Source organism: Anoplopoma fimbria, chromosome 13 (assembly GCF_027596085.1).
Source record: "Anoplopoma fimbria isolate UVic2021 breed Golden Eagle Sablefish chromosome 13, Afim_UVic_2022, whole genome shotgun sequence".
In the NCBI taxonomy this organism is placed as follows: domain Eukaryota; kingdom Metazoa; phylum Chordata; class Actinopteri; order Perciformes; family Anoplopomatidae; genus Anoplopoma; species Anoplopoma fimbria.
Genome location: NC_072461.1, coordinates 12,693,193 through 12,765,281, shown reverse-complemented (window position 1 = coordinate 12,765,281; position 72,089 = coordinate 12,693,193). Strand labels below are relative to the sequence as shown.

Genomic DNA, 72,089 nt, shown 5'->3' with positions numbered 1-72,089 from the left:
CACACAACCCTGGCCAACTGCCGGGCGTTCTCCCCTGGACAGTCCTGACTGGCTCCCTGCACGCCCAGCATCACACACACACACACACACACACACACACACACACACACACACACACACACACACACACACACACACACACATGAATGAATAAACACTTCAGGAAGCTAGATCAATACATTGTGATACATGAACATTAATTGCGCTCATTCCAACAGGATTTCTGTGTTGTTGTATTTATTATAGTGTATCTGTACCTGAAGGCAGGCTTGCTGGGGGGCAGGCTGGTGCCTCCTCCTACGGTGCCCAGCTCTATGGAGGGCATGGTGCAGGTGATGTAGAGGTCCTCCCCCGTTGGCCCCGACGCCTCCATCAGGGTAATGCAGTTACTGCTGCCCACTGACTGGGCCGGATCCTGTTAGGACACATAGGACACATTAACACAGGAACGCAAGAATACATTGAAATAAAACCGACGGACGATGGAACTACTTTACCTGTCCACAGGCTATATAGATGGCAGCCACCAGGTTGGCAGCGTGTGCGTTGAATCCTCCAATGCTGCCCGCCATGGCTGATCCCACCAGGTTCTTACTGATGTTCACCTCCACCAGAGCCGCTGTCGACGTTTTCAAAACCTGCAGAGCAGCGACAAGCAGTGACATGAGTTTGCAGGTATAGAGTGAACATGAGATAGTGGCAATCTAATGAACCGGGTAAAACGTATACTGAAGGCCAAAGAAACTCTGATACAACTAATTTACATTTTCAGATCAGATCTTCATGCTTTTGTGATATTTTAATTTATTTTAAATGAAGGACGACTGAAAAGGAGTATATTTTGTGTCCCTGGTTTGCTGGTCGTTACACACTGTCTTCAATGTAAAGATGCCCATGCTTTTAACATGAAGTAGATCCAGTATATCCAGTTGAACCTGATGCCAGGGAGGCCTCATGTGTAATGCCAGAGATAGAGACACCTGTCAGCTCTCAGTGCATTCACCGTCTCTCTGTCTGTCTCTGTCTGTCTCTCTCTGTCTCTCTCTCTCTCTCTCTCTCGACTAAACCACTCTTTACACCCACTAGGCTACGTTCTGCGATATTCTTTAAAGGAGCTGGACTACTCTCATAACATGACACTGGCCTGCTGGAACTTTCTGCAATTGAGGCCTTGCTAAGCCGCACTCACAGTGCAACTCAAGCAGTCAGAGCTACCACAGAGCCCACACTGTCACTAACTCCACTCCCATGGATAAATCTCCTTTTTTTAAAATACTTTCAAACGAACTGGACCACGATTGGTGCTATCTGGACTGAGATCACCTATTTGCGTCGGACTAAGGTCTAAGGGGCCGATCACACCGAGGCGCATCGCAATCAGGCGATCAAATGTAAATAACGGGGTAAAAAAGGATTCAATGCAGACATCGAGCTCTTGTGTTTCTCTGCTGTTGAATCAGGAGCTCATGGTAATTAACTATGGCTAATATCAATGTCCACTCTAACTCATCTACCAGAACGAAAACAGGAAGTCAGTGGTAAAGAAGGAAAGCCTGCCACTTGCTTGATTTGATTGGCTGCCTCAGTCAATTTCTATACAAAAATAAGTTTTCACCCTACCTAATGAGTCTTGGTACCTGAATCCTGCATCCTACTATTGTTTTCCTAGGGTATGATATGGTATTCTTATGGTAAAGAAAAACATGTGAACTTTATCTCAGATATTACTGCAGGAAGTTCCATTATATCATATTTTATCAGGAAGTTCCATTATATCATATTTTATTTCTAAAACATAATTTGGGGGATTAACTGGCCACAGACTAGGGCCTTAACGAATGTCTTTTTTTTTTTTTACATTTAAAGCTTTGATAAATGTTAGTTATGGTGCTGTTAGAATGCTGTCAGACCGCCTCGTTAATCTGTGCCTCCCTTTGTGTTTGGCAAGCCGGAAAGCAAACAGCTTTTTGATCATTACAAAAACATTTTTTAAAAGTCTAAATGCAAACAAATATGGATTAATGGAGAATATTTTGTGGGATAAAAACATGTTGTGAATTTTGGAAACGGATTAAATTGGTTTATGCCACTAAAGACCTTAGACAGCCTGTAAACAAACAACAGTAAGCTCCTGGCTCCTCCTACCTCTCTGACCACTTTAGCGGGGATGGTAGCCTCACAGACGGCGGACTTGCCCCTGCCTTCGATCCAGTTGATGGCGGCTGGTTTCTTGTCGGTGCAGAAGTTCCCACTGACAGCCACCACCTGCAGCTCTGGGAAGTGCTCCTGCAGTCTGCTCAGAGCCTGTTCTGTACCCTGCAGGCAGACCAATTATTCTTTAAAACAAGGCCGTTAAGGACATTAGGACTAGATTAAAAGCCCTGGGGGCATGAAACAATACACATTGCTGGTCTTAAAACAGTTACCTTGGAGATCATATTCATCCCCATGGCATCTCCAGTCTTGGAATGAAAGCGGATGTAGAGATTTCTCCCGGCCAGACCAACCAGCAGCTTCTGGAGCCGCGCAAACCTGCAAACAGCAACCACAGGCTCTTTCACACAAATCAACACACACAACGGACACTGAGCCCATACTTTGAATCTTAGTCCTGGAACATGTCAGCTTTCATGGTTTACCTGCTGGTGTTGTCAAAGGCGTCTTTGATGTCCTGAAAGCCGTCCGTGCTCTCCAGCCAGGCCTTGACCTCAGCAGCCTGGCAGGCAGAGGGCAGTTTCACTACGGGTCCACGAGTCATGCTGTCAGCCAGGATACGACAGCTAGCCCCGCCTCCCATCTAATGGCAAATCAGATATAGTACACATAAGCACGTTAAAACAAGAATACATTTGGGATAAATAGAACTTTGTTTTTAGATTAATGCATCCTATAGCAGCTGATCAACAGAGCCCTTCAAACTCATTTGTCATTGTCCTCCATCACACATGACTGTGTTCTGTTCTGATTTCCCTTTCAGACAGAAGAAAGACATACCGTGATTTGTCAGTGTCTCCCATGGCCCAACCTCCAGAGGCACTATTACAGTGTAATGCTGCTTTTGCATTGTGCTAATCAACAGTCATATCTCACAAGAAAGCGGCAAGCTCCGATTCTAAAAAGTGAAGCCAGTGCTGAAGTGCCCTAAACCTGTCGTCCATCTAATGTCCATCAGGGGGCGACTCCTCTGGTTGTATAGAAGTCTCTGAGAAAATGACTCTACTTCTCTCTTGATTTATTCCCTCAGTAATCATTGTAAATATGAGTTTATGGTCTCAATCTCTAGTTTCAAGTCTTCTTCCATACAGCAGGATGTTCATTTAGAGTTAAATAGACCATAAAGCAGAGTATGCTTAAGGGCGGGGCTACTTTATGATTGTCAGGTTGTTACCAAGGTGTTGTCTGGTCCGGAAGTTGTGTTTTTTACAACTTTAACCCTTTCACAGTGTATTTTCATTTCATCTAAGTTAATTGACCCAATTTGTCAACAGTTGTGTAATGTGTCAAAGTTATATCATTTAATATTTCAAGGAATCTGCACTGCTACTACTCCACATCAATAACTGTAAGAAAAATAACTGTCAAAAGTCAAATGTGAATAAAAGGGGCCTCAACTCTCCTCACTCTTTCATTTATTTTGTCCATCCTGGTACTATCTGGGGAAACAATACATTTCACACTCACAGCGATTGCTCGACATCCGCGGTTGGTGCTGGCAACCAAGCAGCCCTCCGTGGTTGCCATGGGTACCTGGAACTGCTTCCCGTCCAGATGCAACGGCCCAGCCACGCCTACTGGTACAGGCATGTAGCCAATCACATTCTCACAGCAGGTGCCTATCACCTGGAGAACAGAAACGGTGTCAAACAGGAAGCAGAGGGCTACACAGAGCACTGCAGGAGGTCCTGTGTGTTTGTGTGAGTCTTCACCTTGGAGTAGTCGTAGTCGGCGTATGGCAGGGTGGACAGAGCAGAAGGGGAGGGAAGTTTGGCAGAGATCATCTGTCTTCGTATGGCCACTCCTCTCTCTGGTCTCTCCATGATGGCCTCCAGTTTGTATGCAGGGATGTGTTTGGTGTTGACCAGCTGCATCACCTCGGCGTCACTCAGGAAACGAGCTCCCAGCTGCAGGAGGAAGACATGAAGTGAATTACTTTGACTTAGAATTGCTAGTGATTGTAAAAAATCTTCATGTTTTTGTATCAGAATACAACCATTTTCTTCCTCTAATACAAAATATAATTTGTGCTTACGTTACGTGAGCTAGTGCCAAACAATAATATCACGAAATCCATCCATTAGTGGTGTAACGGATCCCCTCTTAGGGTTCGGCCGAGGAACCGCGGATTAATTTTACAGTTTAATGTTAACCACTGCAGTGTGAAATAAAGTTTTACTTACAATCGTTATCCGCCAATAGTCAGTAAATATATCAGGACATCGGTATTCATGCTTTTTTAGTCGGCAATCTCTTATAATGTTACATTGTAAACAACCGATCCAGGTTTAAATTGACAGGAGGAGAACGAAGGTTCCGTTCAGTTACATTATGATGTGTTCAGGCTCTGTTCAGTGAAAATGAATATTGGGCAAAGGTAAATTAAAACGTTATCATTATGTGTTCACATGTAATCTCGTAAAATGTAATGTTGGTAAAAAACTTGAACATATCCTGTTGTTTGAAGGAGTTGAGTTATAAGATCTGTTACACCACTACCATCCATCAATCAATCTCCAGCCTCTACTGACAAGGGTGGTGTGTGTGGAGCCAAAGTCCTCCACAGCTCTGAATCGCGGTACATTCTAAACCTGCCCACTTTTTAGCGGTCCAATCAAATGTAAAGGAATTGATTTAAATCCCTCTCATTACTGCAAAGTGGAGCTGTCCCAGGCAATTATACGCAGCGGAGGAGATTGATAGACAGACAGGTCATTTTGATGAGCTATCGCTGTAATTAGTTTGATGTGATATCAGCCCATTTTGCGGCAGTTTTCATTTGATAAACCTCCACGTCTCGTCTTAAAAAAGCTGTGAGCTGAGTGGATGTGAGCCCACACTGGAGCCAGCTGATCCCTGCAAGTGTCTTTTCTATTGGTGTCACGCTCTAATTGGCTCATTCTGGAAGAGAGAGTGGAGTGACTAAGCTCATTACAACATAGTTAAATCACACACAACTGCCTCGGAAGTCTGTAGTCACATTGGTGGAATGTGGCTCCACGACTCAAACGAGACACCTTAGGGAGCTGGGAGGTGGGCCAGGGGCGATGTAACCATTCAGGTTAGCCGAGTTATCAGCTGTGTGATGTCTCACCTCAGGGTTGTTGAGGATGGCCACACATTCGTCCAGGTCTCTGGGCTTTGGGGGGAGGCTTGGCTGAACTGTCGCGGACTTAAGCTCCTCCTCCTCTTCCCCGCCACGAAGAAGCTCTTTGGCCGGGGATCAGCGGCCGGGGTGGACAAGGGTCGGATAACCTCATCTAGGGAAACAAGGCAGCGTTGAAAACCACAGCGCTACACGAGTCCATCTGCTACGGCATCATCACCGTCATCATCAGACGCACCTCTCTCTGGCTTGTTGGTGGGTGCCGGGGCTGCAACGCTCTGGGTGGGGGCGAGGGGGCGGGGAGGGCACGGCTCCTTCCTGCAGCAGGCCTCAGTGGGTCGTCGGGGGTCAGGGCGGGGGCGGACATGGTGATGGGGTTCTTCAGCGACAGAGTGGACTCCATCTCGGTCTGCTCAAAGAAGATGTACTTGATAGCCAGCAGCAGGGCCAAGGCCAGACAGATCACCTGCTCTATGTCCATGGTTAGCATCCTGCGGAGGGGGGGGGGCACAATAACCAATAAGTCGTTTTAGAAGTGATTTCAGAGGCAAACACTGGCCTTGGTCTCTCACCTTAAATATACTCTTTGATATACACATTATTGACACTATTGTCTTTTGTTAACACAACTTAAAGTTCTCTGTATTTTAGCAACATGTGCCATTTCCAGACATCATGGAAATAATTTCGATAATAAAGTGGCATCAAAGGATCATGAAATATAAGAGGTAGCTAAATTGCTGTCATTGTTATGTCGATTAAGTTTATACTTGGTACAACAAGTGTCGCTGGATTCTTTTACCTCTTCTTACTTCCCATCCTGATATACAGTCTCCACTTCTCATGAGCTTAATTGCATCTTGTAGATGCATAAAACAGACTGTGTATTAGATAATGTAGCCAGAGTGACGTCACCCATTGGTATGATGACTACAGTTCTGAATAAGGTTACAATTAGTCTTCATGAACTGAAAAATACACTGTGAAAGGGTTAAAGTTGTAAGACGAAAACATGGACATCTCCCAGACAGGACACTGCTGTGGTAGCGACCTGTCAATCACAAGGTAGCCCCGCCTTAAAGCATACTCTGCTTTATGATCTAAATGGACCATCATTAACTCAGGTTTACAATGTTTACTGAGGGAATAAATCAAGAGAGAAGTAGGGTCATTTTCTCATAGACTTCTAAGTAAAGACACCCACGACAAATGCTCCAAAGCGCTGCAGGAAAGGCAAGGTAAACAAATTGCTAGCCTCACCTGGTGAGGTAGAAGTGCCACAGCGGTCTTTCAGGCTCGATCCTCCTGGGTGAGAGGTGGTCCAGCTCCATGCCGACCTGCGGGACGCCCAGTGTGGTGTTGATGGACAAGGGCTCGGCGATCCAGCGGCTGTGGGCGTGAACCATCACCAGGCCCAGAGACTGAACACAGCGCAGAGATGAGAAATCACATTTGTTTAAATGAAAAACAAAGAAACAAATAAAGCAAGAGAGTCGTTACCATGATCATCTTGACTCTCTGGGTCACGGGGTTGGGTTTGTTGTCCTCCTCCTCCTCCATGACTCTGGAGAAGTGGCTCAGCTGCCAGATTGGATGGCCCTCCTGATTCTCGCGGGACAACTGCAGGAGCAAACGCAACACGGTCAATCACACCGATATAGACACACACAAACATATATACACACAAACATATATAACATATATATAAAGAAAAACTTCGCCCTTACCTCCAGCACCAGTGAGACACAGGCAGGGAAGAAAGTCATGAACACAAAGTAGTTGGCCAAGACAGACATGCAGCCAAAGCAGCACATGATTTCCAACTGTCGCACACCTGAAAGACACAAGAGAGATATTCAGGCATCATGACTCACATGGGAGGTGGCAGCCACATCACCAGAATCACCAGATCACAAAGCCACTGCTCAGAAACTGTATACGGTGAAAAGATGCTCTCAAAGTGCTGTACCAGTGTTGTAACTCATGTTTTAATGACAACAAAATGAGGCAATCCTAAGGAGCTTTACAGGTCCTCAAAACCCCCAAGAAGCATGTTATATTTAAAAGAAAGCGTCAAAATTATACTGGTTATTATAGACAGAAAAACATTATCATATCATCTATTTATTGTTACACAAAATATCAAAATAATTCAACTTGTGATTTTTTTTCTCTTTTTAAGATTAATGGCATTATAACTGTGTTATACTACACAAAATACATTTAGAGTTCTCTCTACTTCTAGCCATGATTGTGTTCTGTTTCTGTTTCCATAGAGGTGCAGGACTTATATATTGCAGTGAAAAACAAAATGAAAGTGAGTAAATGTGACAGGAGAAAAATATGCCCTGAAACTGCTTTGGGTTCAGAGGATTAAACATTAACTTAACAGTGTCATTGTTCTGTCTGCTTGAAACACCCGACAGTGATGTCATGGTGTAATGACGCAGGGAAAACACCCAATGAAGGCAAGTACCTGACATTGTTCCCACTCCGATCACTAAGCACTCCACCAGGGCGTCCAGAGTGAAGGTAGGTCCCAGTACCGCCATGCCACGGGCGATGTTGTCCCTCACTTCATCCTGAAAAAGGTTGCAGCACAAGAAACCAGTCAGGGCTACTATTGAATTTCATTTCAAATTTATGCAATATGATGAGTGAATATTTTGCTTCTTCATACCTGAGAACTGGAGCTCAAGGCGTACTTGGCGAGGGCGCATGCTTTGGAGAGGTCGATGAGAAGCAGGAAGAACGGCAATGCCTCGCTGGAGAACAGAACAGAGCAGAGCAATGAACTGGAGTTCTTTAACAGAGATTCTGGTGAGAAAAGGACAATATGCATGCAGAGTGCGCCCTTACTTGAGGCCAGTGAGCTCTTTGTCAAGGAAGTGAATGACCACCGTGCTGAATACGAAGCTGGAGAATATGGTGAAAAGGCCGGCGATGCCTGCAAGAGAGTAAATCAGGTGTATTTTAGATACATCTAGCTAGCTATAGCGAGAAGATCACCGGCATCACCTTTGACAGCTTATAAACCTCTTATGTGCCAGTCAATATCTTACCTAAAATATATTTGGACCCCAGTTGTCTCAAGTTCTGGAACTGGAAGTAAATATAGACAATGGCGATGCAACGTGTGATGGTAAGGATGATGATGTCACTGCTCAGGATTTGCTGTAAAAAAGAGAGGAAACTCTGATCAGTGGCAAGGTCACAGATATTTATTAGAAATGTATGGTCAGGGATAATGACCAATGGAAGACTAGTTGGACATATTTGGAAATATACTTATACACTTTCTTGCTCAGACTTAGAAGTTCCAATTGATACCACTCTCGTGTCGATGCGCTAAAGCTGGTTAGCTTAGCTTAGCACAAAGTCTGAAAGTAACAGTGTGTGGCAGCTAGCGGTGTGGTTGCAGATTCCAACCGATTGAACAACCCCCCCGGTCGCTACTCCCCTTCCAAGACTGCAGTAAAGACACTCGGGGATAAGGTGCCTGATGAGAAGTCAGGGGATTACCAAAAAACATGGAAACATCCTTCAATGTCTGCACCAAGTTTCATGTTAATCCATCCCATAGTTGTTGAGATATTTCGGTCTGACTTTCTTTACTTTTTTCTTGACTTTATGGCTCTACCGCTGCTCTAATAGAGATAAGGGTACTATATCAGAGCTGTGAGGCTATTAGAATAACTTGTTTTTCTTAGTTATTCTATATTGTTTTATTTTTTCCCTCATATGTTGCTTTATCGCTCAAGGTTGTATTGCTTTTTTACTATTTTAAATAGTTTTTATCATATTGTTTGTCTTCACTTTCTACCTTGTAAAGCACTTTGTAACCTTTGTATTGAAAATTGCTATACAAATAAAGTTTATTATTATTATGATATACTGTCAGTGTGACATATAATCTGTTGGAGGAAGAGTCCTGAGGCTTTTTTTAAACTAGGTCGGTGTCCTACTTTACATTGTGTGGTGGTTACACTACCACAGATAACAGACATCCTCTCGTCCACTCACCTCGTCCGTTTTGGGGCAGTCGAAGTTCCAGCCGCAGATCTGGTCGTTACCGGTGAACATGTTCATGGACATCATACAGATGGTGAGGGTGACTGTGCCCACGATCACCTCCCAGGGGTGGGAGGCCACCAGGAGGCCGTGCATGCGGAACAGACCGGTCAGCATGGTGCAACAGAGCTACATAAATAACCCAAGAAGAGTAATGACAACAAGTCAGTGATCATGGTAAACACAGCCACAATGGAAACGAAAAATAAATTCTACTCTACTATAGATTTTCTCCAGTGTTTCCATTTTATGCCATTTTACACTTTTAATTTCTTCCACATATATTATGTTGGAGAGTTGTTTTAATTTTGTGATTTTCCAGAAACTGAATGACAAACCAGATTGTCATTTCAAATTGGTGCTATTTTTTTTATAGTTTGTGGTGGTTGAAAACCTGTGAAACACAGCTGTGACAGACAAAAGACAACTATTTTGCAGACACATACCAGGATGAATATGTCACACAGCTAAAAAGCAGACTAGTTAGGCATCTTGCCAAAGCGGTAAAATTATTTCCAAAAGGTTTTGATTCAAGGAATGGCCAAAGAAGGAGCACAAATCTAAACCAATTTTAAAAATCATTGTATTAACTATTTAGAAAGAAAAATATATATATTTTAAATTCGTGAATTCAACTCAGAGGACTGGAATAATTCATGGTTGGTTGCCTACATTTCATTAATGTTAAAGGGGAATTTTCAATCTCCCCAAATCCAACAGATTAAAGCTCATTTGGGTATTAAAAAACAGATATTGATTGAACTTTCCAATGCCATGGAAATAACATTGGAATTAATGATTTAAGGTGGTGCTCCCCTTTAACTTTATTGCCAATAATATAAGGGTTAATATTTATTACCCATAAATTCGTCAATAATGAATGCTGCAAATCGTTCATACTGTTAAAAATAAAAGCATGTATTTTGTATCTCCTGTAAGCTAGCGGGTCAAAGCCACCCTGTCCAATCTATCAATGCTTACTGCGTTAGCGGAGCGGCTTTGTTGCGGCTATACACTTTCATTTTGACGTAAACTACCGGCTAACGTCAACGTTACAGGCCTATTCTCAACAGACATTCAAAGATAATATTGAAATGAAACGTTAAACTTGACTTTACCTTGAGCTGCTAGGGGAATGGAAACGGAGAGAGAGAGAGAGTTACGGTGGTGACGAGGTTTCCAGCCTCCCGGTGTTGAAGCACAGACCCACGGAGGAGCGCTCCCCTGCAGCTCACTAGGGCAGATGGAACGATGGCACGCTACGACATCATCCGACACGTCAGCCAATCACGTCGGTCACCTGCTTCGCGAGCGCATTGCCCACGCCCCGTTTCCTAGGCGACAGCAGCAACGGGGCGTGGCCAGAGCGAGGACGCCTGATCTCGCCACTACATACTCTCAGAAGGTTGCACAGTGAGCCTATAGCATTTGAGGGAGTGGGTTAGTTCCTGAAATATTGCTGCCTTATTGATCAGTAGTTTAACATAAATTGACAACAGCGCTGACGTTTATTTTGTTTTTGTGTCTTATTTATTCTATTGCACTTTTGTCACGTTAAATCGCAGCTGGCCTATTCAGTTAATTAGGCTGTAACCCTTTTCACGTTACATCAAACTTTGCAAAATTGTGTTTTGGCCAAAACTTTTTTTCATACAAATTGAGGAATATGGATATGGAATAGAGGTATGGATAATAAAGGAACATGAGGTGTGCTGGTGTTCAATGCAGAAACCTAGGCCTGTTTTCTTCTTGTGAATGCAAAGCTGTTTCTAAGACAGAAAATATATTCAATAATGGAACTAGTCCTACTGGTATTTTACTTTGGCTCCGTTTTGACATGTTGAAGTTGCATCATCATGATTTAGCTTAATTTTCCAGATTGGACTACATATTTTTGAATAGAGCCTACGTTATACATTGTCATAACACCTATATGCACATTTTGTTTACTGCACTTATCCTATTCGTAGTAGTTTGTAGCACTTACTATATTCGTATTAGTCTGTTGCAATTATTGTTTTCGTAGTAAATTGCCTCTGCACTATACTTTTGCTCTGGTTTATGCTTTAAGATGCTTGTTTAAGAAAGGAGATGCACTTATGACTTCTGGTGACTAGTAGTTCTCTTGAATACCTATGTTGAATACACTTCCTGTAAGTCGCTTTGGATAAAAGCGTCTGCTAAATGACTGTAATGTAATGTAATGTAATGTAATTTTAACTGCTCAAAGCTCCGAAGAAATTAGCTTTAAAAAATACATTTTGACATTTAAATGGGATTCTCCCCAACATTTATTGGAAGTCGCCTGTTCACGAGTTTCATGGTCATTCCGTTTTATTCTTTCAAGGCTTCAAGAGGCTGATAAAAATCTGAGTGACTCAGGTTCAAGGCTGAACCAATTGTTCAGTAACTACAGCTGATCCACCAACAAAGTGGCCCCTGCCCTTTTCAAAGTCTGTACACATGAAGGATTAGAACCGTAGCCCACCCCACTGGATGGACCAAAGAAACATAACGTACTTTTATTTATTAATTTGATTAAATATCCCTGTTAAAATATAAACAAATAGACACAGATTGTGACTGAATCAATCATATTTGCAGCCTATTGCTGCTCAATTTTTGGTAAGGTGATGTCCCTGCTGTTTGACTACAAATGAAAGTAATGATGTTTTTCTTATATTTGCTTGTTGCCTAAGGATGGTCTGTCTGACTGTCTGTCCATCACCATGGTCTATTCCACAGTAACATACACACGTGGACAAAATTGTTGGAACCCTTCCGTTAAAGAAAGAAAAACCCACAATGGTCACTGAAATAACTTGAAACTGACAAAAGTAATAATAAATAAAAATTTACTGAAAATTAACTAATGAAAATCAGACATTGCTTTTGAATTGTGGTTCAACAGAATCATTTAAAAAAACAAACTAATGAAAATGGCCTGGACAAAAATGATGGTACCCTTAACTTAATATTTTGTTGCACAAGCTTTTGAGGCAATCACTGCAATCAAGCGATTTCTGTAACTCTCAATGAGACTTCTGCACCTGTCAACAGGTATTTTGGCCCACTCCTCGTGAGCAAACTGCTCCAGCTGTCTCAGGTTTGAAGGGTGCCTTCTCCAGACTGCATGTTTCAGCTCCTTCCACAGATGTTCAATAGGATTTAGATCAGGGCTCATAGAAGGCCACTTCAGAATAGTCCAATGTTTTGCTCTGAGCCATTCTTGGGTGTTTTTAGCTGTGTGTTTTGGGTCATTATCCTGTTGGAGGACCCATGACCTGCGACTGAGACCAAGCTTTCTGACACTGGGCAGCACATTCCGTTCCAGAATGCCTTGATAGTCTTGAGATGTCATTGTACCCTGCACAGATTCAAGACACCCTGTGCCAGATGTAGCAAAGCAGCCCCAGAACATAACCGAGCCTCCTCCATGTTTCACAGTAGGTACAGTGTTATTTTCTTTGTATGCTTCATTTTTGCATCTGTGAACATAGAGCTGATGTAACTTGCCAAAAAGCTCAATTTTTGTCTCATCTGTCCAAAGGACATTCTCCCAGAAGCTTCGTGGCTTGTCAATATGCATTTTGTCAAATTCCAGTCTCGCTTTTTTATGATTTGCTTTCAACAGTGGTGTCCTCCTCGGTCGTCTTCCATGAAGTCCACTTTGGCTCAAACAGCGACGGATGGTGCGATCTGACACTGATGGACCTTGACCTTTGAGTTCACCTCTAATCTCTTTGGAAGTTGTTCTGGGCTCTTTGGTTACCATTCGTATTATCCGTCTCTTCATTTTGTCATCAATTTTCCTCTTGCGGCCACATCCAGGGAGGTTGGCTTTCTGTGGTCCATGTTCAGTGTGGTACAAACCATGATACCAAACAGCACAGTGACTACTTTTCACCCTTTAAACAGGCAGACTGACTGATTACAAGTTTGAAGACACCTGTGCTCATCCAGGCTCTGGTCATCTCCCGCCTGGACTACTGCAACTCACTACTTGCTGGAGCCCGGCGTCGGCCATCAGACCTCTGGAGCTTGTCCAGAAAGCTGCAGCACGTCTGGTGTTCAATCGCCCCAAGTTCTCTCACACAACTTCCCTTCTCCGTTCCCTACACTGGCTCCCTGTAAGAGCTCGCATCCAGTTTAAGACTCTGGTGCTAGCCTACAGGGCAGTGAAAGGAACAGCTCCTTCCTATCTCCAGGCCATGGTCAAGCCCTACACCCCTGCCCGACCACTTCGCTCTGCTGCCTCGGGGCGACTGGTTGCCCCGTCGCTCAGAGGTCCCTGCGGCCGATCCACCCGGTCACAGCTTTTTTCTGTCCTGGCCCCTCAGTGGTGGAATGAACTCCCCACTGACGTCAGGACAGCAGAGTCGCTGCCCATCTTTAGGCGCAGGCTGAAAGCCTTCCTCGTAGCACTTATGGCACTCGTATTAGTTGCTGCACTTACTGTATTCGTATCAGTTCGCTGCACTTATTGAATTTGTATTTGCTTACTGCACTTATCCTATTCGTAGTAGTTTGTAGCACTTACTATATTCGGATTAGTCTGTTGCAATTACTGTTTTCGTAGTAATCTGCCTCTGCACTATACTTTTGCTCTGGCTTATACTTTGAGATGCTTGTTTAAGAAAGGAGATGCACTTATGACTTCTGGTGACTAGTAGTTCTCTTGAATACCTATGTTGAATACACTTCCTGTAAGTCGCTTTGGATAAAAGCGTCTGCTAAATGACTGTAATGTAATGTAATGTAATGTAATGTGATGCTAATTAGAGGACACACCTTAGTTTAACATGTCCTTATGGTCTAATTATTTTCAATCTTTTCTAGGGGTACCATCATTTTTGTCCAGGCCATTTTCATTAGTTTGTTTTTTAAAATGATTCTGTTGAACCACAATTCAAAAGCAATGTCTGATTTTTGTTAGTTAATTTTCAATATTTTTTTTATTTATTATTACTTTAGTCAGTTTCAAGTTATTTCAGTGACCATTGTGGGTTTTTCTTTCTTTAAAGGAAGGGTACCAACAATTTTGTCCACGTGTGTATCATCTTAACTATTAGACTGACGTGATTAATGGGATGAGGATTGGATTTGCTGTGTATACTGACATTTCCAAGAGGACGGCTCCTAAGATTCTACTTCTACTCTGGTGCCACCATCAGGACAAAAGTTATTCCCTCTGATAAGCAGTTTGGTCCACAACAGCATGAGAGTGTCAATACTCAGTGTGTTCCATCTGTGATGACAAAGACTTGAGACAGGGAAAGTTTTTTCTCTTAAGGGATGAAAGGAAATACCACTAAAGCCTCCTCATCTTCAAAGTACATAATTACAATACATGCATTGAATTGAAGGTTTTAGAGTTTCCAGATAACTGCAGTGCATGTTGTCGCGTTCACTGATTTATCTGATTTCTCCCTGGTTTCTTGTATGCATGTGCAACTGAGTCAATAAGTACATGACTCAATAGGTTATTTAAACAAAATGTTGAAATACTTCACTGATTAAATGTCTTTACTTCTTCTCCACCACAACAGTAGGCTGGACTAAACTTCCACTATCTCTAGAACTCTTTGAAGCAGATTGTGCAGAAATGGCATGCATGTACTGTAGTTATATATATTATAAATATTCAACAATATTTTCCTTGCGCAAAGTTTTTATGTTGGTTCTTTTATAGGATGGATATTGTATTTGCACCTTCGGAGGATCACAATGGAGATAGGCCTATGTAGCTTTATTGTGTAATGTAAATAAACACAATCAGGTCAAGAAGTATTACATGCATTTTAATGATATTCAACTAAATCTATTCAGGCCTATACCTACCTATTTCAGAGCTTGGCATATATTTAACTTTTTACTCCGCCACGTTTGTTTCAGATGTTATAAAACCCTACAAAAAACAATATAATACAAGCTTATAGGTTATAGTAGTTTACTGTGTGATGCAGCCTAGTTGAAATTAGCTTGTTTATCAGTTAAAGTAGTAAAATGCATCAGAAATAATCCCAAAATGTTGTAGATAATATGATCACACTGACAGGGGCCATTTTACTTTTACTATTGATACTTTACAGTAAGTACAATAAACTGCCAATACTTCCGTCGGCATATTTAAGATTGTATACAAGACTGACATTTTTTTAACTAACACATGTGCGTTTCGTGTTGTCATTTTTATCCACATATTTAGACATTATGATCTCATGTTCCTCTGTTTACTGTAATGTATGATATTCAGAAAAGCCTACAGAGACAGCATCAGTGGGGGTGCGTTACTTTGTATTGTATTTTCGCGCCACAGAAATGGCATCATGGCTACACCCCCTTAAACTTTGAGTCTGTCACTTCTGAAGAAGAGGAAGAAAAGATATCGATATCTAACCTTATTTGGACAGGTAACAACTGACCTTGACACAATATCTGTTATGGAGGTAATTATGTGTAAAGCCCGAGTTTCTCTGTCGTTGTTCTCCATTATTAACGTGAAGCTAGCTCACTAGCATGAAACCAATAGCATTTGTTACATCCGGCTAAAGCTAGGCTAAGCATACAAAACGTTTATTTCATGGTTAGGAGGCTAAGAGAAAGTAGCAGACGGTTACATTAGTTACTGCCAAACACATTGTGACTCTAAGAGAAAAAATTGCTTCAAAGGTTTTATCACATTGGGACACAATTTGTCTTTGAAAACGTGTCTTTATTCCAGCCCACTGTAGCCTCCTGTATCTGCGACCAGATATGATTGACTGAGAAATGGGTGGAGGGCCTATGTGCCTATGTGAGTGATGGCTCCGTCATTGACATCAGAGAGGTTGGGAAGCGGTGTGTTTATGGGACAACCTGTTCTTGTTGTGTACGGAGAGCAAACAGGGAGGAGCAGTGGATTGTGTTATGATAGATTTATGCTTTTGTGCTTTTAACAATCATTTTTTCCCCACTGTTTATCCAGTACCAAAGCATGTGTTGCATCATAGATTGGCGTAACACCAGTTAGGTTTCCGTGTTAATACTCACATAACGTAAAAACCTACCACAAGCTTTTTAAAAAGCACAATTTAAAAGAGATTTTCTTTGTTAATGAAATATATATTTGGATGAATAAATATGTATATTGTTATGAGACAGTTGGCCCCTGAACACTTGTGCAAAAAGTTAAATAAAGCCTCCAGCCCCAGCAGATCCACACTGACAGCTTCTCTCTCAACAGATTCATTTCAATATAAATACCACTATGTGATGCTGCACAAAATCTAATGCACAACAATAAAAAACCCTGATACATGAAACATTTCCTTAAGGCAGAGCCATTCTGCTGTCAGACATTTGAATGTCTTTACTAGTTTTAATGTAGGCTTACAACAGCCTGTGTAGCTTTATTATAAGGGAGAAGTTTACTAAAATGGAAGACTGTACTTCATATCCTTACTCAGCACAGATCCTCCATATACTACGGTTTACTGTTGTCATTATACAATCCTGGATTGCACGATGGAATGTAGTTACAGCCCCCTCCAAGTTACGTTCACAGAAAATGAATAAACAGATATTCAAATATTGAAATTATAAATAAATATATACAATAAAGCAATAAAATAGATCAAAATCTAAAAGCAGCACTCAAGTAAACAAAATGAAGGAAAAGTTAATTAAATTGACAAGGAATATATAACAATAAATCATATATATATATATATAAATGTAATATTAATTATTTAATAATTGATTTTGTTTTATGAAATTATTGCATTATTCAATTACTATGACTATTGCATAATACATTACATATATAATTTAATATTAATGTATTGATTAATACAATTATGCATTATTCAATTACTATCTATAATGCATAATTAATTTGTTAGTATTTCTTGTAAACGCGTTATTATTAAAGCATTTCAGGGGTGATTAAAACATGCTCATCTGGGAGCAATGCACACAAAAATGAGATCAAATTCAAAGCTTTAAAACGAAAATATTTCAGGGAATCCTATTAGCATTGCTATTTTTAATTGCTGTGCTGTAATCACGGAACAAGTCTCTGTTCTGCAGGTGTGGAGGCTAAAGGAGAAGTGCAACACAAATATGCTTTTTGACCACCAGGTGGGTCTCATGTTTCAGTGCAGCTGCAGATGGTGACAACATAATGCATACGTTCTGTTAAGGTTAATAAATGAGTCCATGGACACTTTATATGTAATCAGTTTATACACTGATAGTGAATTTAATTATTTTTTTTGGGAGAGTCAAAAATATACAACACCTTTCAAGACAGCTGCAATAAAAAAATGTAACTGAAATTTAGCACGGCAATGGTACTTCCTCTCCCTCCAGTGGCTGTCCAATAGCTTAACACTTAAATAGATGCTGTAGATGCCATTACAATTGTTTCTGAGCTACAACACAAACATTTCTATTATGAATGCAGAGGAGTGCAGTATTTATTTACTTCACCCCCATTATGATGTAACAATATTTACAAGTTACTTTCACGGGAGACAATAATTGAACAACAAATGGAAGTTGTGAAAACAGAATACCAAGGCAGTGAGCAGCACTGAAGGCCTGTGTTAGCCACGCAAAGCCTTAATGATGTTGGGAACGCAGGAATGCGCAGGTCTGGTTATATTCAAATATTTAAAAGATAGTTATCAGTATCAATAAAATATTACATAATTCAATGATCAACTTATGTTGATAATGACGGAGCATCTATATCATGTAGGTGCAGTTGCTCAAAAGGTCATTAAAATGGCTAACATAAGTAATTTTATAATTATCTAACATTTATTATTATAATGATTAGTAAGCTTTTATTACATTAAAGCAACTCGTGGGCTAAAATGATATTATTGTAGTCTCATTAGTGTAGTCTCAATAAATGATTATACTGAAATTGATAACTATAACCAATAATTACCATATCAAAAGCTAGTAAGTTGAAGGATTTTGTAGTTCTCGACCTAGCAGAGGTTTGCAGTATTCATCCTTAAGCGACATTAAACAGGTCAGCAAGTATTTTCTTCCACAAACTATTTTAAAAATAATAAAAGGTGAATCGCACAATATTCATTGAACTCAACAAACCATAGAGAGCGTGTGTGTGTGTGTTTCTTTGTTCTGCTTGGTTTGTTAATCAAATCAATACATGTGCAACTGCAAAGTTAAACGTTCCCCTGCTTGGCCTTGTGCTGTTACGCTGTGCCATTGCCCAATTTACTGTACTTTGTGCCAATTTTCCAGACTGAGGGAAACTGGTTGCTTCATTCTTTTGTTCTGAACTTGTCAAGTTGCCAAGTTTTTGTTCTGAACTTGGCTTCGTTTATAATGTTATTTTACCTTCAGCCCATAGGCTCTATAGCTTCGCTAAACTTGTTTACTATGAGTTAGATGTGCACACTTAGCTTACCAATGTGGGACGTTGCTGCAAGAGAAGAGTCTGATGCGTCTGCTCCATTCAGACTGCACGGTGGTCAAAAGGAAGGAGCTGACCTCTGCTGCTCCTTCAGCACAGCACAGTCCTTTTAAGAATGCAATGGAAAGTGATGGGTGTTTTTGTTAGCAGGACTTTTTTGTTGGGCATCAAACAGAATCTTTTCTTGGGGTTTGGGCAGAATAGCTTTTGAATAATCTGGACGTACCTTCAAAGTGTCATTATCTGACTGTCACCTCTGTGTGTGTCTATATGTCTTCCAGAGACGTTCCGGAGATGACTGACAGCTGTGATCAGGAGCATGAGAGGAATGGAGATGCGTCGACCTCGGATGACGACTCCGTCAGCTTGTTGTGCGATCATAAAGCCTGGCAAAGCAACGGGGTGGCTGAGGACATGGAGATCGGTGATTTAGATTCACAATTTGGCAACAAAGAGCAGAACAAGGAGGCGGGGATGGAGATCAATCGACTCAAACCGCCTGAGTCAGGGATATCCAGCTGGGCCCAGTCTGCAGCAGGCCGTGCTCATTCTACATCTCAATCAGGTAATTGTAAGTTATAAACTACTGAAACATCCATTTACAGCAGCGTATGGCTGCCAACAAGGCAATCTCTGCAGTTTCTTAAAACTCATTTAATTCATTCATTTTTACAAGATTCTTCCTAAAGTGATAACAAGATTTTTTCACATTATTATGACATATTTCTCCTTACTACTCAATACCTTGTTGCTCAACACCATATGGAAGATTGTTGTTATAATAACAAACTGACTTATGTTATAACAGGAACTTTGTTTTAATGAGATATGTTGTTTAAGTGAAACAATGAGAACGTTTAGTGATGTGACAAGAAAAAGTAATGTGTTGTTTCATAAAGTCGTTTCTTGTAAAAACGGAATCATTTTGCATCCAGTAATAATAAGAAAGTCACAGTCACATGTGTCCAGTAATTGAAAGGACCTTACCCTCTGATTTGTCATGTCTTCACATTTATTTAGCGAATCTTGATTTTTTTACTCTTATTCGTCAGCAGCAAAGGTCTTACAATGTGTGAAAATCCCCAACAAGATGAAACTCAAAAGGAGGAATGCAAAGGGAGAGACCCTTCTACACATAGCATGCAAGAGAGAAGACCTGGCTCAAGTCAAAGCCCTTATTCAGGCCGGGATCAGTATCAACACAGAGGACTACGCAGGTTTGTCACAGCTTACACACATGTTCATTTTCTCTCGCATCATTTCGGTGTTCTGACATATCCTGTACTTACGAAACAATAATTAACACAAAAAGCCACTGTCATCAGTAAATGTTGACTTGACTTGTCAGGCTGGACGGCTCTCCACGAGGCCTCAGCTGTGGGAGCCGAGGCGGTGGTTAAGGAGCTGCTGAAGGCTGGAGCTAATGTTCACGCTAGAAGCTTTGATGGCATCACGCCGCTGCATGACGCTGTTTACTCTAGAAAATATCAGGTGACGGAGGAACTCTGAATGAAACTTTAAGATGCTGAGTATAATTTTCAGTAACTCTTTCCACCTGTCCACAGAGAACCAAAGCCCTGGCATCGCTTTCAGACTAGCCAAGCTCTGGTGACTCACTGTTATCTCGTCTTCCATAAAACCCATCCATGGGGTTTACAAAGACAGAGAAGAATTCGGATCCTCATGTAACAGTCCCTTTTCTTTCCTTGTGTTTATCTTTGCCTCTTTTCTCTTTCTATTTTTTGGGATGGACATATTTGCATTCCTATATACTAACAGTATAAGCGATGTCAAACCAGGACTCCTCTTAGAGCACAGTCTCATATATTACAACGATGCAATGTGTCCTAAACTTGCATTCTCTCTACTGACCAGCAGGGGTCGACTCTACTTCTCTCTTGATTTATTCCCTCAGTAAACATTGTAAACATGAGTTTATAGTCTCAATCTCTAGTTAGAGTCAAATAAACCATAAAGCAGGGTATGCTTTTTTTGCATTGTTTGGTTATGAAAACTGTTATTTCAAATGGCTCTTATAATATACTCAGTACATTTTCAGACAATATTTATACTGATATATTAAAAGGACTAGTCAGACTAGTCGACCAGTATAAGTTTAAACTCCTCTGTAAACATCATGGAAATCAGTCGTTAGGAACGTCTGTTAGAATACAACCATTGAGATTATCTGCCATATCATTATCATAGCTGCTAAAACCGCAGCACTGAACATAGTAAAGGGCACGGACAGATGGATAACGTGTTATGTAACATGTTAATGCGCTTTGAATGCAAAGTGTTATGTTGGTGGATGCTGTTATCTGCCATGTATACTCTCCAGTTTCACAGGAAATGTACTTTCCACTGCAGTGTGCAGCATACATTTTTCAGCATCTGTTGGGATGGGCAAGAGAACTTTTTCTTTGAATTGCCAGTTGTGACCAGCTGCGGTATTGAAGCAGAGCACTTAACAACGTTAATCACTTCTTGCCATTGTTTGATGCCTCCAGTGAACACAAGAGCATTTATACCAGAATCCATGACCGTCATAGTTCATAGACTTTTTTTTATATGTTAGAGGTTCCTCTTCCCTTCGTCGTGAAGGGAAGAGGAACCTCTAACATATAAATCGTGACTTGCTTGTGCGTTGTGCAGGTAGTGAAGCTCCTCCTCCAGTATGGGTCAAACGCCAGCGACAGGAACGGGGCCGGCCTCAGTGCACTGGACATGGCAGAGGAGGAAGACATGAAAGAGCTGCTCTCTCTGCCAGTATCCTCTGTTACACACAAGCAGCCATGTGAGGCACCTGCAGGGTGCAGACCACCAGGTGAGCTACCTCACACATTCCATACAAATGTGACCCGAGCGCGTTTATTTGGACATACAGGACATATGATACATAGTAAATGGAAGCTCAGCAAATGCCTTTTCCTTCTTTAGGTTATCCGTCACTGAAAGACCATGTTTAGAGTATCTCTCACATGTTTAGAGTAACACTCACCTCCTGCAGACCTGAAAGGTGGCTTTGAAACCTTTATGGTTTCGTCTTGAAGCACAGCAGCAACTATGTCTGCTCACAATGGTTGCTAACAACAAATACGAACAGCCAACCGAGGTAGAGTCAAACTTTGGAACATGTGAACGTTTTGAGCTAGAAATGGCAGAGGAGTTTAAGAAGTGTCTTGATGTTTCCATACCTTATTTTACAGAGAAACTTTGAAAAACATAGCAACCTTTCAAGCCTGCAGAGATGAGCGTTTGATACTGAAATCATAGTTGTCAGTGGAGAACTTGTTTAAGCCTAGTATGGACTACTCATCTTTTGCCTGTCCCAGACAAATGGTTTTATTTTTGAGATGCTTGGAGTCGGCCTGGAATCCTTCCTTGAGCCCATTAAGTCCTATTTACTGGACGCATTCTGACCTCGTAGTTAGAGTCTTCTACTTCTTCTTTTGCTTTAAATGGTGATTGGCAAACTCAAAATATATAGGATTTAGTTTTTGAAAAATGTAATAAAAAAATTTAAGATGGCTCTTATAATATACTCAGTAATTTTTCAGAAAACATTAATATTAACCTTATAGATTAAATTGTGCTCACTTTTGACAGTTTTTTGAGTGTGTTCTTACTTTTAGTGTAGTCTTAGTTTAAACTCCTGTTTAAACATCAGGGAAATCAATCATTAGGAATACCCCTACTTAACACATTTACATGGTGAAACCTTTCAAACTACTTAAAGTTGGATAACCTAAGTTGACATTTAGTACCTCAATTTGTGTTCAAATCTATTTGTAACTTGCATTGGATCTAGTGTTTATTTCGAGCGAAGGGAACCTGAGGACTTAAAGGTTTCTTAGAGTGGTGATTTCAGCTGAGGTGTTGAGTGAAGGACTCTTTCAGGTGACGCGTCTGCAGAGGCTCACTGGCTCAGCCGCAGTGACACAGCCAACGTGCCATCCAGAGACTCAGGTGACAGAGACGGAGCCACAGAGCCTGGTGACATTCAAGACACCACCACAGACAACGTGAGAGCGCTTTGCACTTTGAATGCCTTTAGACTCAAGTCTCAAGACTCAAGCGTTTATGGCACAATTCCAATCATTTGATGCCATCCTTCTCTTGCAGTGTCATTCAGAGTCCTTAGCAGTGGTTTTGGAGGAGGTGGCGAGGAAACAAACAGAAATATCAACGTGGCCTCTGCAAGGCCCGGAGGATGCAGGTAAAGCAGCTGCACTGAGAGCAGCAACGATAACCATTTACATATTAATGTTTGAAGTGCACACAAAGAGAAGTGGACACCATAATTAGCCAATCAGGATCAAGGCATATCCAGCTGGTAATACTAATGTAAATCACTGTCAGCTTGGTTTAAGGCAGAGGACAGGATAAATGCTGCTCTGACACAGATCCAGAATGTGCTGAACGAGGCGCTCACCAAACAGCAACTGGAGAAGGATCATCTGGCCCAAAAATACCGGTCAGTTCAGGGACTTCTCTCATCAAACGGAATTTCGTTGTATCACTACAATGAAAATAAAAACCTCTTTATCTTCAGCTTATCTTTATCCTTGACTTGAGGTGAAGCTTTGTTAGCCGGCAGCAAAGGCCATCGCGCCACACAGCGCTTTCATTTTCAGAACATGGCAAAATGATATAAGTGGAAGTTAACTTCTTAAAGTGTACACTAGTTTATGCAAGCAGTTAATAATTAGAAATAAAAATAAGGTTTATATTACATATTTGCAATAATGTCTTCTCAAAGGGCCCAGTGATAATGCTGCCAGACACAAAGCTGCTCTTACAGCTTCTGTACTCTTTATATTATCATATTACGTAGACTGAGCAAAAGGGGTGGGTTTTCATGAGACTAAACCGTTCTGTTTTTCAAGTTATGTTACCCTGAATCAATGATTTCAATATGCTCTACATGTCAAATTAAATAAGTTTTATTACTAGTAAACTAAAATGTTTGGACAGCTCGCCCAAAGAAAGGCCTCAATAATTGAACCCTTAAACAAAGCAAGTATAGCACCTTTAAATAATGTCATGTTTTTCAACCTAGACTCTCACTACCCATGTTTTTGTGTGCTTTCTATAATGTTGTTGGACACTAACACTAACAAGCTGAGCCTGACAATGGCCAAAAGAAGCACTTTTAGTGGAGGTACATGGACAGTGAGGAGATGCCTCGGGTGATTACATTACAGCTGGTTAAGTGACTGCTGTCTGCACTTTCGACCTCAATACTTGACCGAATTAGTCACTTAGACGCAAAAACATGGGAAAATATGGTCAAGGATCAGAAAACGCAGTATTTACCCTTTAAGGAATTTTCTTGAAATGAGTATTAAAATATATAAGAAGAAAGAGTTGCACAGATCACTGCAATAGGATGAAACACATTACAACTGAATGTAAGACTATGCAATTCAATTTTTTATTCTTTTGCTGTTGATTATGATCAAAATGTCACTTTTAATAGGCATAAGTGATATCTGATATAACCCAGCTTTACAGCAGAACGGACAGTTTGAGCGCACAAGTGCTCAGACAGAATTTAAACAAGTCCCCATAAAGACTAATGTGGATGTTTTTCGGTGGCATTCAAACTCACTTTTACTTCCAAAAAGTGGTTTAGATAATGGTGTTAAACTGGGGATTCATTAATTATACAAAGTACATTTATTTCAATAAATTATGAATGCATAAATGAATTGTAATTCATTCCCAGATCAATGCAAATGATTAGTAAAATTTGTAGAATAATGAAATTGGACTGATAAATAAATCTCAAGATCCTTATGCTTAAAAAACAACAACATTGTTTTATTGTGTTTTTTTGAGCTGCCTTTATTATCCTTTTCTGTCTCTGATGCTGTCTTTCTCTGAACTGTTATGCAGTCTTAAGTTCTCTGAAAACACTTGACTGTAATCCTAAAGGTTGGTAACTTCACTGTGCCAGCAAACCACTTAACAGCAGTACCGTTTGCTTCTCTGTGCAGATGTGTGCCCAACTCCCTTTGGCAACGTGTGTTTAAAAGTCAACTCGTGTCCCTTGCCTCACGCCAGAGGACCGTAGTGGAGATCTTGCAGAAGCAGATGGGTTTGGTGGAGGTGTACGTCACCACGAAGGCCAAACGTTCCTTGCAGCCTCCCAACCATGAAGGCAGCACTGTAGTAAGACAGCAGCAAACAGCAACACAGTCCGCTTCTAAAGCTAGAGAAGCTAGCAGCTATTATCCAAACGGTCAGGAAAGCCACAGACCAGTTACACTGACCAGTCTGGATTAGATCGACACCTCCAAACCACGCCAAGGACCGTTCGGCGCCCAGGGCTCCTGCTTCTCTACAAACCGAGCGGAAGAAGGCTGGGAAACGACCTGATGACAGAGCCAAAAGCCATGAGAGCGGTGCCAAGCAACCACCAAAAAGTTTACAACCAATCAGCTTTCAGATGAAAGGAAACAATGCTCTGATACAGACACGAGCTGAAGACAACAGCATCCATCTCTCTCAAATTATACAGAGTGGAGTCATGCCATCTGGAAGTGCTCTAGAGCTGTTGCTGAAGGTTAGGGAAAGCTCTTCTTCTCATTGAACCCATGTGTAACAGCTTCTACTCCAAACAACCTGAACTAATTACACCAAATGTCTTTCCTAATTACCGAAAAACCTACATTTTCCTTTTGCCTTTGTCTGGTCATATCTACGATTGAGTGATCTCAACGCGGTAGGGGCCAGGCAGCTAGCAGCTAACTGTGCTAGCAACAGTTAAACAGTGCTGACAGAGCTAACTGTGTTTACCAGAGGGACACACACACACACACACACACACACACACACACACACACACACACACACACACGAGAGGAAGCCCTATGCTTCCATGACGATGCTGATACCCGCCGATTGAGAGCGGTGCAGAGCGTCGTCCGTGAGCTTACCAGTCGGGTAGGGTCACATGCGCTAACGTGTGTGGGTAGCCGGACCGGCTATGTCAACAAAGCACAGATTATTACAACAAGCACATACGACTTCATTCTCTGCTCGGGTTGACGTTACTCCACTGTATCTTTACATAGAAAAAGGTTGTTTGCTGCTGTTTTTTAAGGCTTTTAATATAGCGCCGTTAACATAGATAAAGACAATATCTCTTACTTTTTGAAAATTAACCAAAGTCCATGAAAATGATTTGTCAACAAGCACAAATATATGTGGTGCTTTCACGTCTGATTGTAGCATGATTTATGTGGTACTGCAGCGAGTGCCTGTTTTGACCCATAAGAATACATCATTGACTACTGCCATCGAACATGGCTGCAGCATATATGTGTTACAACACCAGCAGGGTATTTTTGCCAGCTTTGCTCTCCTCATTTCAGAAAACAACAGAGTTCTTCTTGCGTTTGTCTGCAGGGTAACTGGCACATTGCTCATGTGCAGGCCGATGGCTCGATAAAGGACAGGAAAGGCAAGTTGCACTGGGCTCCAGAACGCTGGCTGGAGTCCATCCTGGGTAACAACATCCCTGTCAGCTCGGCGTACGCCTGGGACAAGGTTAGACACCAGGCTGCCTTCATCTCAAACATCTCAAACATAAAAATGGCTGCAGAAATACTCTGTTTGTGGATTTTCCTTGGCTGTTGTCAGGCAGACACTAGCGCTTCATTCATTCCAATGAGACCACTACAGTGGGGGTTTTTTCCCGATGAATTGTGGATTTATCAGATCACCGCTATGGTTTTGCTGTGGATTTTCACCAAAATGTACTGAGTCTATTCATGTTCCCACAGCATTGCCCTCAGGACAAAAATTAAGTTTGTTTTGACTCTTTCCCAATGTGTGTTAATCCTCTGCAAAAACTAGTTCCATCGCAAATGCTAACTAATTAAGTCTTTAGTTCAAGTCTTCAGGAACCAACAGGTCTGGTGCTGAGAGCAAAAAACAGTCATACATAATATTGAGGGACAGACTGACATATTATCCGTGGTTGGTCTTTGTTATGGTTACAGTAAAAGAAACAGAGAATAACACCAGCCTTATCCTTTCAAACATTTAGCATGTTTGCATGATTTGAAAGGAAAAGGCTTTTAAAGTTAATGTGTGCTTTTTGTACTGACAAGCTTCATAAATCACTGAAGTCCACCAATATTAAAGTTAACAATAGAAATGAATTAATAATTAATATCTACCACAAATCAAAACCAGTCATTACAAAGTGCTTTTGGAAAAGCAAACAAAAGGACAATGAGACAAACTGAGGCTGTGGTGACTCTTCACTTTTCAATGTGATTTTTGTAATCCGATGCACCAGATAGTAACTCATCTGTGTCCACATGTGTGTCCACCTGACACTTTAATGCAAACTGCCTGATCTGATAAAGATCTGTCTTTTTTGTGGTCAAAGGAGCAGCTTTAAAATGATAGACAAACACATTTTCTTTACATTTTCACAATAAAAGTCCCCTGTTATTTTGCTGCTTACTCTTATATTAGTAGACATTATTCATGACACATAGCCACTCACAAAGCTCCGCTAACTCTGTGATAAACACAAGTCCCTGTTGTTTTTGTTGCTTACTCTTCCTCCCTTCCCCCTTAGTAGACCTGTTTTATTGAAAAAGAAAGCCCCATTAATTCGGTGATAAACTGATTTTCCAATAAATCCTTCACAATAAAAGTCCCCTATTATTTTGATATTTATATCGTTCTTCATGTCATCGTCAAAAAACAGGAAATGTTCTCAGCTGCGCTCCACCCCCCCCAGTTTTCCTACTCTAATGTAAACAGATAAACTCTTAGCAAGCTAAAATAAAATCCATTTCACAATGCAGCTCATAAAAAAAGCAGTTGGGTAAAACACAGTACATGTGTGCTATCAAAAGCTGCCCTTCTCTGTGTCATTTCTGTTAGTTATGAATCCAGGATGATTTAGTTGGCTGTGAAGAATCAGACTCTCTGCCTCCCTAATCCGTCGATGCGGATCAAGGTTCATGTGGCTGCTGTTTCCTGCCTGCCAGTAGGGGTCTGAGGGGACGGGGCTAGACACAGCATTCGGCTGTAAATTATTGAGTGTTCACCGTCAAGCTGTGCACCGTCACACACTCCCCCCCCCTCTTCCTCCTCTTCCTCTATATTTTCCATGTCATTGAGAAAATGAAATTGGGCGTTGCGCTAGGGAGGCCTGTTAGATATCTGATCCGCCCTCAGGGTTCACATATCCCACCCAGGACACCATGATACCCTCTTTAATAAGTCATCACTTACAAACGGACATGTCAGCTGTGTTAAAAGAATATTTCTGATGAGCTCCTTCCTCCTTCCTGTTTGCTCAGGTGACGTTCGGAGACAAACCTCTGTCTCATTACTTACTGAACACGGAGGCCGAGGGAGACAAACCGCAGACTCGTCCCGAGGAAGATGTCCAACACGGGTCGGCTGGGTCTTCACCGGAGGCGCTGACCACAGGTCTATTGTTTCCTGTCTGCCAGACATTTATAACCCCGGGCCCCACTTCCACATGCATCCTGCCCGTGACATTTCCGTCAGAGCAGTAAAGAGGGCAGGCAGGCGGTCACTGAAGCGTGGCTTTTTCTGTGTCAATAATGAATCGCCCGCCACCTACATCTCCCACCTGGAGTTTCTCTGTGCACTGTTGCTAAACAGCCTCATTAAAGGGACAGTGTGACATTTATTGGGGTTTATTGGCAGATATTGAATAGTGTATAATCACCCGAAACTAAGAATCCTTATGTTTTTCTTAGCTTAGAAAAAGCCATTTATATCTGCATAGGGAGCGGGTCCTCTTCCACAGAGTCCCCACTCTTGCACCGCCATGTTTCCACAGCGGCCCAGAACGGAAACTAGCGAGAGCCTTATACTTTTTACGTTATCTGAAGGGAGGGATTGCATTCTGAAACCCGGGCCACAGTGCTAAATGATTAAAGATCGGAGTATTGATATTGATTTTTCTTTTAAAGGGACTTCATATGCGAAAAGCATGACTTTGAATGTATTTTCTGCAGAGGCAGCCAGTCTGAGACGTCTAATGAGAATCAAGATAATCCATCTGGTGGATGATGAGGAGCTGCTGCCAAATGCTGTAATGGAGCGTTACTGGGAGAAGCTCTTGGAGAAAGACTATTCAGAGTCTGAAGACTGGAGCGGTGAAATATTGTAATTATTCTGTCCATAACTGTTTGTTTTGAGTACTTAATACTCATTTTATCAGTTAACGTCATTCATGTTGGGTACAATGTGACTTCCACAGAGTGATTATATCATAAGTGTTTAAGCGTATATATTTATCTCCGTTCCTTTCCCATATTACATAGGTTTGTAGTTTTTATATGTTTGTACTTCAGCTTTAAACTTTAAACTCGATAGGGCAATGTGAAGGTAGGTTGTAGTTTCTCACCACAGCCGTTGACGCTGTTCCACATTCACTCAAAGTTAATCTGAGCATGGCTGAAATACGTATAATATTTGCATTTTTAAATGTGATCTTTTGAAAACTGCGTTAAACCAAAACAATAAAGATAACACAGTCTATAAAGGTGTCTGGTTTGGTGTGTGGTTAAAGGTTTAAGCTGGAGGTTTGGTATAAAGGCGTACAAGGTTGTTAGGAATGTCCCTACAAACATCCAACGACTAATTAGTTGTCCCTAGATCAGAAAAGCTGCTCGCAAGAAAATAAGATAAACAAATGAAGAATTGTAATGAGGGCAACTGCTAGAAAACATTCGAGATTCAATATTATAATATTACAAGTCTCTGAGTCCCTCTCGCTTATAGACTTCTTTATTTGGGATTGTCTCCAGACACAGGATGCTTCACACTTACGTGGCCAATAAAGCACACAACTGAGATTTAATCCCTGGAACGAAATGTTTTTTTCTGTCAATTTCACTTTCCCCCCTCTGACTAACAGCATTGTCAGCTACTTCTCCAAACTATGTCTCATCCAGCGAGAGAGAGACAGAGAGTCTGGGACTTCTCTGTCTGGAGTGGACGTTATTCACAGCAGACTATAACACGGGTCGATTATCTTGACATATTTTGACTTTATTCTCATGAAATTACGACTTTATTCTCACAATAGCAGAACTTCCTCCCTCACAACTTTATTCTCAGAGTTCATCATGATTTGGACCAGGAAATGTTTTGACCATGAGCAGGATCTTGCCGTTTAAAGTGGAAACTTTTCCCCCAAAAAAAGGAACAGTTAGTCCTTCCCTCTTGTGTGTTGACTCGGCAGAGACAATATTGGGTGAGAAAAAGTTGATCCACAGAAGAGCCAATATTTGACTCCCCCTCCTCCCCCTCCTCCGACCCCCGCCACTCCTTCCTTTTCCTCCGGCCAGCCGCTCCAGTCCGCGATGGAGCCCCGGACATAGCAGACGCTTTTCTCGGGGTGGGGTGGGCGGGTGGGGGAGATCTCGGCCGCTCGGTACTTTTTCTCCCTCGCGCCGTTAATCATTCACCCTAATAAAGGTAACGTTACCGGATGTACAGGGAGGGCTTCTGGGGGAGATATTAATAACGCTAATGTGCCATCATCATGTGATTCCCTCCAGGAGTAGGACGCTTTACTCCGGCTGTCCGGTGGGTAACGCAGGCGCTGCCTTTTCACAGCAACGCAACGTGTCCGTGTTTGTTTTGGTTTTCCCCCTCACACTTACTGTTATTTTCTTTCTTCTTCTTCTATTCCAGGTCCTCTTGCGGAACTGCGGGAGAAGTTTGCATGGCACGAGAGCCGCTCAAAGACAACTTTAGAGAGCAAGGTAACTTGGAAAAGAAGCAGCTTCTACAAAACATGTCGTTGCACAAATATCAGATTTAAGGAGCTGCATGTAGATTGAGGTAGATTATTTAATTAAAAGGGTAATAAAGTTCCAGTGCTGTGTCCTATCAATCCTAAATGATCCACTGCCTTGTAGATAACTGCTCAAAGAATGTCTAACAAAAAATGGAAAGTTAACTTATACTATTATAGTTTCGTAATCGCCTGAATGCTTATTTTCCTTTTTTTTTTTAAAAATCCCTTTATGTTTCCAGAATGAAAATAAGATGTGCCCACTACACACATAGATTGAGAGACAGGTGCTTCCTGATTTCTCTGTCTCTGCTGGCGGTCTGTCTGCTCAAGCTGGTCCACGTCAAGGTGACGGTGAGGGACGGCGTCTACATCGAGCCCTACGGGATCGCGGCGGGCCTCTCCGGAACCCACAAGCATAGGAACGACGTCAACTGCACCGGCGTCTACGAGCTGGACCCCGTGGAGATAGGAAAGGCCCTCGCGATCAGACGGAAGGTCATCGGCGACGTGGACGACGACAGCACGGTGACCTTGACCTCGGACTGTCAGACGTTCATCAGAACGAGGGGTTACGATGGGGTCCCGGTGTCAGAGGCGGAGCGGGCCTTCCCGTTGGCTTACTCCTTGGTGGTGCACAAGAACGCGCCCATGGTGGAGCGGATCCTTCACGCCATCTACGCGCCTCACAACGTGTACTGCATCCACTACGATCAGAAGTCTTCTCCTGCGTTCATTAAGGCCGTTCAGAACCTGGCCCGGTGTGCTCCAAATGTGTTTATCGCTTCCAAATTGGAGTCGGTGGAGTACGCACACATCAGCCGGCTCAACGCCGACCTTAACTGCCTCTCCGACCTGCTGAGGTCAGAGGTCAAGTGGAAGTATGTAATCAACCTGTGCGGCCAGGACTTCCCTCTCAAGTCAAACCACGAGCTGGTCTCGGAGCTGAAGCAGCTGAACGGCAGCAACATGCTGGAGTCCAGCCGGCCCAGCCAGCTCAAGAAGCAGCGCTTTGGCTTCAGGCACGAGCTGAAGAACGTGCCTTACGAGTACCGTCGCCTTCCCGTCAAGACCACGGCGCTAAAAGACGCCCCCCCGCACGGCATCGAGATGTTCATCGGGAGCGCGTATTTCGTCCTGTCGCAGGATTTCGTCGATCACATCAGCAGCAGCCCGGTGGTGAAGGACTTTCTGGCGTGGTCCGCCGACACATACTCACCAGACGAACACTTCTGGGCCACCCTCGTCAGGGTCCCCGGGGTGCCCGGACACATTCCCAGGTCGGAGGCCGACGTCACCGATCTGAAGAGTAAGACGCGACTCGTCAAGTGGAACTATTTAGAGGGAAAACTCTACCCGGCCTGCACGGGTACACACATGCGGAGCGTTTGCATCTACGGAGCGGCCGAGCTCCGCTGGCTCCTCAACTACGGTCACTGGTTCGCCAACAAATTTGACCCCAAAGTAGACCCGATCCTGATTAAGTGTTTGGAGGAGAAGCTGATGGAGAAACGAAAGTACGTGTAAACATGAAACTGAAAGGGAAGAGGAAAGGAGCAGAGAGTGGTTCCAGTATTTCTTAAGTTGTTAAGCAAAGGTGCAGAATGACATCAAAGAACATCTACGCAATCGTTGTACTACAGCACAATTTTTGAGATGCAGGCACTTTACTTTTTGTTGTCATTTTTATTAGCCTCTACTACCTATTCAGCCCAGTTGCCAGGAAAACATGTTGGCATAGTACGTTTGTGCAAAACACGGATAAGATGGAATGTCTACGTTTTTGAGTTCCGTCTGAGCAAGTGTAAGGGTGTATATGGAGCAACCGCAAACGTAAGACTTGCAACAAAAGTAAACGTTGAATTGATGCTTCCTACGTAACCTTACGTAAGAAGGGCCAATGAGGGCGGTTAGTATTTAATACGCTGGTTGCTTGTTATGTTTGTTACGTTGTTGTGTTATTAATTGAACAAAGACTGTGATCTCTGTTTAACCTTCCTAGTGCTGCCATTAACGACACGTTTTTCAAATCGATTAACCCACTATTTTACCGTTTAGCCGATTAATCAAAATTATAAATTTTCCTTCATTGAAAATTTGCAGCACAAAACAAATCCCTAAAATCTTAAATAAAGATATTGTAATAGAGTATTAAAATATGTCCCCCATATTCTTACAGTAAAATTAGACGTTTGTAATCAAAAATTTGACAGACTCTAGCATTTTTCAACAAGGCAGCATATAACGTCATAACACGCCGGCTCTAGTCAGTAGCCCTCATAAAGATGAAGCGCATCCGCTCTCCCTCCATGCCACTGCGCACAGAGCTCCCCCTACTGGCGCTCAGAACACTTATTCAGAAGAATTTCTAAAGTAGCAAGCAGATGAATTCATGGCTTAATGAGTATATTTAGCAGCTCTGAGGACAAAAGATTTTTAAAAAGACATGCATTGATTTGAAGTATTAATCTTCACGCATTGTCTGAATTGATACGCCGACTAACCACGGCCTAAGCCTTGACCAAATAGTCTTATTGACTTAACCTAACCAACCAATTCACAACGTCAATAACAAGGCGTTGTGCGTTTCTGCAGGCACGAAACCAGGCTGATATATGAGGTATTTACGAAAATATATTTTTGGTCCAGAAACATTGTTATTCAGCGTATCCCGTGGTTTTCAGAAAACGTATTATCATTTTTCCTGAGGACTGGGCTGCTATTTTCATTTTGCGAAAACACTAAACACTTCTCTGAGGGCTTTTCAATACTTTTCATTTAAAGATTTCTCCAGCCAACACATGATGAGGTCGTACAACGTGCATTGCTTTAGTCTACCTAACTCTATATTGAGAGGCATCGTCTGAATAATTCTTCAAAAGGAGTTCTTTAACTTTTATTCAAACGGTAGATTTGATTTATATTTCTATATATCAATTAATTGACTTTTAAATGGATTCTCTTTTCAATGTGATACTGCTAATGGATTCAAACTGTCTCTCCACCTCCTCTAGATGACCATACCTAAGGGCCTTTCCACATTATTTCATTCATTCTAATCGTTGTCAGTGTGTAACTTTCACCGATCGCACGTGGCATTTATTCAGTAAAAAGTGCCTTTGTGGAAAAGAAGGTTATTTGAATGAATACCATCCTAAACACAAGCTGCTACTTGATATCACATCCGACTACAGTGTCTGTGTTGTTCTTGAATATGATTCCAGAGACTACTCTTATATTGAGAGTAGAAAATACCAAAGACTCATGCTGTTCTTATGTATTCTGCTAATGAAATGCTCCGCTGTGTTATTTTTTGTCATGAAGATAGCAACTGATACGAACTAAGTTTAGATCAATGTTGAAAGGTTGTGATTTCTGATGGTTTATGTTTTCCTGAATAAAAGTATGGTGCTTCTTACGAGCAGTTTGGCTTTCAGTTGTGGTCTCAGGTTCCTGACCGAGCTCTGGCTTATTAATGACTGACGTGACGGTCGGATCGCGGTCCCCAATTTTCTGGAGTTACACCACAGGCACTTCATTTGTAGCAAACTAAGGTCTTTAAAAGGTGCTTTATACGGGATTCAGAGCATTAATATAGCAGCAAACAACTACTATCTATGTAGCGCCCACCCTTCGGTTCAGCACTGTTAGCCCTGTCAGCACTGTTACCATCGTTTGCACTGTTAGCTTCTAGCCGCCAACTCAGCCAGCTCCATGTTTAGAGCCGTGTGGAGGCAATAGATATGCTCTGGATTTTCAGCAACTTCAATGAGCACAATTACTTTATGGCAAAATTATATTGACAGTATTTTTGCATTAATGTATTGAAATACCATGATCTGATTAGTCAGAAACAGACATTCCTGTGTGGTTATTTCACACACTGGTGTTTCTGTTATTGTGTCCACTGCCTGCATGGATTTTTATCCACAAATATTCAAAAGGCTTTGCAAAGGTTTTATGAGGTAGGAAATGTGTTTGTTGTTGTTTAGGCATGCAGAATGAAAACCCAGCAGGGTACATTTAATTTATTTAATGGGACTAGTTTAATGGGCTCTTCTTAGCCATGCAGATGTAAGTCATTGTGTTTTTCATTCTGATCCAATGGTTCTAACTGCACCACGCCCTAAGTGCATCTAACTGTAAAGAGTGGTGTTTTAATTCGCTCTCTGGCTGGGCCCGCACTTGGCTCCCGGTACTGATGACTAAACAGGACTGACGCATGTGGATGTAAATGAAATGAGGAATCGAAATGATGAAATGGGAGCTTGCGAGCAGCCATGACTCAGAGTGCAGAAGCACCGACTCCCATTCCTCAGTCTGTTTGAATAAACTAGAGAGGAAGAACGCTGGCCCTCCTGGATCTCACCTGGCACGGACCACCGCATTAACAAGCTCGCAAAGCTCTTAAGAAAATTCAAACACAAAAGCCGGAGAAGAGGAAGGACAGAGTGGCCTCTTGTTACTCTTCACTACTTTTACAGAGATGGAGGACATGATTCCAAGGGGGAAAAGGGGGATGGCTTTTGACGTCTCATGTTCAAATTCTCAGGTGAATGGCTCCTTCGAGATTCCTCTTATCACAACTTTTTTTAATTTTTTATATATACTGCAGCTCTTTTTTTAATTCACTGCATTCAAGTCAGTGTTGATGAGCCAGCGCTCAGACAGGCTGAAATGGGATCAGGTCGTTGTTTATACAAAGGTAATACAGCACAAAGGATGAGGCGCTGCAGTGTAGTAACAGCAGCAGGTGGTGGTTGCGTAGCAGCAGCTCATGTTTCTGTCTACAGGTAAACACTTCAGGTCTTTAATGCGCTGCGATCTTTCACAGGAGGATTTTAAAGGACACAATAGGTAGAGGTGTCAAATGGCTCTTCAGCTCACTTGATTATGATGGAAATGTGTGTGCACTTTAACCTTTAAACGGTGGCCTTCAGCGTTTATGATCAGAGCTTGCCATTTAGTTCTTTTTTTTACTCTGTGCTTTTGTAGAAGTGCTGGGGATCTCAGTAACTGTAAGAGAAACGAGATGTCCCATTTAGATACAACATCTTTGTAGATCTCGGTAGAAAACTGTTGCATTTCAGCCAGGTATCAGTGCAAACGCTGACGGGGAGCCCGCTCTCCTACAAATGACTTTCCTGTACGGTGATACCTGCAAAACATGCACTGTCATGGATTATGTTTGTTTTGGACACAGAAAGAGGCTTTCATTTCATATGCCTACAAATGGAACTTGTGAGCTCGTGGTTACGACATGGGAAGTCGTGTAGACTATATGCTTGGCGTTCAAGCCATGACAACATTACTGTTGGCATCTAGAGGCCACAGAGGCTAACGATTAACAAGTTAGCTAGTGGGTAACATAATGCAGGGGCATTAGAAAAGATGAGGCAGTTGGGAATATCAACATCAACTCTGACTTATCAAATCACAGAGAAAAACTCAAAAAATGAAAAATTAACTTTTATCAGCTCCCCCAGGTTGACCCCACGAACCCATTTGGAGGCAGCAATGGTTCAGTCCACACAGGGACGAAGGTTGTTCAATGCAGGACTTTCACCCAGGAGACCACTCTTCATGTCCCGTGTGACACCAAACGTCATCGTTGGCTCATGTTAATTAACTTCCGTAACTTAAATTTGTTTTTGTTTTGTTTTGTTTGTGGAAACTGTGACCGTAATCCAGGAGAAAGTATGCTTCCCTAACCACCCAACCAAACCTCTGACTGGCGAGGTGCCTTGATGTGGTGTGATTGCACAATGTCTTGTTAAAGTGTTGCAGTTTCCCCTCCAAGCTTTAGTCTTGTGTCCTTGTAAATAAAAAATGGGGTCACAGGTAGCAGAGACCGTCAAAGGGCCACTCCACCGATTTTTATGCATCAAGATCGCTTAACTAGTCATGAGTACTACTCAGCTTGTGAAAACTGTTATGCAACGTTTTCTGAGGCTCTGGTGGAGCTTTTGTTAAGTCCACCAAAGAAACCCTCATCATGTCAGCATGATGTCACGTCCATAGAAACCAGAAACAAATAACAATTGGTTGTAAAGTTTGAAACAAAGAAAGCATTGAGTGTCTAATGAAAAAACGATACCAAGTTGGCTTCATGGAACCACTGGAGTACTCCTTTAACTCACCACAAAGTGTACCCTGTTTAGTAAGGAGCTTTTTAACTGAACATGGTCGAGAAGCTTTAAAGTGCTAAAAAAAAAAAGTAATCAATTACAATTGACCCTTCGCTTATCCCCACCCCCGCTTCTACTCCGTCTAGCTGTCAGAGCTGCCATAGAGCCCATACTGTTACTAACTGCGCTCCCTAAAGAGATATTATCTCATTTTTGGGAAAACGAAAATAGCGCTTTCAGAAAGAAGCAGACAGAAGGATCTATGATATGTGTTTGAAGGATATATCTAGGATGTCAAACTGACTCAAACAGGTTAAAAACATAAAGATAGAAGCTAAGAATACAGATCACAGTGTAAAAGTGAACCACCAAATCACCTGGTGATCGAGACGGAAGACAATGAAATTAAGGAACAACACTGTTCCTGTAAAACTGGGTAGGTCTTTATTCACATTAAAAAGCAGCATGTGAAGAGGTTCAGTTTACCTTCAGTAGTTAGCGTCGCAAAGAAGCGCTAACAGCAGTTATGGCCAGTTATAGTATGCTAACGTATTCTGCTACTGCTAGCTCCACAGGATTTTACGTAGAAACGGAATGTTTTAACAACCTGTATCTCTTTCCAACTTTTCCCAGGTAACGAGTATCACTGTTACACAACGTTTAACCACGACTAGCTCCAACTCCATTAGACCATCCTGAATAAGAAGAAAATCTGAAACGATGGCATAAAAGTCTAGCAGAGCAGAGCCAGTTAGTTGTCTGAAGCCTGATTGGGGTAAAGTCCTCCAAGTAAGATTGTGTTACATTATAAAGAGCTCTAGCCCAGCTGCTTTTGATCTTCTGGTGAGATCGACTCACTGATAATTGGCATATTTTATATATTTCCACAAATTTTCTGTAATGAAAAAGTCGTGACCTACTATTCATAGTTAGTGAGCAGCATGGGGCTCATGGGTTGCAAGTCAAATGTAGGTATCATGTGAGTGGACACAGAGTGGCTATAGTAAGCCAGTGGCCTCACAGTCTGCCCCACCTCTTCTATATTGCCCTGCTGCTCACAATAAACCCAATTCATGGCCCTCTCCGCGGAGCACAGGGGTTGCAGGGGACAGGTGAAATTTGAATACGAAACCTGCGCCCCCCTCCTACATGTCCGTCTATCTGCAGGTCCACAATGAACAATAAGCATCATTCTTTCTCTCGGGTCTGGTATTTTGGACAGGGTCCAACCTTCTTTTCCCCCTGGCTCATTAAGACCTCTTTCCCAAAAGAGGTGCTGTGTCATCTCCCAAGTCTGTGAATTTATGATTCCGTTTCAGCAAAAAGTCTTGGCTGGTCCTTCATACCCACTGGACATTCTTAATTAATTTGGGATTTGTTTTGTAGAGATTTTTTTTGGCTTCAGAAATACAAGACATCAACACCACATCTTTTCCCCCCACTTGGAAGTAATTACATTATGGCTCACTGTTCCCAAGATTGTTTGTTATGCAAAGATGAAATCATTGGCCACATGCCCGTTGGACTTTAGCCAGATGGCTGGCTGATACGGACAGTACGGTCAAGCACATATCCAACAGGATATTGAATCAACTTTCCTTTTCAGTCCGTCCAATCTGGCATTTTGCCCTGTGAGTTTTTTTCTTCTCATCTCTAGGCTCGATGTGGCGTGCGTCTCAAACCTCAGCAGCTCCCACGTCCAGCTCTTCCACTCCCAGCAGCCCCACTATCAGAGCTTACTCACCGCCTAGCCTGATAGAGAACTCTGGCTCCACTGTTGCTCTGAATTCCTATTGCAGATCACTGATAGGTTAAAAAAAAAAGAATTCCTTTAGTAACTACAACTAGACTCAAAGCAGCTGGTTATTGCCTCCATTTTTCCCTATACTAAATGTGTGTAAACTTCAAACTCATTCTCGTTCTCAACTCGCTCCACATACGGACCCCTTGGCGTCATTTAGGGATTAGTCAACTAAACGTCTTGGTTAGGTGTTGCAAAGGATCAAGGAGCATTCCAGATATCTGGACCTGCCGGGGTGCAACAGCATAGGTGTATTAAGAGAACTGGATGAGCGTTTTGGAGGTGGCACCCCATTTGTTCCTGTGAAAGTTGCTCAGTGGCGTGTGAAGCAAAAAAAAGTTTGACATCCGAGTATAAAATTGCGCGGATCTTCCGGTGATCTTCCTAATACAGTTGGGCAGATAGAGCAAGCGCACAAGCTGTTTCCCTTTAACCCCGCCTCCCAACACCGTTGTCGTTATCATTTACAAGAGCAGATTAAGTAAAATAAATCCGGATTCAGCTGTAGGTGCATTTTACAGTTTTTAGGACCTCGCGATTTAAATAAGGGTCGTTCAAGAGTTCGTACTGGGAAGTTGAAAGTAAAGAGGTGTGGAAACGGACTGTTAAGTGAGCACATGTTGACAACATCAACAAGCAGGAATAAGGACAACTACTTCAAGACATAATTTCAGTTAGCAACTCATGTAGTCCAATCCAAGCAAATGAGAAAATAAATTATTGTGAAATCCATCATGATAAAATTCTCCTGCCTTTTACCAGTTTTATTTTGTACTGACAGCTGGACCAAGGTGATTAATATAATGAACTCTAGGCCAATAAAAAATATATATGTTACATACTGTTTTGTAAAACTTAAAAGTACAAGGGGGTTGTGTGTGTATTTCAATGGGCATGCCTTATAAAAATTACATTATACTTGTGGGTATAAAGAGTGTGTTCCTGGAGTGCACAGAGCTCGACCTTCACGGTGGTCGGACCCAATCAGGGGCCTCTTGGTTGCGTATCCAAATACAGACTGTCACCAGTCCCGCCCAGTTCCTGCGGCGAACGACGCCTCGTGCCCACGACGGCCCACGGATCACCTCCGGGGCGAACAACCCGTCTTTGTTCCTGTGGAGTAAAGCAGGACCCAGACTGCAGGATCAAGAATCCAGCGATGTATGTGTGTGTGTGTGTGTGTGTGTGTGTGGTGGGGGGTGGGGTGGGGTGGGGGGTTTGGGAAGGCGGTAAAGAAATCCACCCTTTCTAACTGCGAATGTACGGTCAGAGGTTAGAAGTGTTTATTTGAGATAAGGCACTCATCAGAAACCAACCAACAGACCTGAATGTGAAAAGTGGCAGAGTGTCTCGTTGGCTTTATGACTCTGGAGATATGGTGTGTGGGCCAAGTCCTTGGACTCACTTGCTCTCTGGCTGCATTTGCTACAGGGACATACTTGCAGCATTATGCAAGCAGAATGTGTTCCCAGGAAGCCGCTTGTTATCTCAGCCTGACTTCTTCCTCTTTTGCCTTTCTGTACCCACCTCAATGCAAATATCTGCCTAATCACACATCCAGAGCAAACAAATCAGCATGTGAGATAAGATATGAGCGTGGGTTTCAGACAACTGTTTGAGGGTTGTCTTTTACATCTGCCACCCCCCTGCTCATTTGACCATATTGTTTCATTTTTTCTTTGGGTGATATTGGCCCCGCTGCAGAAAACGCAGCGTGCAGACGTTGAGAAAAGGGCGCAATCATCTCACACTCTGGATTTGCAGTGGCCAAACCGTTTCTTTCACTCGCGGCAAAAGCCGCTTGCTTGTTGCTCAATCGTCCCAACAGATACAGCCGTGGTGTGTTCATTAGCATGAAAAGCCAGCTTTATAACTGATGGCCGATGGAAAAACTCTCTCTGGGCTCAGAGCATAATGGAGGCCTTGTCTGTGCAGACAGCCGGCGGTTCCAACCAACACCTCACTACATGAGGTAGCTGCCTGGAATAACAGAGAGGGCTGTATGTGATAACTTTCCTCACACACTCCTCGCTCTGCTGCTGAGCAGTAAGCGTCCTATTGGATACAAATGACATGCTTTCCTAGAAAAAAAGATTGATTGATTTAATGATGAGATAAAAAACTGATAAAACAATCAAATATTTATTCTTGACATTAAGAAAAGTCAATTTTAAGCTTTACTGATTTGATAAAATTCAATCACATGGCCACCTTCCTCATTTAAGATTTGGAGACGCTCAGGCAAAAACTTCTCATGCACTTTTCGTCCCCATATCATGTTTTATTTCAGACAAGTTGGGGGGGAGAAATGTCCAAAGCACACATTTAGGTGTTTAATTTACTTAAACATAACATTTAAAAAAACTTGTAATACAAAAAAAGAATAAATTGAATTCAAGTAATCAACTGGAGAGGTTTCATGGTGATATCTGTTTTTCTTATTTCCTTTACCCCATTCACTTGTAGGGCCTTCAAAATGAATGTAATTTTACAGAACATATCTCTAAAGGCTGTTTAATTATTATTCTTTCAATTCAGTATCTATATTCTGAAGGTTTTTTTTTTTTTTTACAAAAGTTTGTTCATATACCATTCATAGCCTGATTTATACAACATTTTATCCCTAAAAACATGGAGAAAATTATTATTTTGTATGGCTGTTGACAGTATTTTCTGATTTATGGAGTGATGCAAATAGATATCTATAATTCCCTCTGTAAAAACCTTTGACTCTAGTATGTCAACAAAGTGAAACAGACTGACTGAGGAAACACAGCTACTGGCTAAACGTACTGTTTGTTATGGAGAGGAACCTGACCAGGGAGCAGCTTAAGGTCCAACCATGGTGATGTCCATAAACTCAGCTGATAACTCACCTGCTGGGCTGTCTGTCTGAACTAGTCCACATACAGGACGTCTCACTGTCAGCTGTCTGTCTGAACTAGTCACCATACAGGAGGTCTCACTGTATACTATGTGTGTATAATTGTGTGATCTGTTTTGCTACTTAATTAAAAGTACAGAAGTATTATGAGCACTATGTATTAAAGTATAAAATATGCTATCATGTTATATTGTTAATATTATATTGTTAGAGGACTATTGTTCATTTTTTAACATACAAGTAGCAATTTAATGTTGTAGTTGATCCATTGAGAACTAATTTGAGCAGTTTATTACACTGTTGGATAGCATTAAACGATGCATCCTTTTAAATGTTGTATAATAAATCTGACCATGTAAAGTAACTAGTAACTAAAGCTCTCAAACACATGCAGTGCAGGAGAGGTGAAGGGCGGAAGTAAAAAAAGTGTCATTAAATTGAATTACTTATCACAATTACATTACATTACATTACAGTCATTTAGCAGACGCTTTTATCCAAAGCGACTTACAATAAGTGTATTCAACATAGGTATTCAAGAGAACTACTAGTCAAGTTCATTACAAAACACATATGTTTTTTAAAGCTACTAAGAGGATATTTTTTTTTTTTTTTATTTTGGCGGTCCATGTAGACAGAATCAGGTTCTCTTCAGTCCTGGTTCAGTTACCATGGCGCCCCAGCCCCTCCAGCACACCCAGCAGTACGGCCTGGTTCTCTAGCAGTGTGCGGCTGCATGGTCCCTATATCCATCTTGATTCAATTTAAGATAATTATCATTAATTTCACATAGAATAAGAAATACATCCTCTTGCATGTATGAGTATACATCACCGTTGGTGGCCTGTGATTGGCTGATTCAGAGCGAGGTAGGACATTTTGGATGGACATGATTGTAGTCTTTAGTCTACAACACTTATGAGTGTCACTGCAGGCAGCAATTACAGATCACATTAAGGCTTTGCAAAAAAGTTCATTTTAACTTTGGACCACATTCAGGAGTACCACTCCCACATAGTGCTCCACCAGGTGTCGGTCCTCAACCTCCCGTCCACCAATGATCCACCCAACACTTGCAGGGTCATCTGAAAACTTCAGCCGAGGCAGGATTCAGAGTTAGGGTTCTGTAAATCACCTATTCTCAACCACGGGGCCTAAAATCATAGCGATTCACACAAAGCATAATTTAAATGAGCAGTTATGTTTTAATATCACCATACCTGATGGGAAACATCCTCAGTAAAGACAAACGGTCCCTCGGATGCAGTGACATAAAATCGTTCATTTTTTGAAATGCATCTTTTTAAACTTTACTTCTAGACTTTGAAATGTAATGGTGATTTTGTATTGTTGCATGATGCTTTTTGTATGTCTCTTTGGTGTTTTAAAAAAACATAATCAGATTTCTACCACACGCTCACACATGCTTTATATTTCTGTCATATGATTTCCAGTTATTATGGTGAAACAGAGTCAAGAAATACAAAAGGCTCACATCCAGATGAACAATGCCACTGTGTCCTTAAGAAACCATGTTCATTTTAAGCATTTGTTTTTGGGAAACACTGGCACAGGACCAGCTGATTGTTTCCTGCTGCTGGTTGTTGTGGAAGCACCAGCAGAATAAAGTTTGGGTGGACAGTGCCTCCTGCTGGGACCAGAGACGCTCACATTACAGACACGTTAACTACAAAACAATCTCACATTAAAGTGTGGAAGTTACGTCGTTGTGTTTGGAGTCAAAAGTTATTACACAACAGGGAAACATGCACGCCATTAGACCAAGTTTCTCTTTCATTTAGTGCAAAACGTTTTAACACTGTTAAAACAATTACAGCCTTTGCCCTGAAATATAATGCGTTCCAGTTAGACGAGGTTGAGGTCAGTTCCTCCACCAAAAAACTGGTAAATCCATTTCTTTATGGAGCAAGGCTTTGTGTGTGATGTTCAAACTAGAAAAGTACAAAAACAAAGTTCAGAGAGCATTATTGTCAATAAAATATCACTGTTTGTTGGGATTAAGTAGCGAAAAGGAAGTCCATACTCACAAAAAGCCTGTTTTTTGAAGTGACCTTACCTGTGTTTGTACAGCGTCAGTTTGTGCTGCTTTGTGCAACTATTTGTATAATTTAGGGGAGACACTACAGGTGAATACGGTAAAAAAATAAAATAATGTAGTAATAGATATCACCATGAAACTTCCCCAGATCTTTAATTACATCAAGACAATTACTTTTTGTATCACAAGTTATCTGACAATCTCTCAACTGTTTAAATATGCAAATGAGGCATTAGCTTGTTAAATATGTGCTAATAGCATTCATTTCTGAACATTGGATAAAGCCAGGTTCAAAACTCTTGTTTCATTATGTTGAGACATAAAAGTCAAAGTTTTTACAGAGGGAATTTGGGATATCTCTTTGTATCACTTCATAAATCTGAAAATACTACCAACAGTCTTTAAAACAAACATTAACATTTAGGAAAGTCTGAGAAAAAAAACCTCATATAGAGAATACAGCCTTTAAAGATATGTTTTGTGAAATTACATACATTTTGAAGACACTACAGGTGAATAGGGTAAAAAAAAAACCTAATAGATATCATTATGAATCTTCCCTAGTTGATTATTGACATTAAGACAATTATGTTTGTTATTTCAAGTTTGAAATGTTGTGTTTAAATATGCAAATGAGGCATTCACTTATGGTAAGTTTTGGTGAATTTAGGAGAAATCTACCGACAAAGTAGTAAAATAAACACCTATATGTGTATTTTGGATGTTTTCTGTCCACTAGTCTGAACGGGACTGACCAAGATTGAGTCTTTCCTTTTAGGGGGACTGAAGGGTACCTGCAGCTTTGTCCGGAGTCTGGGGCCCCTTTGCCCTGCGGCTCCGGTCCTCCTCTTCCTAAGGCGCCCTATTTAGTCAGTCCTGTCCTCATGCATCCATATATACATATTGCAATCAGAAATATTCAACCCCCCAAAGATTTCAAGGATTTATCAATTAAAGTTTTTTCAAAGAGCAAGATTCTGCTTCAGATGACTTCTTTATGAGTTGAGTGATACATAAAATCAACACAGAAAATGCATGATGTAGTATTTGTGTGTAACAGTATATTTTGTTAAGATAGCCATGTCACAATTATTCAACCCCTATATAATATTGTTGTTTTTAAAGCTGTCTGAGTTGAAACATAATGAAGCCTTTAGGAACTCTATAATGATCCTTCATTTGCTTTCGCTGTGATGCATATATAAACCCCACCCATGAAGGTATTCAAGGTGAGCTGCAAACATGGGAAAGACAAAGGAGCTTCCACAAAAGCTGAGAGAGGAGATTATTTCATCACACCTGAAGGGCCTTGGGTATAAGAAGATTTCCAAAAAATGTAATATTCCAAGAGACACCATTGGAGCATTATAAGGAAGTTTAAAACTTATGGAACAGCTGCAAACCTGCCTGGCCATGGAAGAAAGCCCAACATTTCATCAAGGGCCCTTCAGAACAACTAAGAGAAACCCCTGTGTGACTGCAAGACACCTACAGGATGACCTGATGAAGGCCGGTACTAGTGCTTCAGCGGCAACTATAAGATGTGCACTGAATAAACAAGGACTTCATGGCTGGATTCCAAGACGCACTCCACTCTTGACCACAAGGAACATCAAAAGTCGACTAGAATATGCCAGGAGGAATTTGGATAAGACTACAGAGTTTTGGGAGATAGTTCTATGGACTGATGAAACCAAACTGGAACTGTTTGGACATATGGACCAGCAGTATGTCTGGCGTGCGAAAGCCAGGCTTATGACCAGAAGAATACCATCCCCACGGTCAAGCATGGAGGTGGGTCATTGATGATGTGGGGCTGTATTTCTGCGGCAGGAACTGGCAATCTTGATCGTGTACCTGGCATCATGGATTCCCAGAAATACCAGGCCATTTTAAAGAGGAAGGTGATGCCTTCTGTTGGCAAATTAAACCTTGGTGATCATTGGACTTTCCAGCAAGACAATGATCCCAAGCCCACCTCCAAGTCAACCTAAGCTAGGTTGAGAAAAATATCCTGGAACGTCCTGGAGTGGCCTTCTCAGTCACCAGATTTAAATCCGATTGAAAATCTTTGGTGGGATTTAAAGAAGGCAGTTGCAGCACGGAAGCCATCAAACATCACTGAGCTAGAGGCTTTTGCACATGAAGAATGGGCAAAGATTCCGATAGAGAGGTGTAAGAAGCTTACCGAAAACGTTTGTTAGAAGTAATAAAAGCTAAAGGATGCACCACAAAGTACTGAAGCTGGGGGTTGAATAGTACTGCACATGCACATGTGTTAAAAGAGTTACATTTTTCATTTGAACTTCAAAGTTAAGTCAACTTCTGTTGTCAAAATAACTCAGATATGTATCAATAAATATTTTTTGTTGTTTAATGAGGTTTTTTATCATTTATTGTCATTATCTTTCATCCACATCACTATAATGTCTTTTGAGGTGAGGGGGTTGAATATTTCTGATTGCAACTGTATATATATAGTAATACTTGAACTAGAGTAAAATATTATATGCAGAACACTCTTCCATCGCCTCAAACAAACAGTAGTAAGTTATCGTCATTAAAAGAGAATTTTAGCCAATAAGAACAGTTTCAGGGTACTCAGAGGTCAAACAAAAATGGCAGAAACCAGTTTTCTTTGTCAATGATCATTGATGTCAGATTAGAAGGAGATGAGAGTCCTTTGATCAGTGAGGAACAGGAAATTATGAAAGGCTTGAATGCTTATTTCAGTACATTTCACTTAATAGATCTGTTTACCAGGGTACAAACGACATCACTGCATTTGTTAAATCTAACTTTGTACTATTTAATGGCCCCTAAATACATTTAGATTTCATGAACAAAACACATCACAAGCTTATGAATTAGGACGCATTGTTACAGATTGAACTTCCCAACAGTATTTAAATAGCTCAAATTAGCTCAATTTCCACCAATATTATAAAAAATGATACTTACATGTTTACACATTAGTAATACAAGAGCAAATCTGCTGCATCATCAGTACTTACTTTTCAGAGTACATCCTAATGATGTTTTTGTACTCTACTTGTAAAATAATAATTTGGTTTAAAATCAAAAGAAGTCTAATCAACATGGAAATGCTTTATGATTGTACTGCAGTCTCTTTAATTCTTAATGGGAGTTCTTAAAGTCCCACTGGACTCTGTCATAAATTAATTTGACAATCTTTATGACAGCATCTCACCTGTATTCAGTATATTCAGTATCTGCTTGACTCTATACAATGTATACAGAGAATGAAATATTAAACTCTATGTATATTTACGTTCTGCATGAACCACACATCATTTTTGTACAAATTTGCAAAATAATCATATGTTAAGGCATATGTTTGAACTTTCTAAATTCTGGGATCACCTGTAATAATTGAAATGAATTCATGCGGGTTTGATAATAGTTTGTCATGGGTTTGTAAACATGGTCATATCCCAATATAACCCCAAAACGTTGGCACAATTTGAAGATGTTGATGTGATAAAGCCAGCGTCAGATGCTCTCGTAAGAGTTTAGGATTACGGGGTTAGATTGGATTATAGTTGAGTTATATAAAGCAAACTGCACGGGATTGGCGGCCCGAGCCGAGCATGCGCACTGAGCGTCGTACCCTTAACAACACAAGAAACCCGCGAGCGTGTTTACGGAATTTAAATTGACCAAGTGAGAGGTTTTTGGTTTTTTTTAAAGGAAAGACGACGCTCTCCTGTGGAAGAGTGCAGGTGAGTTCTTGTCTTATCCCCGCGGCGCGGCTCAGCTCGGCTCGGCTCGGCTCTGCGTGTATGTGGGCCGGTGTTGTTCTCTGATCACTTTGGAATTAGGAGACAAGAGCGGAGGACGGCCGCGGCATCTGCTGGAGTTGAAACCGGACAGGTATTAAATAATAGACTGTCGCGAGGACACGCAGTGCTCACCGTGAACACTGACCAGCTCTGGAAGTCGCCGCTAATTTATGCGAGCTGTCTGGAGACGACGCACAGAACACAGTTATGTAGATTTTAATCGGGGACAAAATGTTCAAACATCCTATCCGACCGCGAAGCGAGCTGCGTAACAGCCCACTTTCCCGTAAACACAATACTGTCTTTTAAACTACATATCATCGCGTGCAGAAATTCTTTTGTTTTCAGATATTTCAGGCTAAAACTCGTTGCGTAGTATTTGTTTGTGTGCCTTTTTTTGAGCACTGGCGCACACTAAAGACCTCAAACTTCTGTGACTCTTTTAGCGTCACGTTGGTTGTTTTGCACTGTAATGAAGTAAAACGCAACATACTTAAGGGACGTAAATGATCAGTGTGGTGCGTTTGCGCGTCTGAAATCTGTAGGAAAGTTGTTTCTTATACTCGTGTTTGCTTCTGTTGTTGGGACACGAGAGTTGAGAGCCTTCATCACTTGTAGAGCACGAGAGCACACACCCCCATGAAAGCCCCCCCCCCCGTCCCCCCCGTCCCATTCCTACCGTGACTTTAGGAACTCTCTGTACCCTTTCTTTAACTTTCGCGCGGTTTTAGACGGACTGTGTTTACTCTCGCTAGTTTCTTAAAGACGTGTTTCGGTTGCTGTGGTGCGTTCATGAGATGAAAGTGCGCACTCAGCGTTGTTGCAGCACCGGCGCTACTTGTTCGGCAGTCATGTATTCAGTTTTTACAATTTTTTTTTTTCATCCAGCTGCATTAAAAAGTCTGCGTTGAATGCTTGCTTATTTGCATATTCACTGAAAGAAGAATGGCTCGTGCATTGAAGCCTCTTCACATTGTCCTCGGAACACAGTGGACCAACAGTTTGAGATATGTGTGTCTTTTTGTCAAAATGTCCAGCTTTGTTTTATCCTAGCAGTTCATTCTCGGTAGAAGGTGTCAGTTGTAGCCCTGAACTGCAAGCAGGATGTTAAAGACCCACAGGTCAAAGGTCAAACTGGTCTATGGAATCCTCTCTGTAAACGTAGCCTAAAGGCCAGATGCACAGAGCTCAGCTCTCGCTGTTGTAGGTGAGGAAAACTAAAATATATGAGCTCAAAACTGGCGGTCAAACATTACAATCATGATCCTAAATCATCTCATCCTTTACTCTATGTGCGCCCCCTATAAGAAAGATCAGTGATGTCACTGAAATGAATGCATCAACCTTTCCGTGTTCGCTCCAGTGGTTCTTCTATTAGGCCCAGTGTTTTTTGAACATCAGTCCTGACGAAGGACAATGTTTATGTCACACAGATCTGTGAGGACGCGGTAAGATAGCATCGGGCTTTTGTGATAGGCTTGTCACAAGAGACAAATGTAAATAATGTGCTATTTCCATTGTGAATAAAAAGGTGTTCATCTCCTTTTGTCATTGTAATGTTGGAGTTCATGTTGGATTTAACGTCGGCAACCTGTGCCTCCACTTTTTCCTCGTAATCAAAGATGTTGCTAAAGCATGTTTTTTTTTGCTGAGCATAGCAGGGCCCGCTCTATCAACGCGCAACTCTGCCTCTGACTTGCCAAGTGAGTGGAGTTACACAATCGGTCAGTCGGAGAGTTTCCCCATTGGTTGTTGCTCTATTCAATTTGTTTCCCTCGGGCAGAGAGTGGCGAAGGCACAATAAAAAAATTTCGTACAAGAAAAGTAAACATTCTGCAAACTATCATCTGAACCGCCTCCTCAATACATACGCAGTTGGTGCTCTACCCGTGAAGCCTGGTCCAGAGGACCAGCGAGGCCAAACGGTCCTCATTTATTTGACTCAAACGTAGATTAAACATGTTATGTGATATGACACTTCTGCAGACATTGACCAAACATGGTCCAGCCATATACTAGGTTACCATCTAGTCTTGTTAACAGCTTGAGAGTGTTAGCACGGTGCTAAATGTAGAGCTGTTTAAGAGAAAGCCAGAGAGAGAAGTGTGTGGTTAATGGGTGTATTTTGTGGTATTCTCTACTCCCTGGCCTGAGGGAGCTCTGGACCTGCTTTCATCCACACACAAACACGCAGTCAGCAGCCAGGTTTGTTTTCTCTCTCTCCCTCTCTCGTTCTCTCTCTCACAAAACACAGACTGGACTTTCTGCTCGGCTGCTGATGCTCAGTGACAGTGTGTGCGTCACAGAGGGATACAAGTCGGGACAGGGGACATACATAATGGATGTGTCTGTGTTGGATTTTTTATGAAATAAATTCATTGGCGTCCACATCTGTAAAATAATTGAAATGCATAAAAACACCTCGCAGGGCCTGCGGCTGATTTGTCTGTGTCGCATGGGGTTCAGACTGTCCCCAGATGCCCTAGATGTATTGTTTGCTCCCAATGCAAGATTATATTTTTATAATCCCTAAACAAAATTCCAGCTGCATCTTGCAAATTTAGTGCAAATGCACATCAGGAACCGATGTACCGCTCACATTTCGGAGTAAAAAACGGAATCATTGCGGAGTAAACTACCAGTCGGCTGTGTGGAAATCCTCTGAAGGTTGTGCACTCATTATGCTAGAGCTTTGAGCGGTGTCACAAAGGATTCGTGGAGGTAATGTCAATATTGGAAGCGTGATTTATCTAGCACGTAAAACTAGGGCTGTCACAATTTTTTAATTGAGCTGACAATTAATTGTCATGAACATAATTGCAACAACCAGAACAACCAGCCCTACAGCATTCTCCCCTGACGTTAGAACATTGTGCTCAGTGTGCATTTAAATGTGTATTAAGGAACCAATTGTCTGTACTTTGTTGTGGATAACAGTGGTTTATGAATGGAGCTGTGGAATTCAACACAAAATAGACTGGATGCTTAGAAAGACTTGTATTGCTTTGGCAGAAAAAGAAGGGCAAGTGGGATGTGTCATGTTCTTGGGACAGATGCTACTTGATACTTTAACACCATATCTGACTGTAGCTGGTCAGAAAGCTACAAACTGTATTAGAAAACCCAGAAGGAACATCTACTGTAGGGTCCCTGCATCGTCCTGTTAAAAGCTAGTAATACAACATCTGTACTGTGTGTGTTTCTGTTTGAACACGGAGGTCACATTGACACCAAGCTGTAGAGAAACGGAGATCAATGGGTTAATTTGAGCGGTGCAAAAAGAAATCGACTCTCTGATGAGATTAATTAGATTATGCCCCCTGGTTGTTTTCATGTTGCATACATGTACAGGCATTGACCCCCCCTCCCCTCCCCATCTGTGGTTAGTTTACAACCTGAGGAAACTGGTCCTTCAGGTAGCTGACTCATCGGGCCTTGTGAGCTGTGGTATTGCTGTATCGGTTAGTATGTGCATCGTATGTTTTGTGTTTTTGCTTGAAATGCAACGAAAATTCCTATCGCATTCTACTGTCATGCAAAAAACACTAGGCTCCTTTCACAGCGATGAACACGTGTTCCACGCTGTCACAGAGAGGTAAAGTGAAGTTGAGCAAAACAGGAACATGTGTTCATGCATGTCATTTCTGTCGAGCATATGTGAACAGACAGCTGTTGAAGCCTTGTGAAAGAGCGTGTTTGACAGTTTGTTCCAAGCAGCTCCACCCTGCAGCCCCTGAAGGTATCAGTCGTAAACCCTGTAGGAAGCACCTACTACAACTTCCTGCTGATTTTACATAATCCTACTAGGGCTAAATATATACTGATATCAGCACAAGAAGGTGCCTCGCTGTGTTGTATTAACTCTGAAACTTTCTCTTTGAGTCCCTCGTATTTTGCGGTTAGTGCATGCATGATTGTCTGGCGCGCTGGCACTGAATATCCAGGTTCCAAAACTTTTAACAGGTTCTTAAAACCTTGGCCTTCCACGACACCAATGGGCCTCATATCCTGAGCAATAAAATTGACAATTCCTTCTGTGATATCATGTTTGCGTTTGGATGATAGAGGAGGCTTAACATCCAGCGTGGTCTGGGTGTATCGGAGGGATCCTGCCGTTGTTGCGGGCGGGTGCGCCTGCAGTTATAAAACGAATAAACGATTATTAGACTAAAATATTGAAATATGTTTAATATGATATTAATAGGCTATAATATTGAAATATTACCGTTTTTAGATGATACGCCATGTTTGTAGTCGAGCTGTGATATGCAAACTGTTGTTTGCAAATTTTACATTCGACTTTTTTCCCGCCATCTATTTTGGAAAAATTCTGCCACACTGCCGATGTCTTTGACATGGACGGTAGAGGAGGAGGACTCAAATGAAACTTAAATGAAACGCTCAAAATAAAAATAAATATTCAGCAATTAAACCACCGGACGTTGAATAACATCTTCTTCAATCTACCTGTCTCTAGTGGGTTGGGCTAATCCAAAATAGTGAAAACAAGGGGGTGTTCTCTGAAGACAGGCTGTTTTCTGTGAAACAGGGCTCTGAAAACACCCCCATTAGCACTTGGTACTTTCCTCCTGATGACGACTTTATGAAATTAACACGGCAAAAAATCGACCAATCAGAATTTTGGTCGACCCAGAACGTATCGACCATTTTTTTTTATTTGTATTCTTATTTTTTTTTTTATTCTATTTTTTTTATTTTTTTATTGTATAATATGTGTATTTATTATCTGTTTCTGTGTAGTTGAGCTGCTGCAACACTTGAATTTCCCCCATGGGGATCAATAAAGGAATATAATAATAATAATAAGTCGACCAGTCGACTAGGACTTTACAGCCCTAAATCCTACACTCCCCTGCAGTAATGGAGGCTCAGTTTGTGTGGCCGGTGGGTCAGGGTTCGCTTGCCTTTTTACCGTATTTATTGAAGCATGTGTTTCTTGGGAGTGGGCATTATAGGTGTTTGAAAGGATCGAAAAGCCGGACCCTAAAGTCAAACAGCTGGTAATCTGATATATATTTATAAGGGACGTTAGGATTTTATCAATACTGGTACTCTTATCGATACTGCTTATCAGTTCGGTTCCTTATCGACGTTCCTACTAGTTCTTTTTGATAATTTTGTAATAGAAAATTACAATTAATTTAGATAAGAATGGACATTGCTTCATTATTCTTGTATGTAAACAAATAGTCATTCTTGAGCAGCAGGAATGACTATTGGCTACTGTTATGGCAGTTGTTGCCTAAATCCCTTTGACTCCACTGTTCAGAATGAGTGCAGGCCTTTGACAATAAACTGGGCAACAGGCCAATTACACTCTTTCACCCTGTCCTGTGTCATCTTCCCTGTAGCTGCCAGCGTAAAGGGACCAGTGGTGGTAGAGGGAGGGGTGATGGCTGCAGCCTCAGCTTTACAATATACACAAATTTCAAAAATCCTTAAAATACGGTCGCAGCTAAAAAAAATAACTAAGCGGTTAGCTTTCATTTATTAGCCTGATCTTATGATCAAACTCTGTATACCGTCGCTAACGTTACCTGCAGTAGACGAGGATGGACAGCTGATCTCAAAACAGTAGAAAACTGATCATTTCTGCACATTTATGATCTGCTTGTTGGTCAAATGTTTAGATAAATTGCTGGTTTTACCTCCCTAACTTGTGAGGGTTTTATTGCATTTGTGACAACAAGATTTCACAGCATCTACTGGAGGGAAATGTAGCCTCACTTTGGATCATTTTGTTCTGTTCTCCATGATGTGTGTCTCACACTGTGCTGAGCCAGAGTCGGTGTGTGTGTCAGAGTGAAGTAGAACTCGGCCCCTCATGCAAAGACAGACACAGAGACAGTTAGAGGAGGTTTGCAACGCTACTTTTTTGCGCAGTTATCTCCATCCGTATCTTCAAAAGTAATCTAAAGTAATTGTTTGACTTGTTTTTATTAACTTAAACTCAACTGGATTTTACATATTAGCCATGTTAGCGACAGGAGCTCCTTCATTGGAAGGGAATATTCCTCAATCAAAATGTAGTAAAGCTTTAGAAAATAGTAAGAAGAAACTAAAGTTGGCTTCTTATCCTAACTTAAGCTACCTTTTCAAAAGTAACTTTCACACTTTATCAGTCTCACAAGGGATCACTGGGGATTAACTGGGATTTGTGTTGGCAGGTGGATTGGATCAGGTTACCACTGCCACGGGTTGAGTTCAAGTCTGTCCGACATAGAAACTCTGAAGTGAATAGACTACTGTTCGGTTTGGAGGCATGTGTTTTTCATTTATGCAAACCAGTATTTAATTTGACTATAAAAGTAAGGTGTATATACCAACATAAATTGCAATAATGAAATGACAAAGAGAAAACGATTTTGTGGGCTTAAGCAATGGTTGATAAATAATTTACTAATAAAAAACTAATGTTGGGATGTGAAGGTTGGGGAACTCCATTTGACAGGTTAGATCACTCATTTCTGGAAAAGGGCTGCAGATGATCTGGACTAAATCTTTTAAATGATTGATAAACTATTAATAAAGTTACAACTTATAAAACGCACTTTATGAAGGGAGTGTTATTGGAGAGTGGTACCCAATTATTGATTGAACGTGTCTCTTCCATTCAAAGAAATGTAGGACACTAATTGGATTATGTACCGTTGTAACGCTACTATCGCTTTGCATGCAGAAATGATTAATAAAAAACGTTTTTTTAAATATTTTTGCAATGGTACTTCACTGTAAATTTAATGTAGTAGGCAATTTTATTTTGATTTTTAACAAGGTGGAACGTTGCAACTTAATCCCGGGGACTTGGAGAGGAAGTCGCAATTACAAAGCCGTTTGCCATACTTCAGCACCACGGACAGCACCATTCACCAACAGTACAGTTAGACTACTGATATTTCAGAGCCGTGGTTGGGACCATAGATTTGAACTTGCTCAAACCTCAGTCTAATAAAGGAGCAACGAGTCAGGCAGAATACGTCATGTGTTGGCCAACAGGGCCATCTCCTCCTGTTTGTGATACTGAAAAAAACTACAGAGACCAGCTGTTTAAGAAACTCCTTTGCGATTTTACTAATGAAATAATATTTGTCAGCTGTTGTTAGTTCTGGTCTTCTGTGGGGATTTGTTGACAATCAGAAAAATATGAAAAAACACCGGCCATATCCTTAAAATGTAATGGACCCAAATTTGTAATTTTAAACTTCTGTTGCCATGGGTTTGCCCCATTAAGGTGTGATTTTATTGTTTCCAAGAACTTCCTGCTCTAGTGTTAAGATCTCTGTGATCACAGCAATGGCTGACCGCTCCCCCTCACTGCTCTCTGTTGTGTAGGAATGAAGTTCCCCGTGGACCTCCTGGCCGGCGTTAGCCAGACAGAGCTGGAACGGATGGCTCAAAACTACATGGACAACCTCCTCTACAGCAACCCCTGTTCCCCCGAACACCTCACCCTCTCCGACTCCACCCAGGTAAAACCCACCACACACTGGACATCTGTGGTGGGGACCAGAGCTGTCCTAGCTCACTCCTGATGGGACCAGTGTACACATTTACTCAAGTACTGTACTTTAATACAATATTGAGGTTCTTGTGCTTCATTTTAGGCCTTATACTTTTACGCCACTTGTCAGCTTTAGTAAGTAGTTTCTTAACAGATTAAGATTAACACAAAATAAAAGTAAACTAATAAATTATGATATATTGTTATAATGATAACAGTATCTAAAGTAGGGGAGCCTGATTCGACTGCCAGCCTCACCGTTGAATCGTCGCAGTGGTGGGAAATTATAAAACAAGGATCATTCACATATAACAACATAAGTCCACTGCTTCAAAATAAAATAAAACATGTATTCAGTAGAGCACTCACATAAGAACGTAGCACTGTGGGAGCACTAAATATAGTTTGATTCTCTAAAATCAGCAGTGGGGAGGTGCATAGAAGCAGCAGTTAGCATCTCTCTCTCTTCTCTCTCCAGTTGACTGTCCCTTTACGGACAGCTCGGCACGAAACACGCACACACACCTACACGCTAAACAGCGTGGCCCGTTATTCTGAAACAACAGCTAAACGATGTATCTCGGTCTATAATTGTGTTGTTTTTGCTGTTTTTCTATAGACACATGAAGCTCAAACAGAGGGTGACCAATGAGCAAAAAAAGAAAAAAAGCATACCCGCTGCAACATTAAAAAAACGAGTAAATCATTGAAATCCTGTACGCATGGAACGAGGTGCGGTTGACGACCGTGCTCTGAGACGTCTCTGTCTGTCTGTCTGTCTGTCTGTCTGTCTGTCTGTCTGTCTGTCTGTCAACAGGTCACCATAGACATCACCAGCGTGGGCTTCGTCCCTCTCTATGGATCCAGCATCAAGAAGATCCTGGCCCTCTTCTCTCCCGGAGAGCCGTCCACCGCCGTGGCCCTGTACCTGCTGGACCGCTGGTGGGCTGTGGACGACATTCTCAAGACGGCAGACCCCGCTCGAGATGGAGCACTGGAGGTATGAGGGAGATGTTTGTGGACACGAGGCGGTTCGCCCACAGAGTTTGGCACTATTTTAAATGTAAAGGCGGGAGCTTAAATCCTGGAGCCTAGAGTCCACAAAATCTCAGGTCCACCTGTGAAGGGGTGTAAACTCTGGAGCAATGCCATCACACTGACTGTCAAAGGCATCTGCTCCACATTCTATAAGTTGACTTATGTGGTTGGCCAAACTGTTTCACGTTAAAATAATGTGACTATACAAACACTACAAAGCATGATGACTTGGTGGATAATGCTGTATTTTGCAAGTGAGAGAGGATGTCTACTTCAAATCTAAAGTGAAATATAAAAGTCCAAACAAAATGTAAAAAGCACAGTGTTGATATAAGCGTAAGAACAAAAACAACTTTGGCTCAAGTGATGATGCTGCAACTTATTGGCATTTTATAGGTATTATTGTCCTGTGCTGATGACCCCTCCCTCCCACTAACTATTCAAGGAACAGTCCTCTGTCTGTAGAGTGAAAATACACTTGTGCTAATGACCCTGCAACTTTTATTGATGCCTGCAGATCATAAAGAACAAGTTTGGATTTTCTAAAGTCTGTCTTAACGCAGTGCTCACATGTCATTTAGAGATATTGACTGCTGTAATTGTCCTTCCTGCCCATACTGGGATCCCTGCTTATTGCGAAAAAATCTACTGTCCTTGTCATGGTTAGGGTTTCTAGGGCGGGGCAGAAATAAAACTGCCCAAAGGCAATTTTTTACTTGCCCCTATACAGATTGTTTTATTTATTAGTGGTTATCAAACAACAATTAAGACTTAAGTTGATTGTCAATCTTAATCATAATTTAAGTAAATGAAATGTTGCAAACTGTAGGATACATAGTAATCTAAACTCCTTAAAAATATGGCGCACCATTGCAGAAGGAGAGAGAAAAGAGGAGATGTCACACGTCATATTGCTTACCGAAAGGCTTTCCAGCTGGCATCATAGACCAAGAGGATGAATGGTTCATTTTAGGTGTTCGCACAGAGGGTGTCACAGTCTCCTACTTAAAGAGAGAGAATGTCAAGTCTGCAATTATTGATAAGATATTCATCAATAGACCATTAAAAAATGCTTCCTATTTGGAAGCGCTCTGCTGTGTATCGTCTGCCATCCAAAAGTTATTTCAGGCCTATTGCACCCAAATATTGAGATAGTGTTGGGACTGGGTTGTCTTATTTCACAGTTTGTGTGTTGGTCGGCACTCCAGAAACCTTAATGTATGTGCCCAAGAACTAAAAGTTTTTCTCCCCCTTTTAAGAATAACATGTTTTGTACTTGTCCCACAGGTGGAGACAGTAGGAGAGAGAATAGTGTTATACATCCTCAATCGCGTCGTCTATCGAGCCAAGGAGAAGAGCTCTGAGGAGCTCCCCTTCCTCTGCCATGGAGAAAAAGACAATGCAAAGATCTTGTGGAATAATGGAGAGGCTGTTGGTTTCTACTCAGTGAAACCCTCAGGTAATTTATGTGATGTTCAATGCATTCATCCGCACACATGTAGCCCATACTGCTTACAGCTCATTTGCATCGGTACAACACCTGGTTTAGTCCAGTTATTTGTTTCATTCCTTTCTGACAATGTCCTCATGAATCTGCTTTTCGTTTCTCTTGTAGGCAGCTTTTGTAGTTATTTTGGAACCAGAACCTATCAGCTCCCGGTGATGGACTCCATCTTTGTTAGAAAATGTCAGCGCGGTAAAGACTTTGGCTTCAAGATGCTGGAGGACTTTGTGCTTAGTTTCAAAGAGGACTGCCTGGGGTTGAGGTACCCCCTCACAAAATCTATGTATAAAGGTACACAAGGTCACCCGGCAGCAAGCGCACCTAATTGTTTATAACAGCCTGAATCTACTTGTTTTACAGTCAGCAGTGTCTGTGCTGGTATTTCATAGAGGCATAAAAAGTACATTACTGTAAAGTCAATACACTCCTCTCTGTTCTCTGCTCCGTAGTGTGTGAGAAATACCTGTGTCAGTACCCAGGAGACACAGACCTGCTGTGGGAGGTGGAGAGCATAGGTGGGCCCAAACAGAGGACCAATATCGCCAGAAAGATCCAGGCCATGAACCAGAGTGGTAAGAAAAAGAACAGAAACTGAACTGTAGAGCTAGAACATAAAAATCCACGGTGATTTCTAAAAATATTTGACAACATAAAGATTTGTGTCATTATTGTTGTTTCTCAGCAGTATCCAGGAATCTATCATTCACAGAGGAATCAATTGTGATTATTGAAAAGGATGTTGTGATGGAGGCAATTACCACTCAAATAAAAGAAGCTGGCTCTATGGAATGCACAGTTGAAATTGTGGTACGTTACTATTTCTCCCAATTTGCTAATCATGTGTTTGAGAAACAAATTATTCTACAAGTAAAAAAATAACCCCGGTTATTTTGATTTGTAGGAGGAAGTGACAGTACTGAAGGCTACCAAAGGTGAGCATCATTTAACATCTATGTTAATAATTTTCCCCAAAAGCCCCTTTCACACTGCCTGTTAAAGGTGTGAATGTTGCGCAGTTATTCTACATCACTGCTCTGTATAAAAGGTACAAACACAGATTTGGGGGACAACGGAGCCAAATCCACATCTGGACAGCTGGCCCAGCGGGACTCCACGTACACACACTCTACCCCCCAGATATTATTACACATCACGGCGACTTGCTATCTAAAATCATAACCTGAGGCGGCATTATGCAGCCTTTATTTGGTTCAGAATGAAAAAGAAAAAGTTGGTGCAATGGGGAATCTTCTTTACTTTTCAAATTGGCATCTTTGTGTGAAAGGGTCTTTAGGTTGTATATTAATGTTTGTAACGTTTAATATGATTATGTTATAACATTGTTTCAGAGGCTGAAGTGCCCCTCACAGCCCGGGGAAGGAGTAGTGGCTCAAAACGAAGGAAGATGGGAGAAAAGATTGGGGAGGAGAAGTCGGAAAAAGTCATCAGGTCTGTATGAAACCCTGTCACTAGGGATGGGTATATTTAGGATGTTATCTATACTAATACTCTTATTGACACTCTTATCGGTTCGGTTTCTTATCAATACTCTCATTGGATCTTTTTTATTATTTTGTGAGAAAAAATACAAAATGAATTAGGAAAAAAATTAACATTGCTTTGTTGTTCTTGTATGTAAACAAATTGTCTTTCTGGAGCAGCAATACAAAAGTTCCAAAATCTTTAAAACACATTGCAGCTAAATGGCATCGCTAACGTTATCTGCAGTGGATAAGGAACAGTAGAAAACAGTGCATTTCTGCACATTTATGTTCTGCTTGGTGGCCAAATGTTTTAATAAATTGCTGGTATTACTTCCAGGCATCCCTACCTGTCACCCCTTAAAACAGCATAAATGTACTTACAGTAGGAAATAAAAAATGTCCATCTAACCTGTCCATTCAAGAGATGGAGAGTTCAAAGTTCAGTAGTCTTGCTGTAGGTAGCGTGCAATCATGGTCCACTATGACAGGGAGCCATTTCACCATGACAGCATTTTAATTGTTCATGTTAACGCTTTGTCCTACAATATGAAATATTGAAATATTGTAGAACAAAATATGAAAATATTGTAGAACAAAATATGAAATATTGTAGGAAATATTGTAGAACAAACCACTCTTGTAAATTTGAAGCTTTTATTTGTCTCACAAAAGACAGTTGCTTACAAGAGAATCCAACATGCTCAATCAGCCGAAAAGGCTGCCGTCAAACGGAAATAATAATATGCTATGGCCTTTGAATGATGAAACATATTTATAGGTGATTCTCATGGAAAAACAGTAACAAATAAAATAAAGAGGAAAGCAGCAAATTATCTTCCAAAAGCAACTCCTTTGTGCGGTTGATATTTTTTCAACAATCTCCTCTGTTGTCACACCATCAAATCCTTACACTACATCATTCTTGAAATTAATAAGTGGTATCTAATCTTTTTAGAATTGAGGATATTGAAGCAGAATCCCCCAGCAAGGATCAAGTGTCTGCGCAACAGAAGACAGAACTACATGTCTCTGAATTGGTGTGTATATGCAAATTTACTCTTTACTGTGTTATTACTTACTTACTTATTTATAATACTTGTTTTGATCTTGTTTTTTTACTATGTCTCTTGTTTGCACTATCCTCTCTGCTGCTGTAATCCTGCAAATTGAATAAAGGATTATCTTATTTTATCTTAATTCAGTTAATGTTTGTCTACAGACCAGTACAGCAGCTTGTTCATGATTGAGTTTGCTTTGTTTATTTTTAGGGTATATCCAGTATGGCTCCTGAAGAGCAAGGAGAGGATATGGTGGACTCAAAGATAACAGTTGAGAACGTGGCATCAGAAATTGAGGAAGAGTGTCGGGAGGAGGACACTGCAGCGCTGGCAGTCTCTGAAGAAGCTTTGGAGGAAACAGAAACTCTGGAAAAAGTGGAAGAGGGAACTCAAGTTGGGGATACCGATGAAAAGTCAGAAGAAAGAGTAACACAACAAGAGGCAAGTCTATCAAAACGTGCAACATCAGAGAATGGTGAAGCTGGAAAACCAGGAAAAGTCAATGTAAAGGCTCTAACAACTGTACAGAGTGTAACCCCCACACGAAGATCTACACGTCACAGCAAGCCAGAGGACGTGGTAAAGAAAGGAACTTCAGCCCAGGATGTAGGGCTTCTTTTGAGAGGAAGAACTCTAGGAAATACCCCTCCACCCACACGCAAATATACCCGACGCAGCCACAAAGTATCTGAAGAGTTACAGAAAGAGGTTGATGAAGTGGAAGAGGAGAAAGACGTTTCTACAACTGAAGTAGTGGAGGAGTCAGCTGTAACTGAGGGAGAAGCACAAGAAGAGACTTCCATAAAAGAAGATGTAGTTGATACTGCAACCGAAGAAGCAGCTACAATGTTGGACCAACCAGCCCCTGTCCTAGCCCTAAAAGTCCCAGAAGAAGCTAATGTATCATCAGCACCTTTAACTGAGGAGCCACAAGTAGAAGACGATGCCCCAAATAATCTGAAAGAGGTTGAAGTGGAAGAGGAGAAAGGTGTTTCCACAACTGACGTAGTGGAGGAGGAGTCAGCTGTAACTGAGGGAGGAGAACAAGATGAAGCGACCTCCGTAGAAGAGGATGTAGTCACGGTGGAAGAATTATCAGAAAAAACGCAACAGCTAGAAGATGAACAACCAAAAGATGAAGAGAAGACAGAGAAACAACAGGAGCCTGAGGTGGAAGACACTCTAGTGAAGGAGAGTTCCACAGAGCTTCCGGATACAGCAGAGCCTGCCATAACAAAGGAAAATGAGGATGAAAGCGTAACAGATGAATCTGAGAAAGAACAAAATGGTGAGGAGGTTGAAACACCAGCGATACAGAATAAAACAGATGTCCCTGAGAATGAGATTGAAGAGGCTCCTGCAGAAGCTTCTGCTGGTGAAGAGAAAGCAGATGAGCAAGCAGAATACAAACAGGTGGGGGAACACCACCTGGTGGAACTAGAAGGGACTGATGACAAAACAGAAGAAGCGATAACAACAGAGGAACTAACTGTTGTGCAAGAAGGTACAGTTCCAAAGGCAGAGGAAGCACCATGTTCTCCTTCAACTGAGATATGTGCAGATAGAAAGGCAGACATTCCAGTAGGAGATGATGCTGAAGGGAACATTCCACTAGCTGAGGTAGATGAGGCAATGAGCATGGAAGAGGAAGAGGCACCAGTTGTTGAAACCAGAGCTCTGAGACGTAGAACAAAAACAAGCACAGCTACACCAGGACGCAAATCAACAGGAGGCAAAAAGCAGGTGGATGCACAAGAATCAGAAAACAGTGAAGCAGAGGAACCCACGGTGACAACAAGAACATTGAGACGTGGGAAGATATCTACCACTGAGACACCTAAAGGCAAATCAAAAAAAAGCCGTAAACAAATCCAGGATGAAGAGCAAAATGGAGAAGAGGAATCAAAATGTGTCGAGGAGACGGCAGTAGTGGAGGAAGAGGCAGCAAAGGAAGCAGCTGTAGAGAAGACTGATAAGGAGATAGAGGAGATAGTAGATGAGGTTAAGGAAGCCGCCTCTGAAAAAGAGGAAGGTTTAGAGTTGATGCAAGATGCAGAGCAACAACAAGATGCAGTGGAAGATCAAAAAGAGCTGGGATCAGAGCCATCAACAGAAGCGGACGAGGGGAAAGCCCCAGAGGAGGATAGAATAGAGGTGGAGAATGACGATCTTGTTACTGCACAGGTGGAAAAAGGAGAGTCTGAGGAAGGAGCAATGGCGATGGCTGAAGAGGAAGAGAAAACATCTGTAGTGACAGCTGCTGAAGATGATTTAGTACAAGGAGAGACAGACCCACCATTACCTTCAGAGCCCACTGACTCAGCTGTACTTCTACCTGGTGGAGATGAGGCAACACCATCAGCAGAGGAGCAACAGAGTGAGGACATGGCAAGCCAGCTTTCTGATCTCCGAAGAGTAACAGTGGTTTTAGTGGACCTGCAAAAACCCCATCACGATGTAAATGATGAAACAGCAGCTACAGAGGAGGGTCCTTCTGTACAAAAGACTGCTGCTGAGACCGAAGAGGAGCAGAGGGAAGAAACAACGAAAGAGGAAGAAACTGTGGCACAGGAGAATGTTCCTGTGTCTGCAGAGGAAGGGTGTGGGGATAAGGTGGAAGCAGTCGTAAAACAAGATACAGAGGAGGGTAGAGATGAGGAGACAGCTAAAGCAGTCGCAGCCACGCCGAAAACCAGAGGCAGACCGAGAAACGTGAGAAAGGAGGTAGCTTCAACAATCCAGAAAGAGGAGGGTAGAGATGAGGAGACAGCTAAAGAAGGGGTTAATGTTGAGGAGCAGAAACCTACAGTTACTGAAACCAGAACACCAAGAAGTAAAAAACAAGCAGTCGAAGCCACCCCAAGAACCAGAGGCAGACCAAGAAAAGTGAGAAAGGAGGTAGCTTCAGAAATCCAGAAAGAGGAACCGGCAATTCAAGTCACGGCTTTGAGGACGGGAAGGAAATCTCTCCCTGTCACACAGAGATGTACACCAAAAAGAACCCGCAAGCAACTCAAGGAAGAAGAAGAAGAAGAAGAAGAAGAAGAAGAAGAAGAAGAAGAAGAGGGAGGAGAGGAATCTACAACAGTTGAGGTGGGAGGGGAAGATGAAGGAGAGAAAGAACAACAGATGACTGATCAGGAGAAAGGAGAGAGCCTTGAAGACAAGGATCCAACTGAACAAGTGGAAAATATAGAAGCAGAAACAGCCTTAGAGAAAGCGGATACTGTGGCAGAGGAAGGACTAGATGCAATGGAAGATCAATCAGAGGGCATATCCAAAACATCTGCAGAAAGGCAGGTAGAGGCATCAGGTGAAGAAAATAAACCAGCTTTGGGGGCTGAGGAAGCGGAACTACCACCAGTTGCCACAACCAGATCTCTGAAGAGTGGTGGAAAGATGTCCAAAGCTTCGCCAAAAAACAGGTCCAGACGAAGCAAAAAGCAGCCAGACGAAGAGGAAGATGAGGAGGAACTTGAACCTCCAGTAGAAACAAGAATTATGAGAAGGGGAAGGAAGTCTGTTTGTAGAAGCCGCAAACAACTCCAGAAAAAGAAAGAGGGACCAGAGGAATCAGCTGAAGAAGCAGAGGTACAGGAGAAAGAGGAGGCAGGGCCGGATTCAGCCGAATATCCACCAACTGAAGCGGACAATGGGAAAGCCCCAGAGGAGGATAAAATAGAGGTGGAGAATGACAATCTTGTTACTGCACAGGTGGAAAAAGGAGAGTCTGAGGAAGGAGCAATGGCGATGGCTGAAGAGGAAGAGAAAACATCTGTAGTGACAGCTGCTGAAGATGATTTAGTACAAGGAGAGACAGACCCACCATTACCTTCAGAGCCCACTGACTCAGCTGTACTTCTACCTGGTGGAGATGAGGCAACACCATCAGCAGAGGAGCAACAGAGTGAGGACATGGCAAGCCAGCTTTCTGATCTCCGAAGAGTAACAGTGGTTTTAGTGGACCTGCAAAAACCCCATCACGATGTAAATGATGAAACAGCAGCTACAGAGGAGGGTCCTTCTGTACAAAAGACTGCTGCTGAGACCGAAGAGGAGCAGAGGGAAGAAACAACGAAAGAGGAAGAAACTGTGGCACAGGAGAATGTTCCTGTGTCTGCAGAGGAAGGGTGTGGGGATAAGGTGGAAGCAGTCGTAAAACAAGATACAGAGGAGGGTAGAGATGAGGAGACAGCTAAAGCAGTCGCAGCCACGCCGAAAACCAGAGGCAGACCGAGAAACGTGAGAAAGGAGGTAGCTTCAACAATCCAGAAAGAGGAACCGGCAATTCAAGTCAGGGCTTTGAGGACGGGAAAGAAATCTCTCCCTGTCACACAGGGATGTACACCAAAAAGAACCCGCAAGCAACTCAAAGAAGAAGAAGAAGAGGGAGGAGAGGAATCTACAACAGTTGAGGTGGGAGGGGAAGATGAAGGAGAGAAAGAACAACAGATGACTGATCAGGAGAAAGGAGAGAGCCTTGAAGACAAGGATCCAACTGAACAAGAAGAACATATAGAAGCAGAAACAGCCTTAGAGAAAGCGGATACTGTGGCAGAGGAAGTTGTCAACCAACATGATACTCAGGAGGAAGGACAGGTCGACAGTATTGAGACAGTTGCCGAGGAGGACTCAGAGGCTTCAGTTGGACAACATGCCGATGAGGAAAAGACCTTGTCTGTTGTAGACGAAGCAGTCGCAACACAAGATACAGTCGAGGGAGAACAGTCAACCTCCACATCTGAAGTGGAAGAAAGTGCTGCTGGAGAAGCGGCGACAACGTTGACAGCAGAGGACGAGCAGGCAAAAGATGCGTCTGATGAGGAAGCACCAGTTGTTGAAAGAGTTCTGAGAAGTGGCCAAAAGACCGTGAGAGCAACAAGGAGAAGCAAAACCACAAAGGAACATGATGATGAGCAAGAAGAACAGGCACCTGTAGAGAAAAGCACAGAAGAGGATGAGCCAGCAGTAGCAACAAGAGTTCTGAGGAAGGGAAGAAAGCCTGCTGCCGCAACACCTAGACGTAAATCCAAAAGAGCCCGCACACAGTGTCAGACTGAGGAAGAAGAAGAAGAAGAAGAAACCACTTCACCTGAAGAGACAGACGAAATAGAGGAAAGCAGGGATGAGAAGATTGAAGAAAAGGATGGTGATGAGGATGCAGCTCGGGATGAAGGAAATGCAGAGCCAGAACTCTGCATAGTGGGAGAAGCTGATTCCGGAGAATCACTCACTGAGCAAGAGACAGTGGAAGAGGAGCAGTCTGCTGTTTCCGAAACATGTGCAGATGTACAGGAAGAGGCTTCTGTTGGGGAAGGAGCTGAAGAGACGCCTAATACAGACGAGGGAAAGGTTACCGATGAGGAAGAAGCACCAACTGTTGGATCAAGTGGTGAAAAGACAGTGGGAGCCACAACAAGAAGCAAAAAAACAGAACCACAAGATGATGTGCAAGAGGAAGAGGCACCTGGAGAGAAAAGCACAGAAGAAGTTGAGCCTGCAGTAGAAACAAGAGTTCTGAGGAAGGGAAGAAAGTCTGCTGCTGCCACACCTAGGTGTCAATCCAAAAGAGCTCGCACAAAGCATCAGCAGGAGGAAGAGGAAGAAGAAGAAGAGACTCCTGCTGTAGAGGTTAAAGGAGAGGAAGAAGAGGCGGGGAAGGAATCACCCGAGGAGAAAGGGATGGAGGTAGAGGAAACAGAGAAAGACAAAGATGTGGAAGAGGAAGAAGCTGATAATGCGGCTGAGGAAGAGTCTACCGTGGGGGACGCAGAGCAGACGAAGGATGCATCGACACAGGAAGCAGCCGTGCTTGAAGAGGAGGATAACCCTGTGGAAGCTGTGAATGGGAGTGGTTCTGACACTGTCCTACCTCCATCAGCTGAGGTAGAAGAGACTAACTCAGCTGAGGAAGAGGAAACCGCAGTCGTAGAACGACCTACTGCCGCTGAAGAAGTGGGATCGGACACCGCCATCGCTGAAGAGGAAGAAGCTCCAGCTGTGACAGCAAGAGCACATAGGAGCACACAAAAAGAGTCACCTGCCACACCGTCACCAAGATCCAGAAGACAGGAAGACGACTCCCCTCGACGATCCGTACGAAAAATGCCAAAAGTGGATTATAGGGAAAGCAACGAGGCTGAGCGAGATGAGACTGAGGGAGACACTGAGGGGGAGGAAAAGGTTGCAGTAGCATCAGAGGAGGACCAAGACGAGAAGAAAGCCGAATGTTCTTCAGATTCAGATAAAGAGGTAGAGACGGCAGGTTCAAGCCAAGAGGACGAGGAATACGAGCAGAATACGTCCGAGGAAGAGGAACCCACAGTGATTGGGAAGAGAGTTTTAAGAGGGAGGTCGGTTCCGTCAGTGATAATAACACCCCAGTCTAAATCCAGACGCCGCAGAGCTAAAGTGTCCAAAGAAGAGAAGACCACTCGCTCATCTCAGAAGAGAAAAAGTACTGAGGCGACTACAGCTCGCAAGTCTAAGCGTCTCAGCAGAGTTTAGGATGTTTAGAATACGATTGTTGACGATGACACAAAATTGGATTTGTGCAGTCACTAAACTGGGAAATGCAAAAAAGTTTTTATATATATATATTTTCATACTAAATGTTTTAATGCAAGCTTTTGTAGTGTGCAGGCTCAATGTAAAGTGACAAAGTGCTCCGCCTGGTGGAATCCAGGGGTAACTACGTGAAAGTAACATGGTCCTGCTTAAGGGCCTCTGCTGTTTTTCTTCTCTACCCCCTTCATCTGACCTGGGGGCAGTGTGTCTCACAACTATTTTCACCTGCGTGTCTCATTTTTCTTCAAACAAGAACTTATGCCATCATGACCATTATAATGACATGCAAATCCTACCCACTGTCCCTTTTTTAAAAGACCTCTAAACGGTAAGGCCATGATACCACTGAATGTTAAAGCTACACAATGAAGGTCCATTGTTTAAATACTTAATTAATAATCAGAATATTTGAAAAGTGTTTTTGCCTTTTCCCAGTTTGTATGTGAACATGAATTATATTTTTGAGGTAAAACACCCAGTGTGATCATAAAGAGACTGGGTTCATGGAAGTCTGCACACAGATACAGATACAGATGAGCAAACTTGTGCTGCGACCACGTTGCATTTCCTTTGATCGTTTCTTAAAAGCCATAATTAGCATTTGACCTGAGAATTCTTACAAGTGGGGAATTATTATGTTTATATTGTAAAAATGTGAATGTCCAGTTTGCATCGTGTGATGCAACAAATCTAGGTTTTGGTATTTTTTTATTCGACAACATGTAACAAGATCCAATTATTTTTCAAAATTTGGTAAAAATCAAATGAATGAGTCTTTTTTAAATTTGTGATATGCTCTATGTTTTTTACTCTAGAAAGGAACCAGTTATTTTGTAAAGCTTGTTTATGTACTTTGATCAAGAAAAATTACCAAAACATGTTCTTGCTTTGCAACTATCAGCAGAACTCAGGTCTTAATATCAGCGTGTTGTCTTTTTTCATATAGATCCATCTAATTATGTAATCACCTCTCATGTTACACTTTTAACTAACTTTGTTAGCCTTTAGAGAGGACGTCTTTCTCGAGCCATCGTGTAGTCAATGCCCTTTATCATGTTTGTTGTTTTTAATAATGGGATTATTTAGTCAACATTATACATTGGGTCATCGCTGTCAGTTTAAATGTTGATTTTGTTGTCTGCATCATTTGGAGGATAACATTTAATAAGCTGTATGATGTCAAACTGTGATTTATTTTTTTTTGCAAATGTTTTTGTGCTTATTATCAGATGCCGTTTAAGTCATTTAAGGTCATTAACACCATTTTTTTGTCTGTGTGGATTTACTTTTCTCTGAAATTCTGTTTCCATGAGCTGAAATTGTAGCAAATAAAGATTTCTGAAATAAGTATTTTGACAGTTGTATACTTATTGGGCATAAACTTTTCTCATTGGATTTTATTATTGGATCCCATGACACACGCAATCATTTAGAGACCCACAGTTACAATCAACGTGCAGAAACTTATCGTTCCACAGATTTAATGATTACGTTCATGAGTAACCCTTGGTAATGGTTGTATAATAACGAAAATAATAATAACAATTAACTTTATATCTACAGAGCCTTTCAAAACCAGAGTTAGATGCTTCACCAAAAAATTAAAAGATCATACAAAGAATATGCAATTAAAACAGGAATTTTAAAAAGTGATCAAATCAGAGATAAATCAAAATGAAATGGAACATTTAAGACATTTTTTTTAAATGTCTTAAATGTTTCTCTGTACAAGTGGGTTTTCAGAAGCTTTGTAATCTGAGGCGCTAACATTGATGGGGAGTTTGTTCCACAGCCTGGGACCTAAAACAGCAAAAGCATTGTCCACCCTGAACAGCATTTCATTTTGTGTTCAGAGGGGTCTATAAAGGGTAAGGAGTTCTGAAATGTAAAACGGAGCTGGACCATGTAGGGATGTTAAAGTTATCAATAGAGTCTGAAATTAAATTACGTAACAAAAGGGTCATTTCAGTAGTCTAGGCAGGAGGAAATTAGGGTGTGGATGAGTTGTTCAACTATTTTTTGATCACTCTTACAATTATGATCAGGACCAATAACCAAGACTTCAGTCTTATCTGTCCTCAGTTGCAGGAATTTGGCAGCCATCCAATCCTTAATGGAAGGAACGCAACAAAAATCCAGCAGAATAAAGTCCGATCCACTCCTCCAAATAAGATCTACTGCCACTCAAGGGACAAACATCCTGATGATTATTTACAGATTAATGGTGGATTGATTGAATTATCCCACCACCGTATTGGAAACAAGTGTGTGCGGCGTGTCTTTCTTCTTTAGCCAATTCATAGGCTCAATAAAACTATTGTCAGAATAATTGTTATTTTTCAGAATTCTTGTTTTTAATGTGATACAATTGGCCACGAAGTCTCACTATTACTTCTGCCGGCAGATGCCAGATCCCAGTGTCACAGAACAATAAAATAAATGGAAATGAAAGATATTTTATCAGTACAAACAACCACGCTTTAGTTCAGGTGCCCATGTTGGTTTTATATGTGCAACATTGTTCTGATTATTTTGATGATCTTATTTATTCTGCTTTAATTTATGGACGGATGCAAGTGGATTGGTGTTTACAAACTTTGTGTCCAAATCCTGCTTGTATTTGTCATTTTATTCATGTACATTACGGAATTCTCCACTTTTCTGTGTCTTCTTCTTCTTCTTTTTTGGGCGTTTTTGTCTCTAATTACTGTACTGGACTTTGTAGAACAGGATTTAGTTTAAATTTTTCTGAAATACACTTCCCAGAGTCAGTACTTACTATGAATATAACTTTAAATTATATAAAAGGGTATTATTATTACATGATATTTACTGTCTCTTGTGTTGCATGACAAGCCCGGTGCTTATATTTGTTTCACACCTGTGAACATGTTGGGAGGAGAGGAACGTTACATACAGAAGCTCTGAGGTGGGATTTATTTCTCAGTAAAGGCTGCGTTGTGTTGAATATTGATAGCACAAAACATATTTTAAACGCAGTATCCTCTTTAGCTTCGTTATGAACTTCTTGAAAATGCATTAAATTGTAGGATATGGTCTGTGATAGATATGGACACTCAGTCATCATTCAGTGTGATTTACACTCACAGAATATCATTATCTCTGGTGTCAAGAATTTCAGAATGGAGGCCATTTAAAGATCTGATTCTTCTTCATTGTTTGGGGGAGGAGCAGCAGACCACATGGAGATGAGGATGTCATTGTGAAGAGAGGTGTATCTGAAAAACACTACTGCTACATACAGAGCTGGAACAGACAAATGGCATGATGTTTTTTTTTTTAGATATCTGAACGATTGTGTGTCTGTGATGTGGTTTTTTAATGTTTCCGTCGTCCGGAAAACAGCTGGAACACAGGAAGACCCATCAGAAGCAGCTCAGCCGACTCCGAGACGAGATCAACGCTGGACAAAGTCACAGAGTTAAGTAAAGAATAGTAGAGCATAATATTATCTTGATACTTTGATTATTGTTTAAGATTTATTTAGTTTGTATTTTAAACATATTTATCCAGCTTTTTAGCCTTTTGTTTATGGATGGTAGATGTGGGGAATGGAACAAGGGGGATTGCATGGTATGTGTGGAAACCACTTGACTACCTGGACATGCATGTTTTAATTATTTTTTATATGTATTTCATTTTATTGTTTGAATCATTTGTTACCAAATAAATGGACTGGCAGACATATTAGGTCTTCATGTCCTCAGTGTGTGACTTACAGAACCTCAGACGTAATTAAATGTAAGTCATTTCTGACTCCTGACATCTTTACACAAAGCACATTGTGATAACAGGATCAGATTATCAATGTTTTGTGTTGTAAAAGTGAAAAGAAAACCCATGAAAGGGTTCTAAAAAGTCAGTTTAGTTTGGTTCTTGCAGCAGGAGAGACTTTATATGTTTGTATTTCTAAAAAGAGTCAAGATGGTCCACAGGAAGGGCAGAGACTCCATCACTGAATATTGTGACTGCGCGCTGGGCTAACCGGTGCGTTAGAGAGTGACGGCAAGTGGTCTGAAAAAGCGTGAGTATGAGACGAGCTGGAATGAGAACGTGTTCCACTGCCGGATAAATGGAGGTGGCGTATCAGAGGATGCCATTTCTCCCGAAAACCCACCTGACAAATGCACCAATCACTCAGAAAACACTTGCTAAAATGGAGAGCAATATGGAGTGTGAACTCTCTCATGTAAAAGGTAATTATCATTTTATTTCATGATTTAGGCTCTCTGAAAAGCTTCGTCCATTTGGGGACATCCATGGGACACTCCTCACTCTCTTTCTGCATCATCTTATCTTATCTTATCAAAAGACAGGTTTTCTTTGCTGGAGTTAAAGAGAAGAGAGAGGACAAAGAAATACAGTATATTCATTTGTATATAGGCACGTTTAGATATGCAAGTCAACGTATCTCTCGTGGTTCTCTTTATTTTGTGGCCAAACCATGGATGTATAAAGAGAACAACATAGAGAAGGTTGGGAAGCACGTCTTTATCTGAAAAGTAAGTAGTAACTACATTAAACACATTGCAGAATATATTGCTTACAATTTTATTTTAAATTGATGTGTGTGTCACTTATTCTGAAAATCTGGCTTCCTGTTTGTATAAATGCATCACAACAACAGAGGAAACCTGTAAAACATCAGGACCACATGCTGTCAACCTGTGGACACTGGAGGACCATATAGGACCAAGGACAGTGTCCAACCTGACGCCCTCAAAGCTCCATGCAAACATGCATTTCTATATTATTGGACTTTATCTAAGACAGGGTTTTGTAAAAGGTCTGAGAGGAGAATTCATTTGTGGTTGACCCCTGGGCAGGTCACATGTCTCTCAAACATGACAGGAGACAGTGAGTCAAAATGTAGTTTTATTATTCGAGCTTATGTCTTAGTCACATGATGGATATTCCTCATAAAGTTGTATTTAGTTGCTGTTTCTGCAGCGGAGGACTGTTGATCTGGACCTGATGGAACTCTGAGGTAAGACCTGTTCTCAGCAGGGACCTGAACATTCCATGGTTGCCATGTTTCCCTCAATGTGCGTCTTTTGGAATGTTCACAAACAAACGTTCTATCAGTCAGAAAAGCAGAAGTTTCTACTTGTACCCCACGATTTCTCTGAGAAGAAAACACCAAACTGCGATTGTTTGCATCTCGACCTCTACTTGTGACCTACTGTCAAAGTTTAGAGAACTTTTTGCTGGAGAGATGTGAGATTTATAAACTTTCTAGACCAACCTTGTTTCTATGTATTTCCCCGTTGAGACTCTGAACGTCCAGAACACACCGATGCTAATGCTAATATTAGTAATATTTTAATGATCACAGTAAATGAATCCTCTAGGACTGACGTTTGACTGTTGTGACAAAGTCTGAACAAGTGTTTCTAAACTAAAGCTGATTTCTTGGTTTGTTTTATCTCGGACCTTCCGTCCAGCATTAAAATATGCTAACAAATATTTAGCTAGCTAACAAAATATTGTTTTATATATTTATATAACTTCTAGGTGATTCAGATCATAAGTGATGCGAGCAGTGGCAATAATATTGATCTTTAATTAATATCATAATCCC

The 72,089-nt window shown here is 41.6% G+C and overlaps 3 protein-coding genes across 4 annotated transcripts in view; 2 read left to right on the top strand and 1 right to left on the bottom strand.

Annotated features, from left to right (window-relative positions):
• Positions 1-10,642, bottom strand: part of LOC129101368 (3-hydroxy-3-methylglutaryl-coenzyme A reductase-like) — an 11,847-nt gene extending 1,205 nt beyond the window's left edge. Inside the window, 22 exon segments of the mRNA XM_054611157.1 lie at positions 1-72; positions 259-280; positions 283-415; positions 498-638; positions 2,146-2,316; positions 2,427-2,532; positions 2,640-2,797; positions 3,682-3,840; positions 3,927-4,121; positions 5,309-5,412; positions 5,415-5,474; positions 5,559-5,666; positions 5,669-5,811; positions 6,581-6,741; positions 6,821-6,940; positions 7,048-7,154; positions 7,797-7,902; positions 8,001-8,085; positions 8,180-8,267; positions 8,383-8,494; positions 9,344-9,520; positions 10,510-10,642. The exon segment at positions 1-72 is cut by the window's left edge and continues 84 nt beyond it. Of these exon segments, the coding sequence (XP_054467132.1) occupies positions 1-72; positions 259-280; positions 283-415; positions 498-638; positions 2,146-2,316; positions 2,427-2,532; positions 2,640-2,797; positions 3,682-3,840; positions 3,927-4,121; positions 5,309-5,412; positions 5,415-5,474; positions 5,559-5,666; positions 5,669-5,811; positions 6,581-6,741; positions 6,821-6,940; positions 7,048-7,154; positions 7,797-7,902; positions 8,001-8,085; positions 8,180-8,267; positions 8,383-8,494; positions 9,344-9,508 (2,516 nt within the window). The 5' untranslated portion in view covers positions 9,509-9,520; positions 10,510-10,642.
• Positions 10,643-30,315: 19,673 nt separating this feature from the next.
• Positions 30,316-34,057, top strand: LOC129101401 (beta-1,3-galactosyl-O-glycosyl-glycoprotein beta-1,6-N-acetylglucosaminyltransferase 4-like). Its single transcript, XM_054611207.1, has 3 exons — positions 30,316-30,428; positions 30,537-30,607; positions 30,882-34,057. The coding sequence occupies exon 3, from the start codon at positions 30,883-30,885 to the stop codon at positions 32,164-32,166; it is 1,284 nt and encodes a 427-aa protein (XP_054467182.1). The 5' UTR covers positions 30,316-30,428; positions 30,537-30,607; position 30,882; the 3' UTR covers positions 32,167-34,057.
• A 13,177-nt stretch (positions 34,058-47,234) lies between these two features.
• On the top strand, positions 47,235-67,805 carry LOC129101624 (uncharacterized). Of its 2 annotated transcripts, none has more exons than XM_054611511.1 (11): positions 47,235-47,254; positions 54,668-54,804; positions 55,654-55,836; positions 57,162-57,333; positions 57,490-57,669; positions 57,828-57,950; positions 58,061-58,185; positions 58,280-58,310; positions 58,728-58,827; positions 59,818-59,899; positions 60,131-67,805. In XM_054611511.1, the coding sequence occupies exons 2-11, from the start codon at positions 54,670-54,672 to the stop codon at positions 66,425-66,427; spliced, it is 7,428 nt and encodes a 2,475-aa protein (XP_054467486.1). In that variant the 5' UTR covers positions 47,235-47,254; positions 54,668-54,669; the 3' UTR covers positions 66,428-67,805. The 2 variants fall into 2 exon arrangements, with proteins under 2 accessions (XP_054467486.1, XP_054467485.1); XM_054611510.1 differs by lacking the exon at positions 47,235-47,254 and adding an exon at positions 47,317-47,405.
• Positions 67,806-72,089: the final 4,284 nt, after the last annotated feature.

What these genes read in the sequence shown, in the direction of transcription:
- LOC129101401 (XM_054611207.1), top strand. Translation starts at nt 30,883, where the DNA reads ATGAAAATAAGATGTGCCCACTACACACATAGATTGAGAGACAGGTGC.
- LOC129101624 (XM_054611511.1), top strand. Translation starts at nt 54,670, where the DNA reads ATGAAGTTCCCCGTGGACCTCCTGGCCGGCGTTAGCCAGACAGAGCTG. An exon ending in AATGCACAGTTGAAATTGTG is followed by an intron (nt 58,186 to 58,279) that starts GTACGTTACTAT and finishes TTTGATTTGTAG; the next exon opens with GAGGAAGTGACAGTACTGAA. An exon ending in AAGTCGGAAAAAGTCATCAG is followed by an intron (nt 58,828 to 59,817) that starts GTCTGTATGAAA and finishes TAATCTTTTTAG; the next exon opens with AATTGAGGATATTGAAGCAG.